The 72,089-nt window shown below is 52.0% G+C and overlaps 1 protein-coding gene across 1 annotated transcript; it reads right to left on the bottom strand.

The window, feature by feature from the left end:
- Positions 1–23,433: 23,433 nt before the first annotated feature.
- Positions 23,434–58,720, bottom strand: LOC133339716 (adhesion G protein-coupled receptor F5-like). The gene is made up of 12 exons (XM_061547868.1): positions 58,683–58,720; positions 58,498–58,551; positions 54,738–54,874; positions 54,043–54,098; positions 43,000–43,191; positions 40,920–41,076; positions 38,990–39,221; positions 36,989–37,172; positions 35,385–36,293; positions 25,924–25,965; positions 24,947–24,994; positions 23,434–23,566 (listed from the first exon to the last, which is right to left on the bottom strand). Exons 1-12 carry the CDS (start codon positions 58,718–58,720, stop codon positions 23,444–23,446), a joined length of 2,172 nt encoding a protein of 723 aa, XP_061403852.1. The 3' UTR covers positions 23,434–23,443.
- Between the last annotated feature and the right edge of the window lie 13,369 nt (positions 58,721–72,089).

Below are 72,089 nucleotides of genomic sequence, written 5' to 3' on the forward strand. Positions count from 1 at the left end.
GTTCAGACGTGCAGGGTTGTTTACATCAGCTCCCCCCCTGTGCACGTGTTCTAACTAGCTCGGAATCCCTGAACACACAATCAGTGATGATTCCTGGCTTTCTGTGGTTGTGATTTAGACAAAGGCGCCTCTGTTTCTTCCATTGCCTTTGAGTCGACACTGCCCTATTATTTGCCCATGTGCTGAGGTCATAGAATTCGTTTTGACTTCAGTAATATTAACATTCAGTATTGGATTAGCAAATGGGCAATGGTTCATTTATGTAGCTCGCAGCCTGGTCTCCAATTTGAGCGAGCACGAGGATCGATAATTTAGCCTACTCTGTTGTTGAATTTCGAATTTTGACGTTACTTTAAAACCATGCAGGATGGTTGGGCTTTTTGCCTTAACGATGTCTGGCTGACACTCCCACTGTCTCTGCCGCCTGCACGGGTGACATGTGCCCGTTCATCAGGCCTTATCTTTCCTTGAAGCAAGGTTGCAAATTCTGCCATCCTAGCCCTCCTCCAGTTCATTACTTAACAACACCTGGTGTTTTGCAGTTTGCTGCGCTTGGTGTGTTTCACTCATTAAAAAACAAGTAAAAAGATAATATATATAAAAATCATCAAATATTATTAATCTCAATTATGGAAGAAGGGTTAGGATACAACACTGTCCTCGAGCAGATTTGCGCCCTCATTGTTAACATACATTCGATCTAGTCTGGCGAGGCTTACCCTACCTTGGGGGGCCGCACGGCACCACGTATATTGGCGCTGGGCTGGGTGTTGTAGCCGCCACGTGTCTATGAACCCAAATTGTTGTATCATGTTTGCTAGCGGCCGTGCAGACTCTGGGTGCGGTTCGGGGCCATTGCGGTCGAGTGTTGGGTCGAGGGTACAGTTCCAGTCCCCGCCTACGACCATAATCACCTCATCCGCTTTACCTGCTTCTAGGGTGTTTCGCAGTGTGCTGGTGAAGAACTGCCCTCTCTCTCGGCTTTTGCTTGGCGCGTATACGTTCAGACACCTGAACCTCGTGTTGTTGTACACAAAATCCACTGAGATCAGGTGTGCCCTTTTGATTTCTTTAAAGACTACTTCCTCCGGGATACATTTTGGGCCGAATAGAATTGCGACACCTGCACGGTTTTCCTCTCCATGACTGAAAAAAGCTTGGCTGCTTATGAGATGTTGACGTTGGTTGTGGAGAGTGGCGTCGAGGTGGGTCTCCTGTAGGATTATTACATCTGCTTTGTGCTCGTCCAGAAAGTTGCAGATGCGGTGCCACCTTTCGTCACCTCGGGCTCCGTTGCAATTGAGGCTCGAGATCTTGACACCGGAGGTCGCCGTGGCTTTAGGTTTCAGTTGTGACATCGACATTTTTGGGGGGGGGGGCACTCTAGAAGGGAGAGGCAGCTTCTTTTTAAATTTTTGCATTAGCGCCTTTAGCCGGTGGTTTTCCTGCGGGGTAAAGTCGTAGGAGTTCGGCGTGCTCTGTATTTTCTTGGCTATCTTTAAGAAGCCTTGTAGGTCGGGGAAGGATTTTTCGGGTTTGGTCCCTCGCTTTTTATAGTTTTCCCTGAGGAATTTGAGGATTTTGCTGGGCGCGTACTCCTGTTCCTTTATTACGTTTGAGTAGCTCTTCTCACTTATTGTGTCATCAGCGTCGGATTCTGACTCCTCGTCATCCGAATCCTCCCCTGCGACCGCGTGAGCCTCGGTTGGGTTGAGTCGTTCCGAAGCCCCCACCAGCTCGAACTGGCTCCCCTTCGTGGCCTCCTCTACCAGCACCTCGTTGGGTGAGGGGGGGGGGTGGTCGACGTCCTTGGGCGCCGTGTCCCCGGCGAGTGTAGCGGTGGTCTCCGGCCTCCCTCTCTCTCTGTCCGGGGCTGCTAAATCTGAGTTCGGGTCTGGTGGCCGCTCGCCACCTCTGCTGTTATCAGGCAGGTCGGCTTTGTTGTTGTTTTCCTTTGCCGCTTCCTGCGGCTCGGGCTCGTCGCCACGTTCTGTCGTTGTGTTGTGGCGGTCGTTCTGCTCGTCGCTGCCGCTGTTGCTGCTGTTTTTATTTTCGGTTGTTGCTGTTGCTGCTGCTGCCGTACGTTTTGGGCGGGTGCCACCGCCTCCTCCTACTGCGGTGCCTCCTCTGGCTTTCCGTTTTCGCGACTCAACGACGGTGAAGTCCCCCTCCCCGTCGTCATCCATCGGTTGAGCGCAGTTCACAGCAGCGTCGGTGGGGGGATGTTGCTGCTGTTGTTGTTGCTGCTGCTGCTGCGAGGTTTGCTGCTGCTGCTGCGGCGTTTGCTGCTGCTGCTGCGGCGTTTGCTGCTGCTGCTACTGTTGCAGTTCACGCGGTTTCCGTTGTTTGCGATGGTGTTTTTTCGGGTGGCGCTGTTTTTCCCTTTTTGTCCTTCGGGCAGCTTCTGCGGGTGTGCCCAACGCCACCACACCCGTAGCACCGTGGCATTGCCGACGAGGCGTATACTGTATAGGTGTAACCTTCGATGGTGTATTTGAAGTTTACATCCAGGTCGGTTTTGCCATCTTTCAGTATCATATCTGTTTGACGTTGTAGAGACAGTACATGCGCCAGTTTCGGATCTTTCGTTTTTAACGGTAGCATTGTAATGCTGTAGATCCTGTTTTAGTGTTGTACCGTTGAGGAAGGGGGGTGCACCGGAGAGGAGCACCCTGATGGCGGGCGTTGAGAGCGGGGTGCACTGGACGAACAGGTCTCCGATGTTGAGCCCTGTCTCCACCAGGCTCACCACCATGCCTTCCTCCGCCACGTACACGACCACGCCGCGGTCCTGTCTCCGTGCGGCCAGGACGCCGGCATGGCCGACGCACACGGCCACCGCAGCTGCAACGGTCTCGGCGACGGTCTCGGGCGGTGGGAAGCAGATGATGCCGTTTTTCCTTGCGAGACACTCCAGCCTGGGGTACTGCGCCATGGTGAAGCGGCGGCAGTGAACCCAGGCTGTGATGGGAAAATAAAAAAACAAAAGAGACAAACACTAAAGAGAGAGGATAAGGAATGAGGGTTTAAAGAAAAAAAAGAAAAATTCGAGAAATTCCCTCTCTAGGTCGGGCTCAGGCTTCACCTGAGCCCAGGCCTCCGTTCGTACACCTGGAAAGGCAGGAGCTGCCGCTAGGTGCGACCACCCTCCACGAGGCGCGAGAGAGAGAGATAGAGAAAGTGATAGAGAGAGAGAGAGTTACAGAGAGAGACAGAGAGAGACAGACTTTTGACTTTTCAGACTTTATTTCTCCAGCCGCAATTGTGCTAGAGTCATTTGTCCTGTACGGTTCCTGGTAACAGGAAGAAAAACCACGGCACACTCGCCACATTCTGACACGCAGCACCGGTACCGCGTCGCTACATACGCCGCCCACCGTGGCCACCCCGTTAAAGGGTGAACGTCAACGTTCCGTCTGCCACAGTGCAGAGGGCCTGACCGGCCCCCCACCTTTCATAGAATTCTGCGTGCGTGTCGCCGGCGTACGTACAGTACGCGTGCTCCAGTTGGAGCCGCGCCTTGATGAGTCTTCGTAGTGTCGCCACCGCTGAGCAGCCGGCGTCCGACGCACCATCAAGTTTCTTTTTCCTCGTCTTGTAGATTGCCATTTTGGCCTGGGCGCAGACGAAGTTGACCAGGTTGTGATGTTTGCTCGTTGGGTAAGGCACCCCGTACGCAAGCCAGCTTCTTCTGTGGAAGGCCATCCCCAGTTTCCGGGAGACGGCTTCCAGGAGCTGGAAAAGCGGGGACCGCCGTGAGCACCCCAGGTATTGGTGGGCCAGGTCCTCCCTCGCACCGCAGAAGGCGCATCGGTCAGACGACCCCGGGGCGATTTTGTTTTGCCACGCGGCCGAGGGCAGCGTCCAGTGGAGCAGCCTCCACTGTAGGTCCCCACAGCGCTTGGTGATGGGGGGCCTATACAGGCGGCTCCACTGGGGGGTGGCTGTGCCCGATGGTGCCGAGGCGCTCCTCCACTTGGTGTCTGGGAGTTCTGCCAGCTCGCGGCAGCGCAGCGCCTTTACGCTGCACGTGTACAGCGCTCCCTTGAGCGCGCCCCGAAAGGTCACGCTCTGGCAGCTCTCGAGTTTTAACAGTTTGCCAGAGTCATCTCGCCCGGTTGGCTGGGCGCAGGTGAACCGCAATTCTGGGAGGGGGGGGGCGCTGAGAGAACAAGAGAGAGACAGAGAGAGTGAGAGAGTGAGAGAGACAGAGAGAGACAGAGAGAGTGAGAGATAGTCAGAGACAGAGAGTGAGAGAGACAGAGAGAGTGACAGAGAGAGAGACAGTGAGAGAAAGTGATAGAGAGAGTGATAGAGAGAGATAGAGTCTTCGGCTGCTGCAATCAATGCCCACTTGATGATGATATCAGCTGCTACTACTCGTTGGGCTGTTCGTGACAATCAGGTCCGTTATACTCTAGTTTAATAGACGTTGAGAAGCGTTAAGAGCTGGTTGTTGAGCGGGTGTGCGTGAGTGATCCGTCTCACTCAGGGATATACACACACAGACACCGGGTGTCTTGTCTGGTGGTAGCGTGAACCACCTCGGAGACTCCTCTACTTTCGAACTTTCAAACGAGACACGAACAAAAGCCGCCTGTTTTGTTGTCCAAAACCGAGAGTCGCGAGTTCAACCGTCGCGCAACAGGCGGCGGGGGTGGCATCTGCATAACGCGAAGAACCAGCGGCGTCTACGGAACGTGAAGAACCAGCAGCATCTACGGAACATGAAGAGCCAGCGGCGTCTACATCCGCAGGAGATTGTACAACTTTTAAAAGCCCCCCCCCCCCGCGTTTGGTGTACACGCCGCGCAACGCGGTTTTGGAATCGACGGGAGTTAAAGTTGGGCTTGCGAACAAATCGACTTACGAACACATACCTCTGGAACCTAACTCGTTCGTAAGTAGATGAGTCCCCCACTCCCCCTATACAGGTTTCAATCTCTCAGGACATTCGGCCGTGGAATGTGCTTCTTGTATTTCTCGTGAAAGATTTTCACTCGTGGGTGTCTGGCTAGGGCCAAGACTCAACTTTGTCGGGGTGTACGCTAGGAGATGTTAACTACCTCGCCTGGTGTGCAGGAGATCGTGGGTTCGATCTCTGACCCTGATGTTACACGGTGGTAAGGAGATGTTAACTACCTCGCTGCAAAAAGAGCAACGTAGCTTAGTGGAGCCTTATCTGGTCAAAGTAATAATTTGTACATTAAATCTTGACTTGATGCTTTCGTGACTGCAGCAATTAATATTATCTGGGTCTTTTGGTAAAGTCCAGGGCTCCTGAAGTTGGGCGTACTACTACAAGTACAGACAGTCGTTAATTTCCCACATAAAGATAACCATCTCCACTTGTGCTGGCCCCAGAGCAGATGTACCCCGCTCACCTTGTTCTGACACTTGGGCTACTGCCCATCTTAAACCTTTAAAATCAGCTTGCTTTTGGGAGGGTTACCCCCTTTTTTTCATTCAACGGTTTTGCTTAACTCGATTCCTGTGTCGTGGTCAAATTTTGTAATCAAACGTTAGTCTAATTCCTGTTGTCCAAACAATTCCAAATTTTGCACACATACTCAGATCCCGTGACAATGCATGCCTGTATCAAAATCGGCATCAATTAATTAGCAATTTTAAAGCCATTTTATATTGACGGCTTATTCATTAAATACTTATTTGTGTCGGTGAAAAACGCCGCGGTCCCTAAACTCTGGAATCACCTCGCCCAAGAAGCAGGCACCACGTGCATCAGGCGCCATCGACGTACCTCTCGACCGCCAGTTAAACGAAGTTGTTAATAATAAAACGGTTTAAACAATTTTTTAAAGGAGTTTATCCCACCTGAAGAAGATCGCTTGTGTTGTGATCGAAACGTCGTGGTTTATTTATTTTAAATTATCCTTTGAACCTAGCTACTTGACTTTACCGAAAGAACCAAATAATTTGTCACGTCAAAGTTAAGTCATTGCCTTGTAATGTGAAACAAATGAACTCTCTCAGGACCTTAACGGTGTCAATCTGTGCCTCCTAATTCCTGTTAAATATTTTCACTCTGGGTTATCTGGTTAAGGCCAAGACTCAACAGTGCGACGCTGGCTAAAGGGGATGTTAACTACCTCGCCTGGTATACAGGAGGTCGTGGGTTCGATGCTGAGATGTTGACTACCTCGCCTGGTATACAGGAGGTCGTGGTTTTCATAACGACCTTGACGATGCCTGCTACTGCTGCTGTATATTTGGGGTCTGCGCCTCTCTCCCCGTGGTGGTCTCTACGTGGATTTTTTCTCGGAGTCCTCCGGTTTTTCCCCCCTCCACATTTTAGAATCAATGTCACCGCACGTTTATTGACTATTTGACTGCTGCTATAAACTCCCACGTGATGATGATATAATTAATTCATCTGTGACAGCTACATAACTGAGTGGGCTTCATCAGGTAAAATAAAAACATGTATATAGTTTTAGTATGGGTCTCTGTGGGTCTCTGTGGATCTCTGTGGGTCTATATGGATCTCTGTGGGTCTGTATGGATCTCTGTGGGTCTGTATGGTTCTCTGTGGGTCTGTATGGGTCTCTGTGGGTCTGTATGGGTCTCTGTGGGTCTGTATGGGTCTCTGTGGGTCTGTATGGGTCTCTGTGGGTCTGTATGGGTCTCTGTGGGTCTGTATGGGTCTCTCTGGGTCTGTATGGGTCTCTGTGGGTCTGTATGGGTGTCTATGGGTCTATGTAAGTCTATATGGATCTCTGTGGGTCTCTGGATATCTATGGGTCTCTGTGGGTCTGTATGGGTGTCTGGGTCTGTATGGGTCTCTGTGGGTCTGTATGGGTCTCTGTGGGTCTGTATGGGTCTCTGTGGGTCTGTATGGGTCTCTGTGGGTCTGTATGGGTCTCTGTGGGTCTGTATGCGTCTCTGTGGGTCTGTATGGGTCTCTGTGGGTCTGTATGGGTGTCTATGGGTCTATGTAAGTCTATATGGATCTCTGTGGGTCTCTGGATATCTATGGGTCTCTGTGGGTCTGTGGGTCTCTGTGGGTCTGTAGAAACGCGCACTTCAGTGTTTGTCTGTTGCCATCAGTGTCCGCGTGATGATGCCGACGATGATATCAGCCACTCGGTTGAGCCGCCATGGTTTGTGCCAGCCAGGTCTGCTCCTACGTCGTTCAATGGGGTCTTACGTGGTCAAAATACAAAACATTGTTAATTTAAAGTTAAATCATTGCCTGCTATTGTGAAACAGATGAACACTCTCAGGAACTGAACGGTGTAAAGATGTGCCTCTTAATTCCTGTTACATATTTTTACTCTGGGTTATCTGGTTAAGGCCAAGATTCAACAGTGCAACACTGGCTAAATGGGATGTTAACTACCTCGCCTGGTATACAGGAGGTTCGTGAGTTCGATCCCAGACCCTAACGCACATGGTGGCTGGGAGATGTTAACTACCTCGCCTGGTATACAGTAAGACGTGGGTTCGATCCCAGATCCTGACTCCACGGTGGCTAGGAGATGTTAACTACCTCGCTGCAAAAATAGCTATGTCGCTCAGTGGAACCTTACCTGGTCAAAATTTAAATTGTTAAGTTAAGCAATTGCCTGCTATTGTGAAACAGATGAACTCTCTCAGGACCTTAACGGTGTCAATCTGTGCCTCCTAATTCCTGTTAAATATTTTCACTCTGGGTTATCTGGTTAAGGCCAAGACTCAACAGTGCGACGCTGGCTAAAGGGGATGTTAACTACCTCACCTGGTATACAGGAGGTCGTGAGTTCGATCCCGGACCCAAACACCATGGTGGCTCGGAGATGTTAACTACCTCGCCTGATTTACAGGAGGTCGTGGGTTCTATCCCAGATCATAACGCCACTGTGGCTAGGAGATGTTAACTATCTTGCCTGGTAAACAGGATGTCATGGGTTCTGAAAATAAGCTATCCAGCTCGGCTGGGCCTTTAGCTGGTAGAACATTTAAAAGTTAAACGTAGTTTAGTGGAATCGATCGTAGCTCTGAATACGCTTAAAACAAAAAAAAACGAGCAAGAGCTGAAACTGAAAATACATTTTAAAGAAAATATTCGGGTTTTGTGCCCTTAATGGCCATAAAGCCGGGAGTGGTGTTAACGTGTTAGAACACTAAAGAGATACCTATCGTAAGGCGTTGTCAATTGTGCATTAACCACACACAGTACTCGTGGTGCAGTGTATAGTAGCGTAGTATATCGTGTAGTGTAAAATAGTAGTGTGTGTGGTGTATAGTGTATCGTGTAGTGTAAAGTAGTAGTGTGTCGTGTATGTGTATACTTTTTTTCAAGGCGTCATCAAGTAATGCATTAACCACGTACAGTACGGGAGAACATGGAAACAAACATCGCTTTAATAATCATAATTGTTGTGTTATACGCATTGTTTTGAAGCATTTCGTGACTGCAGGAATCCATACTCTTTGGTTCTTTTGGTAAAGTCACGTAGTTGAAAATAAAATAAATCACGACGTTTCGATCGCAACACACACGGCGAAAGAACCAAAGAGTTTAAGCAATTGTCTTTGAAACGAATGGACCTACACCAGATACACCAGAGACACCAGAGCCTTCTGAACGGAAAAGTCTCGCCAGCAGTGTCGTACCAGAGACCAGGACCAGGGCAATGCCACGCGTATCGAGAGCATTACTAGGCCGGGGTGATACCTTCTTTGCCAGTATCAAAGTATGAAAAATAAGAATAAGTTGATGCCCTTTCTGGTGGCAATACAGGAGTGTGTGTTAGGGTGTTCGAACACCAAATCGATGATAACTTTTGCAAGGTGCGCTGGTGAGACGAGACCCTGAAGAAGGCAGTGGTCTCTGGTGTGGGCCAATCAGTTACAAAGACAATGGGCATGCAACAGCGTCATTGTGTATCGATGCAGCTCAGTTGATGGGGCAGCCAGCTCCGAGTTGATCGGGGAGACATCTTGAAAACGTCGCTTCATTGGAATTGATTCGATCAATAAAGTCTTTATTTCTTTAGCACTATGGGGGCCTCTATAAATGACGTCACGCGATTTTGGACGATTTTTGACCCCCCCCCCCCCTCGTCACACGGCGTCAAAAAGAGTCAGACCCCCCCTCAAATATGATGTCACAAAGCTCTGCCCCCCCCCCCAAACCATATTTCCAGTTTGAAAATAAAACATGCTTCAAATCGCATTGTAGTGCGTATTTAATGGGGCGCTGCACTCTGATGTTGTAGGAGAAAACATTTATTAAAAAGTATATTTAATTGAGCAGAACGTGTTGTCTATATTTATTTAAAGTTGCGTATTTTGATGTGACGTCACATTTCTCACCCCCCCCCCGCGTTACATCGTCACAAATGTCTGACCCCCCCCCCCCCAGGTGCGTGACGTCATTTATGGACGGCCCCTATTTCGTGCAAAGGATGCCATTCAAAGTGTCGTACAGATACAACAAAAAACCATTGTTAATAGAATAAATCACCAGTAGGATAAAATCAAATGGCACACAAAGCAACATTGCATTATAATAAATTACTATCGAAGGCATGTTTTAAAAAATAACACCGTAAAATAATCTTACGTAAAAGCAACTTTAAGAAGGTGAGTCGCGTGACACCGCTGCCCCTTTGTTTGATGGGCTAACATCAGCAAGCGTCGGTGAATCCGTCTTCGTCTGCGTCCATTGTTACCACAGCGCTTGCCGGTCTCCCCTGTGCGCTGTTTGATATTAAAATGGCGGCGGCTCAACGCAGTCACGTGACGTCGTCTCTCCACCAAGAGTTTCTCGTCCCTCCTCCTGGCTCCTCCCCTTTTGTGTCTCTCGATGTGGGGCTCCTCCCCTGTCACTCATGCTCCAGTCACCTCCTCCCTAACCCATCAATAACAAGCAGGTGAGAGTGAGTGGCGCCTCCCCCACTCTCTTCGTGGCTCCTCCCCTCCCCTGTCAATCATGTCCGAGTCACCTCTCTCTCTCCCCAATCCACCAATGACATGCAACCTGGATCGAGTGGCTCCTCCCCTCATTTCTCTCTCTCTGGGGCTCCTCCCCTTTCACTCGTGCCCCAGTCAGCTCCCTCCACCCAACCCACCAATGACAAGCAGGCTGGAGTGAGTGGCTCCTACCCTCATGTCTCTCTCTCTCTTTGGCTCCTCCCCTCCCCTATCACTCATGCCCCAGTCACCTCCCTCTTCCCAACCCACCAATCACAAACAGGCTAGGAGAGGAGGGAGGGGCCTTCCCCACACCCCTTCTCTTTCGTGCAGAACTCCCGCATCACGTGGGAGGTGGGGGGGTGTATGGGGCAGCTACAGCCTGTCGCGACAGCCCACGTATTAAACTGATACTGGTAGGAAACTGGTTACACCAGGGGATTATTGTGTCCGTCCGTCCGTCGTGATTCCAAAAATGGGAGGGGAGGGTGGGGAGGGGCTGGCTGGTGAGGGGAGGGTGGTGAGGGGCTGGTCACCCCGTGGTGCCCTTATAAAACTCAACGTTTAACCTACTCACGCCGGCTTGTGCCCGACCTCACAGTCGGCCATATTTGCGGAATACACCACGCCGCCGTTGACCCTGGCCATTGACCGAGCAACCCAACGTTCCTACCAGCTCCCTCCGCAGGAATGTGTTGATAGTCTTGCATCGGAGGGAACAACGCAGTAAAATATTGTGGAGTCAGAAAGAGAATCACAGACACAGGAGTCGATTTAAAAACATCTTTGTTGTTCCGTTCTATGCAGGTCGGCGCACATTGAACCGAGAAGCGGGACCATAGTCATCGAACACTTTTTCCTCGGCCATCGAACAAAGACGGTCACTGCATCGCTCGCATTCAGATGCACTTCTGCGGCCGTCTGGAACGCCCGTTCAGATATTAGGAAGCCCCTGGGAGTTATCCACGTTTAAATCATCATCTAGGACTCATTTATTTGAAAGTGATGTTTGTGTTTAGTTTATTGTCCTTCACCCATGCCTCCGATGAGCACGGTTGGCTACGTACAGAGGTCGCAACCGGGTACCCGATACCCGTACCCTACCCGATACCTGGCTACCCGTACTCGGCCAGGTACGGGTACCCGTTTGCGACCTCTGGCTACGTACGACACGGAATAATTTCAACGCACAGTGCATAGATGAGGCAGTGGCGGCTCGTGACATTTCCACGAGATGGCGCTGCTGTGAAACTATGGCTTTCTCATTAAGCAAAAACCTCGCCATGTTATTGGCCTTCCCGTGCAAATGATATAACCATCTTATCTACCAACGGTAGGCATTTATAAACAACTAGCGGTAAGTACCCGGCGTTGCCCAGGCGAAAAAGGCAGACATGTAGTTACACACGCAAATCCATTGATGCACACACATAGAGTTACACGCACAAATGGACTAACACATACATACATAGACTGAACAACAACAACCGTCATTCGCAACTAAGTGGTGGTGACGTCACAACAACGCTTGTGCCAGGCTATGTGCACCTTGAGGCCACGTGAAGTGTCGAACGCCCGCTGGCAAGAGGTCACGGGGCAAACCCAGATGGCACAGGTCGACTGAGACGACTGGCTGATGCACCACCTGTGGCCCCTACTGTGGCAACTTTCTGTGCATTAGCCACCCGGCTCTCCGCTCGTTGTTGTGAGCGTCGCTCCTCCGCCCTCCGTTGTTGTTGGAGGGTGACTGCCTCCAACTGGGCAGTAGCGTCCTTCAGGAGCCTCCTCCACAGTGGCCGATCTTGACACGGCTGGTACCAGTCATCCGCAAGTGGACTCAGCTCCAAGTCCTCCTGTAGCACATCACTCCATGTCTTGTCCAGCCCGTGCCGCGCCCGTTTAGCCCCCTCGATCCGGCGGAACAAAAGCTGTTTGGGCATGTGGTGATTGGGCATGCGGGCTACAAGGCCCTTCCAACGCAGCCTTGCCTGCCGGAGGTGCTCACCGATGGGACTTTGTCCAGATCTTTCGAGGATGTGTGAGCTCCTCACACAATCCAGCCTGGTTAAACCCAGGATTGATCGTAGGCAGGCCAGCCTAAATGTTTCTAACCAGCGAAGATGTTCCATTAGGGGGGTCCACGTTTCGCAAGCATAGAGAAGGGAGGGAATGACTGTGGCCAAGAAGACCTGAAGCTTCGTGCGGAGCGACAGACCAGGTAGCTCCCACACAGCGTTACGCAACCGATGAAAATATATTTCCGCTCGACTGATTCGGAGTGAGACCTCTGCTGTTAAACTGGAGCCGGTCATAAGCACATTGCCCAGGTATGGGAAAACTCTCCACTCTCTCCACAACTGCCCCATCACCGATTGGGAGTTGTGGGGGTGGAGTGCCCGATGGTACAAAATACCCAGGCAAGTGCTTAGTTTTGGTGCGGCTGATGGTAAGGCCCCACCTCTTAGTGGCACACTCCAGTTTCAGCAGCAACGCCTCCAACTCCTCCTCTGAGTGAGCTGAAATTACCAGGTCGTCAGCATACATAACGTGGTTGACAATAGGGAGCCAACCCTTGACTGCACCCGGGCATCGATCAGCCTCTCATTGTATCTGTACCAGATGTAAATTCCCCCGGTACAGCTATTGAAGGCTTCATAAACTCCGTGGTCCAAATAGATGTTACCTAATGTTGGAGCCAGAGGACATCCCTGTCGCAACGAAATGTGTACAGGGAATGGCTCTGACTCCCGGCCACGTAGTTTTTCCCGGGCCTGCTCACCATCTTGAAGGTCCTTAATGAGCGTGAGCAGAGGGTCAGGGACTCCGAAAGCACGAAGAACAACCCAGAGCCCAGGGCTACTGATGGTATCATAGGCCTTGACCAGGTCAATGAAGCAGAGATGTAGGTCTTGTTGGAATTCCCTACACCTCTGCTGTAGCAGACGGACAGAAAATATGGCATCTCTGCAGGACCCCCCTTTCCTTAAACCGCATTGGGGCTCCGCAAGCCTCTCCTCAGCGAGCCTAGCAAGGTGATGTTGAATAATCCTTGCCAGAACCTTTCCCGTCACACTGAAGAGTGATATGCCCCTGTAGTTGTACAGTCTGTCCAGTGGCCCAGACTGTTGTTATGATGTCATGTAGGACAGTCTGTGCACAAACGCCACCCTCCCTCAGCATTTCGCTTGGGAGATCATCTCTGCCCGGTGCCTTTCCTGGTCTCAGACTGGTCTCGCCTTCAGTACTTCCTCAACAGATGGCACCTCAGCCAGCCACTCGCAGACAGACACACAGACAGACACACAGACAGACAGACACAGACAGACAGACAGACACACACACGGAGCGTGATGATGACGACGACGATGATGATGATCCTCATCCATAAAACCATTCCCCGGCGCCAAAGATCTTGGACGAGGACGCACGGACGGACGGAAGGACGGAGCATCGCGGATCCTTGCACGAATCTCCTCACCATAATCTATTGCCATTAATTTAAAACCACAAAATCATAACCGATTCACAAAAGGCAAAGACACAAAGATTTCCCCCGTGTAGCCTCTAACAGACTGTAGGGGCAAGTGCTCTTAGCGAGCAGCAGCTATGAAGGCCGGCACGGCACACGAGGGAGCGGGTGGCCAGCGCCACCACGCCCGGCCGCCTTTTATCTCCCCAGTGGCGATGTTTACTACATGGGCATCGAACCCGGGTCGCGCAGCAAAGCGCTAGCCGCTCCCCACCGATTTACATGCACACGGGTGTACATACACACACATATGCGTGTACATACACACACACATGCGCTCACTCTCCCGGGGGGTTGAAGGAGGGGTGACAATTGGCGGGGTCCCAGATTCGAATCTCCCGCGCGACGCCAGACACGAGACGCTTGTTAAAAGTTATTTTAAAAAACATCCACCCAGCCCCGGCGCACTATGTCAACTACCACACGTCAGGGTCCGAGATCGAACCCACGCCTCCTGCGTTCCAGGCGAGGTAGTCAACATCTCCGAGCCACTGTGGGCGTCAGGGTCCAGGATAGAACCCATGACCTCCTGTATACCAGGCGAGGCAGTCAACATTTGGAGTTCGGGTCTGGGATTGAACCCACAACCTCCTGCATACCAGGCGAGGCAGTCAACATTTGGAGTTCGGGTCTGGGATTGAACCCACAACCTCCTGTATACCAGGCGAGGTAGTTAACATCGCCTAGCCACCGGGGGCGTCAGGGTCAGATTCCAATCCACAACCTCCTGTATACGAGGCGAGGTAGTTAACATCTCCTAGCCATCGTGGATGTGAGGGTCTGGGACCGAACCCATGGCATCCTGTGTACAAGGCAAGGTAGTTAACATCTCCTAGCCACCGTGGGTGCGAGGGTCTGGGATCGAATCCATGGCAACCTGTGTACCAGACGAGGTAGTTAACATCTCCTAGCCACCGTGGATGTGAGGGTCTGGAATCGAACCCATGGAATCCTGTGTACAAGGCGAGGTAGTTAACATCTCCTAGCCACCGTAGAGTTACAAATGATTGGCCTGTGTGCCAGAGGAAGCCTCTTGGCTATGGCTTTGTCTCATCGGTGCCCTTAAGTCAGCGGCTCTTATCCTGTATAGTGTAGTGCACAGTACAGGGCAGTGTATAGTGCAGTGTAGAGTGATGATGCTCGTAACGAATTGGCACAAACATTCACTAATTGTCCGTGTTGGATGGTGGAGGACTTGACGACACACACAGCATTTATATTCATGCCATCTGACCATAGCAAAAAAAATCCTCGTATACTCTGGAGTATACGCGATTAATTTTTTTTTCACCGATTGAGGGGCGCAAAGGCCGAGAATAAGCAGCCTTAGAGTCGGACAAAGCGTCAACTCCTCCGTCTACGAAGCGTCAACTCCTCCGTCTACGAAGCGTCAACTCCTCCGTTGAGAAAGCATCAAACTCCTCCATCTCAACAATGATTTGTGCCATGAAGACGTCATCATTACTACAATTATATCAATACCTTTAACCCTTTCTGGGAATAAAACAGAATAATTTCTCAAGGAAATCCTCCCAGCATTAACCACACACGGAACTTTGTGGTGAACATGCAAACGATTAAACAACACCATGCTCTGTTAGTACATCGATGGCGTTGTCTGTGAAACGTATTGGTCCACACCAGAGACAGCTTTCTTATGAGCCTAGTCTCAAACAGTGTTAGATTAGAGAACGCCAAAAGGCGAACAGCACAAGGACCATGCCACTGTCGGGGACATTATAGCTCGAGGCGAGCATGTTCAGCACAATTAGCTTGTGTAGTTAATGCGGAGAGGATTTCCTTGAAAAAGGAATTCCGTTTGGTGTATTAAACATCTCATAACCTTCTGTTTTATTTAGAGAAAGGGTAAAAATACCCTATTCTTACATTTTGATACTGGCAAGAAAGTTCCCGTTAATATTATTAGGATAATAATAATAATCGTCATAATCGTGACGGTGGTATCACATCGTGGCGATGTTCTGACATCGCGGGCGACGCAACTAATGGACGCCCCTCCCCTGCTAGGTAATAAAAGTAAAAATATTCTTAGGTTTTTTCGGTAAAGTCACGTAGGTAAAAAATTTAAATTAATCAAAGTAAAATAAAAAATAAAATAAAAATCACGACGTTTCGGAGGCAACACAAGCTTCCGTCTTCAGGTGGAACCGTCACAGCACGATTGCTGTATCAAGTGAGAGAAATTCCAAGGAAACAGTATTTGTATATATACTGGTTGAGGGTGGGAGGAGCCAAGGTAGGCCCTGAATATTATTTTCGTGAGGTTCGGTGCAGCTGAGGCACGCTACCTTGGCTCCTCCCACCCTCAACCAGTATATATACAAATACTGTTTCCTTGGAATTCCTCTCACTTGATACAGCTATCGTGCTGTGACGGTTCCACCTGAAGATGGAAGCTTGTGTTGCCTCCGAAACGTCGTGATTTTTATTTTATTTTTATTTTACTTTTATTAATTTTAATTTTTTACCTACATGGTGACTTTACCGAAAAAACCTAAGAATATGAATCATTGCAGTCACGAAAGCTTCAAATCTAAAAGTAAAAATAACTGTAGGGGGATCACCTCTACGTAACAACGAGCTGGGTTCCAGAGGTCTGTGATCGTAGGTCGATTTGTTCAACGTCATCTCCTGTCGAGTCCAAACGTGGTGTGCGGAGTCTGCACTACACACGCGGGAATGGCTTTAAAAGTCCCCTGTGAATGTGGATGTCACTGGTTCTTCATGTACTGCAGATGTAGATGCCACTGGTTCTCAACGTTCTGTAGATGTAGATGCCACTGATTTTTCACGTTCTGCAGATGTAGATGCCACTGGTTCTTCACGTTCTGCAGATGTAGATGCCACCTCCACCGCCATCTGTTACTCTGGCCGGTTGAACTTACGACTCGCTATCAGTCCGATCAACTGCAACTGGACATTCGGGCAAGGTCTGTGCGTATCTCTCAAAGTTCGTAAGTCAAATACAAGTGGAGGAGTCCCTGTAATAATATATGTTCCAGCATAAAAATAACGTTCGCGCGGAAACTTACAAATCGCCTCACCGTACCGCGGTGCTAACTCTTAAATAAACAAACAAAAACGACTTTATAAAGAACGGAACGAGAGCAGGAGGAGGATTCTTCCAACAACTCTGCGGATATCCATCTGATGATGATGTTGATGCTGATGATGGCGATGGTGATGATGGATGAAGATGATGATGGTGGTGATGATGATGATGATGGTGGTGATGATGATGGATGATGATGATGCTGGATGGATGATGATGCTGGTGGCGATGATGATGGTGGATGATGATGATGGTGATGCTGGATGGATGAAGATTGATGATGGATGAAGATGATGATGCTGGTGATGCTGGATGATGATGATGATGCTGGATGGAAGATGATGGTGATGAATGAAGATTGATGATGAAGATGATGGATGAAGATGATGATGATGCTGGATGGATGATGATGCTGGTGGTGATGATGATGATGGATGATGATGGTGATGCTGGATGATGATGATGATGCTGGATGGATGATGATGATGCTGGATGGATGATGATGGTGATGAATGAAGATTGATGATGAAGATGATGGATGAAGATGATGGTGGTGATGCTGGATGGATGATGATGCTGGATGGATGATGATGATGCTGGATGGATGATGATGGTGATGAATGAAGATTGATGACAAAGATGATGGATGAAGATGATGATGGTGGTGATGCTGGATGGATGATGATGCTGGATGGATGATGATTATGATGCTGGTCGTTGTAATCACCGGGAAAAAACGCCGCACGTGTTGCTCGAATAGTGAATGTGTGTCGCGGGGTTTTACTCTCCAACACACAATCTGCGCGTTGCTGTACCAGTAACGAGTTGGCCGCACGTTTCGTTTACGTGGCAAAACGTTCCCCGATAGAACATGTCGGGTGGTGGCGGGTTTAACGATGCATTCATAAACCCACAACAACAACAACCGCCATTCGCCACTAAGTGGGGGTGGCATCACCACGACGCTTGTGCCAGGCCATGTGCACCTTGAGGCTACGACGTGAAGTGTCGACCGCCCACTGCAAAGACGTCACGGGGCAGACCCAGCAGGTGCCACAGGGTCGACTGACTGAGATGACTGAGACGAGTGGCTGATGCACCATCTGTGCCCCCTACTGTGCCAACTTGCTGTGCTTTAGCCACCCGGCGCTCCGCTCGTTGTTGTGAGAGTCGCTACTCCGCCCTCTGTTGTTGGAGGGCGACTGCCTCCAACTGCCCAGTAGCGTCCTTCACGAGCCTCCTCCACAGAGGCCGATCTTGACACCGCTGGTTCCAGTTATCGGCAAGTCCATTCAGCTCCACGTCCTCCTGTACCACATCACTCCATCTCTTCTCTAGCCCGTGCCGGGCCTATTTACCCCCCTTTATCCGACTGAACAAAAGCTGCTTAGGCATGCGGTGGCTGGGCATGCGGGCTACATAGCCCAGCCAACGCAGCCTTGTCTGCCGGAGGAGCTCACTGATGACACTGTTCCAAATCTTTCAAAGATTTGTGAGCTCCTCACATAATACAGCCTGGTTAAACCCAGAATGGATCGTAGACAGGCCAGCCTAAATGTTTCTAAGTTGTTTTCCAAGCAAAAAGAAGGGAAGGCATGACCGTGGCCGAGAAGACCCGAAGCTGTGTGTGGAGCGACAGACCAGGTAGCTTCCACACAGCGTTACGCAACCGATGAAAAGATATTGCCACTCGACTGATTCGGAGTGAGACCTCCGCTGTCAAAGTGGAGCCGGTCATGAGCACATTGCCCAGGTATGGGAAACTCTCCACTCTCTCCACAACTACTCCATCACCAATTGGGAGTTGTGGGGGTGGATTGTCTGACAAAATACCTAGGCAGGTGCTTAGTTTTGGTGGGGCTAATGGTAAGGCCCCACCTCTTAGTGGCACGCTCCAGGTTCAGCAGCAGCGCCTACAACTCCTCCTCTGAGTGAGCAGCACTCAGGGTTCAAGGAAAATAGCAAAAAAAAAACTACGATGTTTCGATCGCAAAGCCAGCGGTCGTCATCAGGAAGATAAGGAAGATGAAGAGCGGTTGCGTTGCGATCAAAAAATCGTCGTTGTTTTTGTTATTTTCTCTTGAACCCATCTACCTGACTTCATCGAAAGACGCAAATAATCTGATAAACGTCTTTCTGGGGGGGTGGGAGATCGGACCGCCGTTCTGTCCCCTAATGATGGCGATAGGTGTGACGCTGCAGGTTACTTTTGTGATGCAGTTAAAGAGCGATTTGTGATCGCGGGCTATTGGGGCAGACTCCCAATCCACCACCACCACGTCCACCTCCACCAATTTCATCTCCAACTCCTCCATCACCTCCTCCTCTGCTTTCTCCCCGCTCACAAGCCACTGTTCAGAGTTGGTAGTCGGAGTAGATATGCAGAAACTTGATGGAGTCTTTTCTGGACGGACGCTTCGATTGAATCTCCATCTCCGGCTCTCATGCTCTCGGAAGCTGTGGGGGAGAGAGAAAGACATAAGAGAGAGTTAAGGGAGAGATAAGGGAGAGATAATAGAGAGATAAGGGATAGATAAGGGAGAGATAAGGGAGAAAGAAGGGATTGATAAGTCGGTGTTTAGTTTTTTGTTGTGAGTAGGTGAGTGTGTGAGTAGGTGAGTGTGTGAGTAGGTGAGTGAGTGAGTAGGTGAGTGAGTGTGTGAGTAGGTGAGTGGGTAGGTAAGTGAGTGGGTGAGTGGATGAGTGGGTAGGTGGGAGAGTATGTAAATGTGTGAGTAGGTGAGTAAGTGAGTGAGTAGGTGAGTGAGTAGGTGAGTGTGTGCGTCAATAGGTTAGTGAGCAGGTGAGTGAGGAGGTGAGTGAGTGAGAGAGCGAGTGAGTGGGTGCATGGGTGGGTGGGTGATTGGGTGTGTGAGTAGGTGAGTGTGTGAGTAGGTGAGTATGTGAGTGGGTGAGTAAGTGGGTGACTAGGTTGGTGAGTGAGTAGTTGAGTGAGTGGATGAGTGTTAGGGAATAGATGAGTGAGTGTGTATGTGAGTAGGTGAGTGAGTGACCGAGTGGGTGAGTGAGTGACTGAGTGGGTGGGTGAGTGAATGGGTGAGTGAGCATGAGTGGGTGAGTGAGTATGAGTGGGTGGGTGAGTGATTGGGTGAGTGGGTGAGTGTGTAAGTCGGTGAGTGAGTAGATGAGTGGGTGAGTGAATGAGTTGGTAGGTGAGTGAGTACGTGAGTAAGTGGCTTGTTGAGTGGGTGAGTGAGTAGGTGATCGAGTATGTGAGTGAGTGGGTGAGTGGATGAGTGAGTGGGTGAGTGAGTTAGTAGGTGAGTGAGTGGGTGAATGAGTGGGTGAGCGGCTTGTTGAGTAAGTGAGTAGGTGAGTGAGTGGGTTAGTGAGTGGGTGGGTTAGTAGGTGAGTGGGTGGCTGAGTGAGTGGGTGGCTGAGTGGGTGGGTGAGTGGGTAGGTGGGTGATTGAGTGAGTTATTAAGTAGGTAGGTGGGTGAGCGAGTGGGTGAGTTGGTGGGTGAGTGGGTGAGTGAGTGGGTTCGTGAGTGGGTAGGTGGCTGAGTGAGTGGGTGAATGGGTGGCTGAGTTGGTGGGTGGGTGAGTAGGTGATTGGGTGGGTTAGTGGGTGGGTGAGTGAGTGGTTTAGTGATTGGATAGGTGGGTGAATGAGTGGGTAGGTAGGTGAGTGGGTTAGTGATTGCATGAATAAGTAGCTGGGTGAGTGTGGTAGGAGGTAGGCTGTTGAGTGAGTAGGTGAGTGAGTGGGTGAGTGGGTAAGTAACCATGTGACTACCAAACCGGGTGCAGTTCCTCATCCTGACTTGCTAATTCTCACTCTGCCTCTAGAGAGAAGTCTCCATCTCCGGAGTCTCCGTCTCACTCTCTCTCCATGTTGAGACGTTAACAACCTCACCTGGTACGCAGGAGGTCGTGGGTTCGATGTTGAGATGTTGACTACCTCGCCTGGTACACAGGAGATCGGGGGTTCGGTGAGATGTTGACTACCTCACCTGGTACGCAGGAGGTCGTGAGTTCGATGTTGAGAGGTTAACTTCCTCGCATGGTACGCAGGAGGTCGTGGGTTCGATGTTGAGATGTTGACTACCTCGCATGGTACGCAGGAGGTCATGGGTTCGATGTTGAGATGTTGACTACCTCGCCTGGTACGCAGGAGTTCGTGGGTTCGATTTTGAGATGTTAACTACCTCGCCTGGTGTACAGGAGATCGTGGGTTCGATGTTGAGATGTTAACTACCTCGCCTGGTACGCAGGAGGTCGTGGGTTCGATGCTGAGATGTTAACTACCTCGCCTGGTACGCAGGAGGTAGTGGGTTCGATTTTGAGATGTTAACTACCTCGCCTGGTTACGCAGGAGGTCGTGGGTTCGATGTTGAGATGTTAACTACCTCGCCTGGTGCGCAGGAGGTCGTGGGTTCGATTTTGAGATGTTAACTACCTCTCCTGGTACGCAGGAGATCGTGGGTTCGATGTTGAGATGTTGACTACCTCGCCTGGTGTACAGGAGATCGTGGGTTCGATGTTGAAATGTTAACTACCTCGCCTGGTACGCAGGAGGTCGTGGGTTCGATGTTGAGATGTTAACTACCTCGCCTGGTACGCAGGAGGTAGTGGGGTCGATCCCAGACACGAACGCTCATGGTGGCTATGAGATTTCGATTTAAAGCTTTCATGACTGCAGGGATTCATATTCTTGGTTCTTTCGGCAAAGTCACGTAGAAGAGAAATAATAATATATTAAAAATAAAACATAAAACAATTCTCACGACGTCTCGGCCACAACACAAGCAGACGACCTCAGGTGAAGAAGCAGAGCTGTCGGAAAGACAGCGTCCCAATGAACACCGCCAAGCTTGGCAGCGTATATTTAAGCTGGTTCAGGGGAGAACGCCTTGACAAAGGAGTGTACATATCAACAGCGGAATTAAGCATATTGATGGAAAATGCAGATATGGGATTAGTCACTCCTTGTGGAATGTGTAGATGGTGGGGGGGGGGGGGGGTCTCAAAGTCATATTATGCTCGTGTATTATGTAGGATTAGCAGTGATAAAGGGAGGAAGTAGAATTAGCAGTAATAAAGGGAGAGAAATTTTAATCGTAAGGAGCTGCAGCAGCCAAACCACCGTGTATCAAGCTCGTGCATTGTGTGGTCAACAAAAATGGAGGAGTTTCTAAAGAACTGCAAATGCCCTACTATCATATAATACACCTATGTGAAAAAAAAAAGATATAAACTACATCAATATAATCAATGTGCTCAATATACTCTCCAATAAGCTGAGCTATTAACATTAAGTAACTGGGTATACACTACACTATATAATGACTACCATATAGTGAACCGATAAAACACTAAAATATAAAAAAACATCAATGTAATCAATATACTCAATATACTCTCCAATAAGCTGAGCTACTAACAGTAAGTCATACATTACACTTCTATGTCGCAAAAAATAAATTATATTAATATGCCTCCAGCTAAACTTTTTTTATTTTCTTACATCACACGGATATACCCCGTACTATACACATTGAATTATACACTGCGTTACTATACACTACCCTTTGACTTTAAACTATGCATTGTAATATTACACTATGTATTATTCTACACACCCTACTGTATACCACACTGCTGTATATTCACTATACAATTACGATACTATATATTAGCTTATACATTATATTAGACATTACACTGTTATACTATTTATTATTATACAATCTGCTATACACCATCCCATTGACCGTCGCGTGAAAGGTACTAAGAGGAAGCAACGAAATATGTCAATGGGAGAGTGGTGGTAGGAGACTTGCAGCAGAGCAAAGACTCCATTCCCTGCGGAGAATACAAAAGATATATAGAAATTGTCTCTGTATTTGTATATGTGGATGGCCTCATGAACGAATCTCTCATGGTAGCCGGATGGCTTGCAGAGAACCTCCGTCTTGGAGAAGTCGATGCCATGTGAGCCCACTGAATTAAAACAATGGTTTGCCATGGCTGAGGTGTTTGTCCTACCGTGTTTCAGGTCTGCTTCATGTTCACGGATGCGGTCCGAGACATGTCGTTTCGTTTCTCCAATGTAACTGCTACCACAGAGGAAACTTAGTTTGTAGACGCCAGGGTACTGTATGTTTGGAATCACATCTTTTACAGATGGGACCAGATCACGGATTTTATGTACTGTGTTGAATCGGACCTGGATCTTGTGTTTAATCAGGATTTTGGAGATCTTTTTTGTGACCCCAGCAATGTAGGGTAAGGTGATGGTTTTGAATGGCTCCTCAAGAGGATCCTTCTTCATGGTTGGAGTGATGGCTTTGCGGATTGTGTAGTCGGAGTAACCATTAGCCTTGAGAGCTTGGCGTACGTGTTTGAGTTCACTGGCAATGTGTTTCTGGTCGGAGATGCATTGGGTTCTATGATGTAGAGTCTTGATGAGGGAATTCTTCTGGGATGGACGGTGGTGGGAATCCGGTTTTTCCTGTAGACAGAGTGGATCATTGAACCATCAGGTCTCCTTTTAATTAGGACCTCCAAAAACTGGAATAACCACCTCTGCGGTACTAAACTCTACTCACCTGGTATCGACAATCAAGGGTATTTCCCTGTCCCCAGACGACCTGCTTGTCAGTTTTGATGTGGTTTCCTTATTCACCAAAGTTCCTGTACCTGACACCATCGCAATCATTGAAGACTTGGTTCATCAAGGACTGAATACTGAGATACCCCCCCTGGTGAGACACTACTTAACGAATACATACTTCACCTGGAAGCACCCCAATGACCCCCCCCCCCCATCTCCGGTTGTAGCCAACGTTTTCATGGAGAAATTTGAGACTGACGCCATGCAGACTGCCACTCTATGCCCGACCTTATGGAAGAGGTATGTGGATGACACTTTTATCATCTGGCCACATGGCCGGCCTGCTCTAGACCAATTCCTCAACCACATCAATTCCATACACCCAGCCATCAGATTCACCATGGAAGGCATACTCACAGTGAGACTTTGGAGGGTCAACTCGATCCAAACCGGTGCTGCTGGTCCCCTTCTGTCAGACAGAGTGGGGAGGAGAGAGGGGAGAGGAGGGAGGGAATAAGTATAACCCGTAAAAACCAAGTTTTTCACTATAAATCTTTTATATGTGTGGCGGCTAGAGTCCTCTCGTCCTCTGGCTTGCACAACGAGTCTGTGTGCAAAATGCCAGCTCGATTGGATCACGGGAAGTGGGTTAAAAAACGACCGAAAGATTTGCACTGTCGTAAGCAAGCAAGCAAGCACGCAAGCACGCAAGCAAGCAAGCGAACTTAATAAAAATTAACCCGTAAAAACTAAGTTTTTCACTATAAATCCTGTATATGCGTGGCGGCTAGAGTCCTCTCGTCCTCTGGCTTGAGATGGCTGCCACCTATGGGTCAGATGATTGTCTGCCAGTATTAAGCAATTGGTAATTAAATATTTAATTTGTTTTCCCTACACAGTGTCAAATTTTGGAAAAAATTTTTCACGAACATTAATTGTCTCGCACAACGAGTCTGTGTGCAAAATGTCAGCTCGATTGGATCACGGGAAGTGGGTTAAAAAACGACCGAAAGATTTGCACGGTCGTAAGCAAGCAAGCACGCAAGCAAGCAAGCGAACTTAATATAAAGGATTTAATAAAGGATTTAAAAAGACGATGATGCACTACACTATACACTACACACAGTACTACACACTTCACTATAAACTACTATACACTACACAACACACTATACACTACACTATACACTATACTATACACTATACACAACACTACACTATACACTACTGTAGTCTACACTTTACACTACTATAAACTACAATACACTAGACTACACTATGCACTAAACAATACACTACACTTTCCACTACACTATACACTACTATGCACTACATTACGATACACTACACTATGATACACTACACTACAATACACTACACTACTATGCACTAAACTATACATTTCTATACACTACTATACACTACATTACTATAAACTGCTTACACTACACTGCTATACAGTACACTCTAAAATACTATACACTACACTATACACTACTATACACTATACTATACACTACTATACACTATACTATACACTACTATACACTACACTATACACTACTATACACTACACTATACACTACTATACACTACACTACTATACACTACACTATACACTACACACTACTATACACTACAACAATACACTCCAATATGCACTAAACTATACACTACACTATTCACTACACTATACACTACTATACACTACACTACTATACACTACACTATACACTACACACTACTATACACTACAACAATACGCTCCAATATGCACTAAACTATACACTACACTATTCACTACACTATACAATGTTTTCTGTGACCAATCTTGACAGCACCACGACACCGATTTCTGTGTACCCAGTCCAAGCTTCTTCTTCAGCTCCTTGCGTACCTGGACGGAGAGGATTAGAAATTAGTCTATGGGTCTCTGTGTAGTGGTGAGTCTATGGGTCTCTGTGTGGTGGTGAGTCTATGGGTCTCTGTGTGGTGGTGAGTCTATGGGTCTCTGTGTGGTGGTGAGTCTATGGGTCTCTGTGTGGTGGTGAGTCTATGGGTCTCTGTGTGGTGGTGAGTCTATGGGTCTCTGTGTGGTGGTGAGTCTATGGGTCTCTGTGTGGTGGTGAGTCTATGGGTCTCTGTGTGGTGGTGAGTCTATGGGTCTCTGTGTGGTGGTGAGTCTATGGGTCTCTGTGTGGTGGTGAGTCTATGGGTCTCTGTGTGGTGGTGAGTCTATGGGTCTCTGTGTGGTGGTGAGTCTATGGGTCTCTGTGTGGTGGTGAGTCTATGGGTCTCTGTGTAGTGGTGAGTCTATGGGTCTCTGTGTGGTGGTGAGTCTATGGGTCTCTGTGTGGTGATGAGTCTATGGGTCTCTGTGTAGTGGTGGTGAGTTTATGGGTCTCTGTGTAGTGGTGGTGAGTCTATGGGTCTCTGTGTGGTGATGAGTCTATGGGTCTCTGTGTGGTGGTGATGAGTCTATGGGTCACTGTGTAGTGGTGGTGAGTCTATGGGTCTCTGTGTGGTGATGAGTCTATGGGTCTCTGTGTGGTGGTGATGAGTCTATGGGTCTCTGTGTAGTGGTGATGAGTCTATGGGTCTCTGTGTGTACATGTCTATAACAAGAGTGAAGTGTCTATAACAAGTGTGAAGTGTCTATATAACAGAGTGAAGTGTCTATAACAAGAGTAAAGTGTCTATAACAAGAGTGAAGTGTCTATATAACAGAGTGAAGTGTCTATAACAAGAGTGAAGTGTCTATAACAAGAGTGAAGTGTCTATAACAAGAGTGAAGTGTCTATAGGTGAGTGAATTGTCTTCCCTCACCTCTTTGTCGAGGAGGCAGTTAAAGATCAAGATGAAGAGGCCCTGGGGGCGAGAAGAACAAAGACAAAGATCCCCCGGGTAGCATAAACAGACTGTAGCGGCAAGTGCTGCTAGCGTTGCGTGTGGCACACAGAGGCGTGCACACGCTGACTTAGAGGCGATGTGTGTCTATCATATCTGCCGGGTACTCGTCTATTGATGGCCTTAATCTAAGTTGTCTTGTGGTTGTTGTTGTTGTTTGACTTGCATGCCACTGGGATTTTTGCCCACATCGTTGGTGTACGCTGCTGTTGTATCCTCAAAAAAGAAATCTTGTAACTCAATTTGTACACACTTCCCAATATGCTATCGACTGCAAACTTGGTCTAGGTGTGTCATACTGATGACAACACGATATTCTATCATAAAAAATCCAAGACATATTTTAAACTTTTTACACGCTTTCATTTAACTTACCGTGTGTGTTGTCGTATCCAAAAACCTTGTAACTCAATTTCAACCGTATTCCCAATGTCGTATCGACTGCAAACGTCGTACAGCTATGTCATACTCATGACAAGACTATATTCTATCATTAAAAATAAAATATGTATATTTTTAAACAATATTTTTAACTGCTCTAATTGTCCACGCTCAACTGACGTTGCCTGTAAATCACCGCGGTCCCTTACGTCACGGCAACCCTCGGGGAGCCACGCCCAGGGGCGGGGCATATGGAATAAGGGGGGAGGGGCGATGGGGGAAGGAGGCAGGGGGATGGGCAGCTCGGACAGTACATTTCATGAAAGCATGTTTTTAAAAGTATTTTAAAATATTTTATTCTGCAATATTTTGATGACTTTTCTTGGAATTTCTGTTTGCACAAAGTCACATAGTCACTTAAAGATGTTCAAATAACAGCCGAGCTAAGACTCAAGCGTCAACGACCCAAATAGCGAAGAAACCCCCAAGACGATCCCGGTTGGGACTCCCCCTTCATTTCCCTGGCCACGGCCTTGCTGCCTCCTCGGCCACGTCCCTACACCGCTGGGTCAAGTCAGGGGCCGCCAATAAATGACGTCACGCGATTTTGGACGATTTTTGACCCCCCCCCCTCCCCGTCGTCACACGGCGCCACAAAAAGTCAGACCCCCCCCAAATATGACGTCACAAAGCTCTGCCCCCCCTCAAAAAAAAGTATAAAACATGCTTCAAATCGCCTTCAACTATTGTCATTGTAGTGCGTATTTAATGTGGCGCTGCACTCTGATGTTGTAGAGGAAAACATTGATTAACAAGTCTATTTAATCAAGTAAAATGTGTTGTCTATATTTATTTAAAAATAAATAATAATAAAAATACAAATATAGAAATAAAATTATTATTATTTATTTTTACCTACGTGACATTACCGAAAAAAAAAAGAATATGAATCCTTGCAGTCACGAAAGCTTCAAATCTAGAATATATTTATTTAAAGTTGCGCATTTTGATGTGACGTCACATTTCTCAAACACACCCCCCCTCGTCACGCATCGTCACAAATGTCTGACCCCCCTGCCCCTCGCCCCCCCCCCCCCCCCCCAGGTGCGTGATGTCATTTATGGACAGCCCCTCAGGGGATCTGGGCTCCCTGCCACGTGTCCCTCGAGCCTCACTAGGGGAGGTTCCCGGCGCTAACGCGATGGTGACATCGTCTGCATCACTACGCTAGCGAGTAGCAGCTGCTGCGTTCATTGTGCCAGGCGGTAATGTCCCACTGAGCTGCTGTGTGGACCTTTGTTCAGACATGCGACCTGGACATCACAAGTTGATGGCCAGGTCCACCCAGTAGCTGATATCATCATCATCATCAAAATAAACCCACAGAGACCCATAGAGACACACAGTGACCCATACAGACCCATAGAGACTCACATAGACCCACAGAGACCCATACAGACCAACATAGACCCATAGAGACCCACATACACCCATAGAGACCCATACAGATCCACATAGACCCATACAGACCCACATAGACCCATAGAGACCCACATAGAACCATAGAGACCCACATAAACCCATACAGACCCACATAGACCCACAGAGACACATAGAGACCCACAGAGACCCATACAGACCCACAGAGACTCACATAGACCCACAGAGACCCATACAGACCAACATAGACACATACAGACCCACATAGACCCAGACAGACCCACATAGACCCATACCCATAGAGACCCCACATAGACCTGTAATGCGGGCGTAAATGGGCGGGTCGGATATGACGATCCGAGAGGGAGGAGTCAGGGTCACGTGGGGGAGAAGTTATAGCGGGGAGACAGGAAGCCATCTGGGGCAGTCGGGGGAGTGAAGAGTGGAGACCACGTTGGGTGGTCGCCGTGCCTCAGCCTGGTGGCTGAGGGGCTCATGACGGCGCCAGCCAGTGGGGTGGAAGAGAGAGTTGGGGATTGAGACAGAGAGTGGCGAGATCGCCACAGAGGCCACGCAGGGCTGAGGTTGGAGAGTGGCGAGATCGCCACAGAGGCCACGCAGGGCTGAGGTTGGGGAGTGGCGAGATCGCCACACACGGTAAGACTCGGCACCGCCAGCCAGCGGTGACCGAGCACGGAGGAACAGGGAGTGATCGGAGACTGGGAAAGAGTGAGGCCACGCAGGGCGGAGAGTGAGAGAGAGAGTGGCGAGATCGCCACATACACGGACCACGAGGTTCGGCACCGTCGGCCAACGGTGACCGACCCCGGAGCAGCAGGAGCAGCGAGGAGGCTGCAGAGAGCAGCGGGTCTGCAAAAGGGGAGTTGAGCAGCGGGGGTCTGCACGAGGAGTTCAGCAGCGGGTCTGCTAGGGGAGAAAGTGGGCTACGTGAGCGACAGCAGCCTGGGGCTGCCGAACGAAGAGTATCTAGGGGAGTGCCGTGAGGGAAAAGCATAAGAACCCAAATAAAGGACACGGAGACAAAAAAAAAGAGACAGACACAGTGGTCGAGTCCTTTATTACACTGGTGTCAGAAGTGAAACGGCATGTCAAACAAGCTCAGAAGAAAGAATATTCCTGCGCCATCATCTGCTACATCACCCGACGACGACGACCTTCCTCAGGCGGTGGACCTGCCTGCGATGGAAGAGGAGATCCGTGCTGGAACGAGTACGGGTCCGGGTGAGCAAGATGTCGCCGCGTCGGTGGACCTGTCTGCGCCGGAGGACGCCAACTTACGATGGAGACAGATGGCGGCGCAGATGGGGACCTTGAAAATCGTGCTGGCGCAACTGTGTGAGCTCACCACGCCGAGGACGGCGTCGGGGAGGCCCGGTGGTGATCCGCAGGCCTCCGCCTTTCCTGCGCTGCCAGCGCCATCTGCCACGCGGCACGAAGACGCCATCTTGGGCGTGGCAGGGGAGAAACGGCGGGAAGCCGCCATCTTGTCTTCACCGCGGCGGGAAGACGCCGCCATCTTCAACATCGCGGCGGAAGATGCAGCCTTGCGCTGCCCTCTGGAGGTGCCGCGAGGTGAGCAGCCTGCTGTGAGCTGCTGTTTTTCGAGGAGGAGCTGCGAGGAAGAGGACGCCGACGCTGCAGCTGCTGGGACGGGAGTTCTCCCGTCCTGGCTCGGGTGCGAGATAACGGAGCAGTCAAGTCATCGTTCGAGTTCTGCGAGGCGTCTCAAGTTACCACACTGCGTCCTCTGCTTGCTGCAGCCCCGGGCGAGTCGTAACGATACGCACCCGGCCTTAACACACACCTCACCCATCTTTCGTGTGCCGGGGGGCGATTTTTGTCATGTCTCGAGCGTGCGGAGCGCGGTTCGGGCTGTGTGTGTGTGTGTTCTGGATGAACGCGCTATTTGCTTGTTGCTCGGTGTCAATTAGTGTGTATGTGTGTGTGTTGAGGATGGAAGGAGAGTCTGTTGTGCTTGCTGAGTGTCAAATAGTGTGTGTGCGCTGCGGCATGGAGTTGTTATCTTGATGGCGAAGTTAATTATTAACTCGGGAGCGTCGGGTATCCTGCGCTGTACCATCTCGTGGGTTACCGTGTGCGATGGGCTTAATTGAAAAATATATATTTTTTTGGTGTATTGTGCTGCGAGGTGCTGTGTGCGATGTGGTTGTTGCAAGAGAGAGAATATTTGTGTTGTTGCTGCAAAGTTACGACAGGATTAATGGTGTGTTGGTTGCCTGCAGATCTGCTTGCTATTGTGCTTAAATGTACGCGTGTGATCGCGATATGCTGACTGCATGTGCTGTTACACCGTTCTGTACGGTTATGGGGTGCGATGCATTGGTTGACTATTGGGGTTGGGATTGTTATTAATTGTGCGTACCTGTTTGGGAATTGGTAACAAATTCGAGGGGGACCCAAAAATTTGGTTGTATGGGTGTTTATGCACACGAGATTGCGTGTATATTATAGGTAATTGAGTTTTTTTTTTTTTAATGAGGGTGCGCGATGACGCCTTTGTGGGTGGCTCAGATGTTAATGGCGATGGGACCGTAAATTGGCGCCAAGTGGCGTCGCTCATTCGGTTGATTGCATGCAGCCAGGAGTTGCTTGCGGGTTGGTGTGTGTAACCAATGTGTTTTGATAAAATATTGGTTAAAAATTCCCCGATATGACTGCTGTGCGCAGCAAGCTGGGGCTGTGCGTCTATCGTTGGTGGGGTTGTTTACAACGTGACGGGGGATGCGTCTTGTGACCCCCAGCAAAGGGCAGCTGGGGTGCACGCACGGAGAAAACTGGCCACGTGTTCGCACGTTGGGCCGCCATTTTGCGCGCACGCGGGGTATGGCGACAATGCGCTTTGCGCAAAGGGCCGCCATTTTGAGTGCGCGCGAGATATTGCGACAACGCGCTTGGCGAAGGGGGCCGCCATTTTGAGCGCGGGGGAAAACCTCGGTGGGGCAAATATTCCATCTGTTATGCCTGCCATTGTTGATTGGGTGATGCACGAGTTGTGGTCACATCGGCCTATGCTGATGGCTGACCTGACAGCCGGAGGCGAAACCTCCGTGGTATGTCTCAAACTAATGGGCCGTGTGCTCATATGGCTCGGGGAGTCATGGTTCAGTTGTGCGGTGGCAGACTGAACCTGGTGTGCCGGGGGCTCACGGGATCTGGGTTAGGGCGTTATTGACTCTATAAGAGAACATTGCCCCGTGGGGAGGGTCGTTGGTGTCTGGCCTTGCCGAGGGATTGATCTTCCCTTGGCTATACAGCGTCAGACTATAAGATGCTGGTGTGTGTCCATCGCTGATGGGATAGTAAGGGAGGAGCAAGGCCGAGTGCTGCTCATCCCCGAAATTGCACTAGCCAAGAGTATGATCAGTGGATGTTGCTGTGGTTTGACGACCACGGTGAGGGTTAGGGCGAGTTAAACGTTACCGCTGGGGAGCGTGGCTCTCTCCACGCGAGGGTGTGCGACTGGGGGTTTTGTTGAGAGTGACCGTGGGTACATGCTGTGTACGTGCGATGTCTGTGCTAGTCCTCAAGGGAGGACTGCTGGTGGGCAAGAGTAGGAATTTTGTTGTTGTTGTTGTTGTTGTCACTTGTAAATAATGTTGTTAAAATTTAAATACTGGGGCATCCATCGCGTCTATTTGGGTATTTATGGGGGTTTTCTTAAGCGGGCCGGAATTGCATCATCTCCACTACCCTGGGGCCGGGTGGCTGTCGTGTACGACATGTGGATGTGCGTTGTTGTGCTGTGCCTCAGGGGATTGGATTCTCCTTCTCGTCACAGATCTTCAGCGCCTGCCACACTGGGTGTTACCTGGTGTGCTCACTGGATGAGGACTTGAAGGAGCAATTGGGCGCCCGTTCGTCATTCCTGCACTACCACTTGCTCTTTGACGTTGGACTTGAGCCGAGCGGATGGAACTGCAACATGGACACGCACTAAAACACCACATTCCTGGGTTGTGCGCGTCGGCCGTTCTTGCGTGTCAGTTGCCGTTGTTGTGCATTGTGCCATTCTTATTCTTGTTGTTGTTGCGCGGAGGACAGGCCGGTGTTCTGTTCCAGTTCCTGATACCTCCCCTTTCGTTACTTGTGTTGTTGTTGTTATAATCTCCGTTGTGTCTGGGGGACTCCTGATTGTGATGCCTTCGCCCGCATTATTTTGTTCTGTTTCAGCCGAGGACGGCTGGAATTTTCTCTACAGGGGAGGGTGGTGTAATGCGGGCGTAAATGGGCGGGTCGGATATGACGATCCGAGAGGGAGGAGTCAGGGTCACGTGGGGGAGAAGTTATAGCGGGGAGACAGGAAGCCATCTGGGGCAGTCGGGGGAGTGAAGAGTGGAGACCACGTTGGGTGGTCACCGTGCCTCAGCCTGGTGGCTGAGGGGCTCATGACGGCGCCAGCCAGCGGGGTGGAAGAGAGAGTTGGGGATGGAGACAGAGAGTGGCGAGATCGCCACAGAGGCCACGCAGGGCTGAGGTTGGAGAGTGGCGAGATCGCCACAGAGGCCACGCAGGGCTGAGGTTGGGGAGTGGCGAGATCGCCACACACGGTAAGACTCGGCACCGCCAGCCAGCGAGACCGAGCACGGAGGAACAGGGAGTGATCGGAGACTGGGAAAGAGTGAGGCCACGCAGGGCGGGAGTGAGAGAGAGAGTGGCGAGATCGCCACATACACGGACCACGAGGTTCGGCACCGTCGGCCAACGGTGACCGACCCCGGAGCAGCAGGAGCAGCGAGGAGGCTGCAGAGAGCAGCGGGTCTGCAAAAGGGGAGTTGAGCAGCGGGGGTCTGCACGAGGAGTTCAGCAGCGGGTCTGCTAGGGGAGAAAGTGGGCTAAGTGAGCGACAGCAGCCTGGGGCTGCCGAACGAAGAGTATCTAGGGGAGTGCCGTGAGGGAAAAGCATAAGAACCCAAATAAAGGACACGGAGACAGAGAGAGCGTCCGAGTTCTTTATTACAGACCCACAGAGACCCATAGAGACCCACAAAGACCCACATAGACCCACAGAGACCCATACCCATAGAGACCCCACATAGACCCAAAGAGACCCCGAGGAGTACTGCACCATCTCGAACGCCATCACGGCGCAGGAGGCTCTCTTGAGCCACTGCATGACCCACCGCCCGAGTCCTCATGTGGTCGTGAGCTCGGCCGCCGTGACCATCTCCGACTACATGGTCAAGTACAGCGACCTACTCTCGTCCGAACCAAGCCGCGTCGCCCGCTTTCTCGACCTGCGCCACCCCAAGCCCGCGGCCTCGAGCACCGAGTACAGCAATATCAAGGACATGATGACGGACATTCTCAACCAGCGCTACCCAGCGTTGACGACGGACGCGGCGCCGAAGGCGGCGCCGCGTGGCGGCATTAACATCCTCTTTGACATGGTCTACGCGCCCAACGCTCACGACGGCGCCGCCTCCGAGGTCGACCGCTTCCTGCTTGAGCCGACTCAGGACCTGAGCATGGACGTCGTCGAGTGGTGGAAGCTGTACGGCGGCAAGTACCCGCGCCTACGACGCGTGGCCCTCGACTATTTGCCTATCCCGGCGTCGTCCGTGCCCTCCGAGAGAGCAAACTCGGCCGCCAAGCGCTCCTTTCTCGACCGACCAAACCTGCACAAGTGCACGTTCAAGGCCGAGATGTGTGTGCGCTCGTGGGCGCGGATGTTGCCTAGTGTTGGGGTTTCACTGCCATTGAACTATCACACTGCGTTCAAGGACATTGGGCGTGCCAAGCTTGAGGAGATGGCTGTGGACGACATCGTCGTCCAGTACTTGCTAGTGAATCTCAATATGAAGAAAGCCTGCGTAGAAATTAGCGATTAATACACTTGATATTTGTATTGAATGCGAATATTGTTTGCCGCGCATCTTTTCGGTTCAAGCCAACTCAAGAGGTTTGGTTTAGCTTAGTTTGGTTTGGTTTTGGTTTGGTTTGGTTCAGTCGTCGCTGGTTTGGTTTGGTTTGCTCAATTTGAAACCAGTTTGAGTCGGTTCAAACCGTGCCGACCCCTAGTCACCAGGTGTTATGCCCCACTAAGCTGCTGTGTGACCCTTTGTCAGAAGCCACCTGGCCATCACAACATGACAGCAGCTCGATCACGTGGCTGATGTCATCATCATCAACATCACGTGGCTGATGTCATCATCATCAACATCACGTGGCTGATGTCATCATCATCAACATCATAGTCACATGGACATTCATAGCAGCAGCCCAATAACCTAAACGCATAGAGACCCATACTCATAGAGACTCATAGAAACCCGACAGACCCCCATAGACCCTCAGAGACCAATAGACACCCACATATACCTACAGAGACCCATTAACATACAGACCAATAGACCCATAGACTCATATAGAACCATATAGAACCACGGAGATCCACAGAGACACACAGAAACCTACAGAGACCCATAGATACACAGAAAACCATAGAACCACAGAGAACCACAGAGACCCACAGAAACCCAGAGAGACCAATAGACCAACACAGATCCAGAGACTCATACAGATCCACAGAGACTTATAACTCCCAAATCCTCTAAACGAGTCACATCATGTGCTGTTAGCAGCGCCTACGAAGGCTGGAACTGTGGCACACTAGGGGGTTCGTCCCAGGGACATCCTGCATACCAGGCGAGGTAGTTAACATCTCCTAGCCACCTTGGGCTTTTGGGTCCGGGATCGAACCCACGACCTCCTGTACACCAGGCAAGGTAGTTAACATCTCCTAGCCACCGTGGTGTTAGGATCAGGATCGAACCCACGACCTCCTCCATACCATGCAATGTCATTACGAGCGAAACGTCACAGTACTACTCACATTGTAAATCTTGTGGATTTACTCTCCAATACACTGGTGGGCTGAAGTAGTACACTACACTATACACTACACTACAACAGACTGCACTATACCCTACACTATACACTACACTACACTACTATACACTACACTACAATATACTACGCTATGCACTACACAATACACTGCACTGCTATACACACTACACTATAAGCTACACTACTATACTATACACTACACTACTATACACACTACACTATAAACTACACTACAATACACTACACTATACACTACACTACTATACGCTACACTATATGCTACACTACTATACTATACACTACACTACTATACACTACAATATACACGACACTACTATACTATACACTACACTATACACTACACTACTATACACTACACTACTATACACACTACACTATACGCTACACTACACTACTATACACTACACTAATGTATGCTACATTACTATACACTACACTACACACTACAATACACGCTACACTACACTAGTAACTAATTGGCGCGTTGTTTACATGACAGACCTTACTGGCAGCGCCGTTCGTTGGAGGGGGTTTCGGGACGCAGACGTTCACACCCGCGGCGACCCAATCCCCAATGCGACAACAACAACAACAACAAACAACAACAACCTACAACAACAACTTCCCCGTGCTCGCTCGCCCCGCACCTGCAGCGAGTTGAGGATGGCGAAGAGGTAGTGCAGTGCGTGGCTGGCCCTGCCCTCGGCGCTGAACGCGAAGATCCCGAGCCCCCACGTGACTCCGAGCAGCGGCGTGAGCACCCCGATGCTCCGAGCGATCAGCCGGACGTTCACGTCGGGGCTCCCCGAGACGACCGCGGACCTCTTCCGCGAAATCTTGGCCAGGACGACCGCGAGCGCGACGAGGTTGGCGGTGAGCACGGCGAAGGCCGGTGCCACGAACGCGAACAGCGTCCTGCCGTGCTCCCAGTCGAGCCAGCAGGCTCCGTCGCGCAGGTAGGCCCCGCGGGGGTACGTCGCCGCTACGGCGGCTGCGGCGATGACCGCGGGAGCCCCGTAGCCGACGGCGAACGCCGCGGCGTAGAGGCTGCGGGCGGCGAAGCGTTCGAAGACGACGACGACGACGTAGACGAGGAGGAGGCCTTCACAGAGCATCCAGAAGAAGAGGGCGAGGTAGCCGAGGTGGACGAAGAAGGCGGCAGCCGTGCAGAGCGTGGGGCTGCCGAGGGCGTCGGGAGAGGCGGCCACGATGAACCAGACGTCGGCGAAGAGGAGCGACGTGCACACGTTGACCAGGATCAGGTGGCGGAGGCGCCGGTTGGAGCGCCGGCCGGCGCGGCCGGTGGACACCGACGGGCGCCAGGTGACGGCTTCGATGGCGAGGACGGCCACCAGGGACAACATCGAGATGCCGACGCCGACGTAGGAGACGATCGAGAGGGTCGTGTCATCCACGAGGTCGTCGCCGGGGGAGATGAGGATGGAGAAGGAGGTGGTGTGGTTGCACCGGCAGGAGAAGGCCGTCGCGTTGCCGGTAGTGACAGTGGACGTCAGCTGGCAGCCCACGCCGGACCAGCCGCCCCGCCCATTGTTATACTGGGGGGTGGGCAGGACAGAGGGGGCGGGGCCAGGGGGGGCGGGGCCAGGGGGCCTTGAGTCACGGCAACGTTATGAGAGCCCAACGGGGTGGCTCGGATATGTTGACGACCTCGCCTGGTACGCAGGAGGTCGTGGGTTCGACCACGTACCCTGACACTCCACGCTGGCTATGAGATGTTGGCTATCTCGCCTGGTACACGGTGACGTCATGGTCGGGATCGAACCCACGACCTCCTGCGTATCAGGCGAGGTAGTCAACGTCTACCTAGCATGCACCATGGGTGTCGTCATGCCCCCCACACCACCCACCACCACCACCAACACCACCACCCCCACCCCCACCAACAGCATTACCCCCACCACCACCACCACCCCCACCACCACCACCAACACCACCACCACCCCCACCACCACCACCCCCACCACTCCACCACCACCACCACCACCACCACCACCCCCACCACCACCACCACCCCCACCACCACCACCACCACCCCCAACACCACCGTCCCCACCACCACCACCACCACCACCCCCACCCCCACCACCACCCCCTTCGCCACCAACACGACCACCACCACCTCCACCAGCACCCCCACCACCCCCACCACCACCAACACCCCCACCACCACCACCCCCACCACCACCAACACCAACACCACCCCCACCACCTCCACCACCACCCTCCCCACCTTTGTGTCCCAGAAGGTGCAGTGGACGATGCTGCCGCTGCCATTGTTGGCCACCGTGAGCGGGAAGCGCAGGACGATGTCCGTGACGCCCGTCAAGTTCCTCGGGTTGCTCACGACGGTGCTGAGGATGTGGCTCCCCACGGCCCGGCTCGCCACGGAGCCAGCGGAGCCGCCGCCCGCGCCACTGCCTGTTCAGCTCGGGGGTCAGCCGGAGGGGCAGGACTTCAGCCAGGGTCCTTCTCGCCCCGCCCACCCATCCCACACACAGACACACAGACACACACACAGACACACACACACACAGACACACACATACACACAGACCCATACACATGTAGTGCCATAGATGGGTCACACTTACCGGCAGTGGTGGACAGGGCCCATCTGCAGATACCTCGGACCCCCAGGGGAGGGGCCACTGTGCCAGCCCAAGAGGGGAGGGGCTGCTGGCTAAGCCCCTTGGCGCCACCAACGGGGGGCTGTGGGGTATCTGGAATCCCACACAACCCCAACCCTCGATGGGCAAGAGGGATGAAAGGGCCGCTCCCTAGCTGATCGGGGCCAGTCGAAGCTCAAGACCCAAGACCAGCCAGCGTTGGACCCTGGACCCCCTTGTCCCGCTTGTCCTTGTAAGGGCCGGGACGCTGTGCGGGCCAGTGGTGGGACTCTGGGACTCCCTGCTCTACGTCCTTGTAAGGGCGAGTTCCGAGGAAGACAGAGTCCAGACCCACACCTTGGCTGGGTCGGGTCAAGTAGCCTCCCCTAGGGTAATTGTAGCCGGAGGACCCCAGCGCGTAGGCAGAGTCAGGCACGCTAGGAAGAGGCTGTGTCCCTAGGCTGTGTCCCTAGGCTGTAACAGAGTATCAGGACTGTTGGAGTGTTGTATTGTAATAAAGAAGTTACCTCTACAAGTGTCTCCGGAACCCATTACACACACACACAGAGACCAATACACACACACACAGACCCACACACACATAGATCCACACACACACACAGACCCACACACATACACACACACAGACCCACACACACAGACCCACACACACAGACCCACACACACAGACCCACACACACAGACCCACACACACACAGACACACACACACAGACCCACATACAGACAGGCCCACACACAGACAGGCCCACACACCACACGCAGACCCACACACAGACAGAGACCGACACACACACACAGAACCACATACACATACAAAGACAAAAATCCCTCATATAGCTTTAGCAGACTGAAGGGGCAAATGCTGTCAGCGATCAGCACCTATGAAGGCCGGCACAGCACACGAGGGGGTGGGGTGGCCAACACCACGCCCGCCCGCCTTTGCCTCCCCAATGGCGATGTTGACTGCACATAACTCCAGGTACTCATTTGAGGCCGAGTCGACCTAGGGGATGCCCATTACCGGTTCGGATAATATAATATACGCATTGTGTGGTTAATGCTGAGTGGGTGGGTGAGTGTGTAGGTAAGTGTGTGTGTGAGTGAGTGGCTGAGCGAGTGAGTGGCTGAGTGAGTGGGAGAGTGAGTTAGTGAGTAGCCGAGTAGCTGAGTGAGTGAGTGCGTGAGTGAGTGAGTGGATAGCTACGTGGCTGAGTGAGTGAGTGGCTGAGTGAGTGGCTGAGTGTGCGTGAGTGAGTGGGTAAGTGGCTGAGTGAGTGAGTGAATGGCTAAGTAAGTGAGTAAGTGGGTGAGTGAGTGACTGAGTGAGTGAGTGGCTGAGTAAGTGAGTGGGTGAGTGAGTGGGTGAGTGAGTGAGTGGGTGGGTGAGTGGCTGAGTGGCTGAGTGAGGGGCTGAGTGAGTGGCTGAGTCAGTGGCTGAGTGAGTACGTTGGTGAGTGAGTGGGTGGGTGAGTGAGTGTCTGAGTGAGTGGGTGGGTGAGTGAGTGGCCGAGTGGCTGAGTGAGTGAGTGGGTGGCTGAGTGAGTGAGTGGCTGAGCGAATGAGTGGCTGAGCGAGTGAGTGGATGAGTGAGCGAGCGACTCACGTGAAGAGCATGCTCACGACGTAGGTGCCACCGCCGCCGCCGCGGTCGTTGGCGACGTTGTTCAGCTGCTCCTCACCGATCGTCACTGCAGTCTCCCCGGCGACTCCGTCGCCCGCGAACACCTTGGAGTAGTTGCCTCCCTGGGCGGCGCCGGCCCTGGCGAGGACGGTGCCCAGCAGCCGCACGTTGGCGCTGGTGATGTTGAACGGCGACGGGACGTCAGCACCGGCACCTTCGGGGTGGAGGGAAATCGGTGAGCGGGAGGAGAGGGAAGGGGGGGGGAACGTGCAGGAGATGGTGACTGCCTCGCCTGGTACGCAGGAGGTCGTGGGTTCGATGTTGAGATGGTGACGACATCGCCTAGTTTACAGGAGGTCGTGGGTTCAATGTTGAGATGGTGACATCACCTGGTTTACAGGAGGTCGTGGGTTCGATGTTGAGATGGTGACAACATCACCTGGTTTACAGGAGGTCGTGGGTTCATTGTTGAGATGGTGACGACATCGCCTGGTTTACAGGAGGTCGTGGGTTCGATGTTGAGATGGTGACGATATCACCTGGTTTACAGGAGGTCGTGGGTTCGATGTTGAGATGGTGACGACATCACCTGGTTTACAGGAGGTCGTGGGTTTGATGTTGAGATGGTCATTACATCGCCTGGTTTACAGCAGGTCGTGGGTTCGTTCTCGGACCCGAACACCACGGTGGCGAAGATATATTAACTACCTACCCTGGCACGCAGGAGGTCGTGGGTTCGATCCCGGACCCTGACGCCTGTTGCGTATTTGGAGTTTGCGTCTCTCTCTCTCTCACCTTGGTCGAGGGAATTTTTCTCCTGGTGCCGTCCAGCATCTCCCTGATTCAACGCGTGTCTCCCCGTGTCTCCCCGTGTCTCTTAGTGTATCCCAGTGTCTCTTAGTGTCTCTCAGTGTCTCCCAGTGTATGTGGCTGTAATCTGTGCCTCCGCATTTCTCCCCCTGTCTCCCAGTGTCTCCTCATGTCTCCCAGTCTCTCTCGCTGTCTCCCAGTGTCTCCCCGTGTCTCCCAGTGTTTCCCAATGTCTCCCCCTGTCTCCCAATGTCTCCCCCTGTCTCCCAGTGTCTCCCAGTGTCTCCCCGTGTCTCTCAGTGTCTCCCCTGTCTCCCCCTGTTTCCCAATGTCTCCCAGTGTCTCCCCCTGTCTCCCCGTGTCTCTCCCAGTGTCTCCTCGTGTCTCCCAGTGTCTCCCAGTGTGTCTCAATGTCTCCCCTGTCACCCCCTGTTTCCCAGTGTCTCCCAGTGTCTCCCCGTGTCTCCCAGTGTCTCCCCCGATCTCCAAGTATTTCCCAGTGTCTCCTCATGTCTCCCAGTCTCTCCTGCTTTCTCCCAGTGTCTCCCAGTGTCTCCCAGTGTCTCCCCGTGTCTCCCCAAGTGTCTCCCAGTGTCTCCCCGTGTCTCTCCCAATGTCTCCTCGTGTCTCCCAGTGTCTCCCAGTGTCTCTTAGTGTCTCCCCTGTCTCCCCCTGTTTCCCAGTGTCTCCCAGTGTCTCCCCGTGTCTCCCAGTGTCTCCCCCTATCTCCCAGTGTCTCCCCCTGTCTCCCAGTATTTCCCCCTGTCTCCCAGTGTCTCCCAGTGTCTCCTCATGTCTCCCAGTCTCTCCTGCTTTCTCCTAGTGTCTCTCCCAGTGTCTCCTCTTGTCTCCCAGTGTCTCCCAGTGTCTCCCAGTGTCTCCCAGTGTCTCCCAATGTCGCCCCGTGTCTCCTCATGTCTCCCCTGTGTCTCCCCTAATGGCTCCCCGTATATCCCGATATTTCCCCGTGTCTCTCCCGATGACTCCCGTTGACTCCCCCATGTCACCCCCCTGTCTCCCCAGTGTATCTCCCCGTGTCGCTCCGTATATCCCAGTATCTTCATCCACCCTCACACCCGCCCACACCCGCCCACATGCTCACGTGTGCCCGTGGCGAGGCTCGTGGTGTTCATCCTCGTCACGAAAGTCTCCACGGTGCCGAGGAGGTCGGAGCTGTCCGACTCGTTCAGCGTCTGCAGCGACTTCCAGGAGTCCAAGTTGCTCATCGCCAGCAGGTTGCTGGCCGTGACTAGGAAGCTCTGTCGAGAGGTGGCACGGCGGGGAGAGTCACTGTACACTACACTACTATACACTACACTACTATACACTATACACTACACTACTATACACTACACTATACACTACACTATACACTACACTATACACTACACTACACACTACACTACTATACACTACACTATACACTACACTACTATACACTACACTACTATACACTCCACTACTATACACTACACTATACACTACACTACTATACACTATACACCACACTATGCACTACACTATACACTACACTACACACCATACACTACACTACACACTACACTACTATACACTACACTACTATACACTACACTACTATACACTACACTACTATACACTCCACTACTATACACTACACTATACACTACACTACTATACACTATACACCACACTATGCACTACACTCTACACTACGCTATACACTACACTATGCACTACACTATACACTACACTACTATACACTACACTATACACTACACTATCATACACTACGTTATACACTACACTACTATACACTACACTACACACTACACTACACACTACACTATACACTACACTACTATACACTACACTACACACTCCACTATACCCTACACTATACCCTACACTACACACTACACGCTACACTATACACTACACACTACACTACTATACACTACACTACACAGTACACTATACACTACACTACACACTACACTGTTATCCACTACACTATACACTACACTATACACTACACACTACACTACACACTACACTATACACTACTGTACACTACACTCTACACGACACTCTACACTACACTCTACACTACACTACACACTACACTCTACACTACACTCTACACTACACACTACACTACACACTACACTACACACTAAAGACTACACTACTATAAACTACACTCTACACTACACTCTACACTACACTACACACTACACTATACACTACACTACTATACACTACACTACACACTTCACTACTATACACTACACTACACACTACATTATACACTACACTATACACTACACACTACACTCTACACTACACTCTACACTATACACTACACACTACACTACACACTACACTACACGCTACACTGTTATCCACTACACTATACACTACACTATACACTACACTATGCACTACACTATACACTACACTACACTACTAGTACACTACACTATACACTACACTATTATACACTACGTTTATACACTACACTAATATACACTACACTATACACTACACTACTATACACTACACTATATACTACACACTACACTACACACAACACCACACACTATACTATACACTACTATACACTACACTCTACACTACACTCTACACTACACTATACACTACACTCTGCACTACACTCTACAATACACACTACACTACACACTACACTACACACTAAAGACTACACTACTATAAACTACACTCTACACTACACTCTGCACTACACTACACACTACACACTATACTATACACTACTATACACTACACTACTATAAACTACACTCTACACTACACTACACACTACACTATACACTACACTACTATACACTACACTACACACTTCACTACTATACACTACACTACACACTACATTTACACTACACACTACACTATACACTACACTACACACTACACTCTACACTACACTCTACACTACACACTACACTACACACTACACTGTTATCCACTACACTATACAATACACTATACACTACACACTACACTATACACTACTATACACTATACTCTACACTACACTCTACACTACACTCTACACTACACTATACACTACACACTATACACTACACACTACACTCTACACTACACTCTACACTATACACTACATTACACTCTACACTACACCACGGCACACTGGGGTTCACCTCTGCCACCTGTTTGCCGAAGACGATGCTCTTGTTCTGGGTCGCCATCGCGATCAGCCCCAGCGCGGCGCTCACAGCGCGGATGCTGTCGGGGGTGAGCCTGCCCCCTACAGGGTTCGTCTGCATGGTGAGGTTTTGCAGCAGCATGGGAACCTCCCTCTCCACCACCTCCTTAGGCTGGTTTTGTAAATCCTGTGGGGGAGGTGAGAGATGCATATACAGTGTAGTGTATAGTGTAGTGTATAGTGTAGTTTATAGTAGTGTATAGTGTAGTTTATAGTAGTTTAGTGTAAAGTAGTGTAGTGTATAGTAGTGTAGTATATAGTAGTGTAGTGTATAGTGTAGTGTATAGTAGTGTAGTTTATAGTGTCGTGTATAGTGTAGTGTATAATGTAGTGTATAGTAGTGCAGTGTATAGTAGTGTAGTTTATAGTGTAGTGTACAGTAGTGTAGTTTATAGTGTCGTGTATAGTGTAGTGTATAGTGTAGTGTATAGTGAAGTATAGTGGTCTAGGTCGAGGCAGTGAGGTTCTTGAGAAGGAAAGGTAGGGGGTGGTTACGGGTTGCTGAGGAGTTAGAGTCTTCCTCAGCAGCCAGCGATCACAAATCACTCTTCAATTTCATCAAAAAAGTAACTTGCAGCGCCACACCTATCGCCATCATTAGGGGAAAGAACGGTAATCCAATCTCCGACCCCCTGGAACAGGTTTGCAGATTTTGCTAAGCATTTTTGTGAAGTCCTGGGGGAGATGAAATCCCTCCACATGGAAAAGATCGTGCGACAAAGTGGGGATGACCCTGCTGAGGCTGCGGTGCCTGAAATATTGGAAGAAGAAGTCACCCCCTGTGAGTGGCTGGCTGAGGTGCCATCTGTTGAGTAAGTACTGAAGGAGATCCAGAGTCTGAGACGAGGAAAGGCACGGGCCAGAGATTATCACCCACGCGAAATGCTGAGAGTGGCGTTTGTGTACAGACTGCCCTACATGACATCATACCTAAAATCTGGACCACTAGACAGGTTCCGCAGGATTGGAAAGATGCCCTGGTGGTCCCCCTCTTTAAGAAGGGGGACCACACAGACTGTAACAACTACAGGGGCATCTCACTCCTCAGTGTGCCGGGAAAGGTCCTGGCAAGGATTACTCAACATCGCCTTGCTAGGCACGCTGAGGAGAGGCTTGCGGAGCCCCAATGTGGTTGCAGGAAAGGGCGGTCCTGAACAGATGCCATATTTTCTGTCCGTCTGATACAGCAGAGGTGTAGGGAATTCCAACACGACTAACATATTTGCTTTATTGACCTGGTCAAGGTCTATTCCATCAGTCAGCCTGGGCTCTGTGTTCTTCTTCACACTTTTAGACCCTCTGACCCTCTGCTCACGATCATTAAGGACTTTCATGATGGTGAGCTGGCCAAGGTAAAGCTAAGTGGCCGGGAGACAGAGCCTTTTCCTGTTCACCTTGGGGTGCGACAGGGATGTCCTCTGGCTCCAACATTATTTAACATCTTTTTCGACCACGTAGTTCACAAAGCCTTCTGAGGCTGATTGATGCCCAGGTGCGGTCCAAAGATAGCTCCATATTGGTCAACCACGTTATGTATACCAATGACTTGATAATTGCTGCTTACTCAGAGGAGGAGTTGGAGGTGCTGCTGCTGAACCTGGAGCGTGCCAATAACAGGCAGCACCTGCCTGGGTATTTTATGCCATCAGACACTCCACCCCCACAACTCACAATTGGTGATGGAGCAGTTGTGGAGAGAGTGGAGAGTTTCCCATACCTGGGCAGTGTGCTCATGACCAGCTCTGGTTTAACAGGAGAGGTCTCACTCCGAATCAGTTGAGCAGCATTATATTTTCATCAGAAGTGCAATGATGTGTGGAAGCTACATGGTCTGTCGCTCCACACAAAATGTTGGGTTTTCTCGGCCACAGTCATTCCCTCCCTTTTCTACGCTTGCGAAACGTGGACCCCCATAATGAAACATCTGCGCCGATTAGAAACTTTCAGTCTGGCATGCCTACGATACCTCCTGGGTTAAATCTGCAGGCTGGATTATGTGAAGTACCGGTGAGGACGCTTGACGCCGAGGTTGAGGCACACGTATATTTATTTCACAATACGACAGTGGGCATATACACACTCGAGGGGGTATCGGCCCCCTCACCCGTATAACTCGGGATACACCCCTAGCTAACTCTGTCCTAGCCCCGAATCCTCCACTAATGGGCTAGGGGAGGCTAACTGGCCCGACACTGGTAAGTCGGGCCCGGTACCCGGAGTTCCAGACCAGCTCTTACAAGAGCACCGGCTCTGGCTTTCGGGACCACGCCGCTGGCTCAATCGTGTCCGGCCCTGAAAAGGACATCGAACTAGGGGAGTCCAGGGCTCTATCTAAGACGTCTTCAGTCTTCTTCCCTTAGCTTAAACATAACTGACTCGAGCCCTTTGAACATCCCCTTTTATACCCAACCCCTCCCTGAGGGGTGGGGCCCCGGGGGATCATAACGTTCGAACCAGCCCCCCCCCCAGGGTGTCTGGCTCGGACGTCGTAGAGGGCACCTCCTCGTGCACTTACGTAGCCCCGCCCACTGTGTTTGTTTTCCATAGGCTGCCATGCATAACGGGCCCTCTCTTGAACACCCCTACATCACCCCCCCCCCCCCCCAGCATAGCTTGCAGCCGTCCCGGCTGCCAACATACAAAAATGACAATAAAAGTGCATTTACACCTTGACCGCGCGTGTGCCTCACTATTTTTCAACAATAACAAGAACAGCAACAAGAACACAACAAAATGCAACAGCAAGAAGAGAAAACAACCCGACGCACCCCCCCTTGAATAAATACGAATTCCGTAAAAAAAACAACCTATATACAATTTGCAGGGAACCCACCATACACACAACACCAGGTGAACCCAACGTATGTACATTTCAATGGGCAGGGAACACACCACCCACACAACACACAATGAACCCAACATATGTACATTCAATGGGCAGGGAACACACCACCCACACAACACACGATGAACACAACCTATGTACACATCTTCCAGCCTCATAACAGTCTGCGCATTTTTTGCGCGCGTCCTTGCAGCGGGCCCCTCACACGGGGTAACCCCGGGTGGCGGACCGTCAGGTGGCAATTGTCCGTCCCGGAGTGAGTCCTCATCCGATGCCGCGCGACCGTCGGTATCCCCAGGAGGGGTGGTCGGGCGTGAGCCCGTCAGTCCTGATGCACCTGGAGGTGGCACGGCCGGCAAGGCATTAGGTGAGAACGACGGAGACGGACCCAATGAGTCGGTCGACCCCCCACACGTTTGGCCACGCATGTGTGAAGTGGGTTTGTGTACCGCAACGAAGGGTTTTAACCTAGAGGGGTGCACGGACCATCGCCGCTTCCCCCATTTAATGCGCACGCACTGTGGTCGCAAAACTTCGACCACCTCCACAGGGCCCCGCCACGGCCGCACCAGCTTAGAGGAGGTAGCCAGTGGCACTTGGGGACAGTGCAGCCATGCCTTGTCCCCCGGCTTCCACTGTATCATGTGCGCCCGACCCAGCCTGAGGCACTCATTCGCCTTTTGACGGAGGTCCGAGTTTAGCATTGCAGCATCCCGCGCCTCTGTTAATTTGGCCAGATTAAATTTGACGTGGTCAGCCAATTTAGTTTTCCCTTGCGGCTCGGGGATCTGCAGCTGGGCGCGAACAGGCGGGTCGGGTTCGCGACCGTACATGAGGTAAAAGGGGGAAAATCCCGTAGCTGCATGGGGTGCCATCCGGTATGCCGCCAAGACCCCTTGAATATGCAGGTCCCAGTCAGTCTGTGAGTCCGAGACCTGCTGTGACATCATTGACGTAATGGTGCGATGCAGGCGCTCGACCATCCCGTCAGTTTGCGGGTGATACGGGGAGGTACGAATTTTCTTCGTGCCTAGGAGGTCACAGACTTGTTTGAGTAATTTACCGGAAAAATTTCTGCCCTGGTCGGTCAGCAGCCGCTCCGGAGCACCTTTGTCCAGGACGTATCCCTGAACAAAGGCCTCCACGATGGCTGCTGCCGACTGGTTGGCAAGGGGCCAGGCCATAGGCCAGCGTGTAAAATACTCGACACCAGTCAACAAATACCTATTGCCCCTGGGGGTGGCGGGAAATGGGCCCAAAATGTCCAGCGCGACAAGCTCATTTATTCTGGACACTTTGATCGATTGCAAGGGCGGGTTAGACTCCCGCGCCGGCGGTTTCCGTTGCGCACACCGAGGGCATGATCCCAATAGATCCCCAACATCCCTCGTCATGCCAGGCCAAAAAAAATCAAGTTGTAGCAGTGCAAGAGTCTTTTGGGTCCCCAGGTGTAATAGGCGCTCATGTGCGGCCCACACCACCTTGCCTCGCAATCCAGAAGGGACCACCAGCCGATGTCGCTGGGATTTTCCGTCCCAATGCATCAGCAGACCTTGCACCATTTCCCATGCATCCGAATCACCCTTCACACGCCCAGCACCCCCGACGCGACGACGCCACCCGAGGAGGGAGGTATCTTCCATCTGGAGGCGCCCCCATTCAGTGACGGGCAACCCCAACAGGGAATCTCTTCCCTGTTGTTCGATCGAATTAGTAATTAATGTTTCGTCGTCGTCGGTGGCTGCCAAGACCGGAACCGATGCGTCCCCTGAAGGCCTGCAACGTCCCGACCCCAGGAGGCATGCACATTCGGAGGTGGTTGGCATGCGCGACAGAGCGTCCGCATTCGTATGGCGAACGCCCTTACGGTAGGTTGTTTCAAAATCAAAGTCCTGGAGAACCTCCAACCATCGAGACAACTGTCCCGATGGTTGTTGAACTCGCAGGGCATACTGTAGTGCCGCATGATCTGTGCGGACGGTGAAATGCCGACCGTACAGATATGGGCGATACTGTTGGATGAAATAGACAATTGCCAACAGTTCCCTACGGGTGACACAATATCTTTGCTCCGCAGGAGACAACACCCGACTACCGTACGCGACCACCCGTTCCACGCCATCAACCACCTGGGAAAGCACACCCCCAATACCCGTGTTGCTCGCATCGGTGTCGAGCAAAAAGGGCTTAGAAAAATCGGGGTAAACCAAGGGAGGGGATTTTACCAGGGCGTCCCGAAGGGAGCAGAAAGCAGCCTCCTCCTCTTAACCCCAGTGGAACCGAACCCCTTTAGATGTTAAAGAGTGCAGGGGTTTGGCAATTGTCGCAAAATCAGCGACGAACCGTCGGTAATACGACGCGAAACCAATGAAACTCCTGACCTCTCCCACCGAGGTGGGAGTCGGCCAGGAGCTGACACACTGCGTTTTGGCGGGATCGGTAGCAATACCTGAGCGTCCCACGATGTGCCCCAAATAACGCACCGAATCGCGCAACAAATGGCATTTTTGGGGTTTGAATTTCAAATTAGCAGCCCGCATCTTTAGGAAAACCGCCCGCAACCTCTGGAGATGTTCATCAAAAGTTTTACCAAAGACGATAACGTCATCCAAATAAATGAGGCACGACTCCCATTGCAATCCAGCCAAAACCAATTCCATCAAACGCTGGAAAGTTGCCGGCGATGAGTGTAATCCCATCGGCAACCGGTTGAATTGGAACAGGCCGTGCGGTGTACGGAAAGCAGTTTTAGGCTTTGAATCATCGTCCAGAGGAAGCTGCCAGAATCCCGAAAGTAAATCGAGTGTGGAAAAGAATCGCACTCCCGCCAAGGCGTCCAGCGATTCATCCATCCGAGGGAGCGGGTATGCGTCGGCAACCGAAATTTTGTTAAGGCGCCGAAAATCAACGCAAAACCGCAACGATCCGTCCTGCTTTTTAACCAGGACAATCGGCGCTCCCCAAGGGCTGGTGGAAGGAGAAATGATGTCGGCGGCCAACATGTCATCAATAGCCGATTTGACATGGTCCTTTTCGGCGGGACTCAACCGAAACGGATTTTGGCGAATTGGCGCGCTGTCACCCATGTCAATATGGTGACGCAGCAGGTGAGTACAACCCAAATCGTATTTATTCCGACTAAAAACGTCGGAAAATTCCCGCAGTAGTGTTTTAAGTTGTTGACGCTCTGAATCTGACAGGTCCGTCGATCCCGCACAAAGCGCCTCGAGCCACTCTTCATCGCTGTCCGAATGCGGTCGCGGCGCAGGGACAACGCTGACGTGATTTGCGACGGTTTCCTCACATGGCACCGGCGTTGCGTGAGCAAGCACGGTTCCCTGTGGGACCACCACCGTCTGCGAACCCACATTGAGGACCGCGATGAAGGGTTCACCGTCCCCTCTTACTATGGTCTGGGCTGGAAGTAAATGAGGTCCACTAACCCCGGTCCTAGACGGCCCCAGCAGAACCCCTTGGGCCGCAATACCCTTAGCGAAGGGTCGCCGAAGTTTCAAGGGAATCAACATTTGTGCCCCCGGAGGGACGCGCACCGTTCTCTCTACGAATGCCGGCACCGTCGCGAACGCCGTCCGAGTCGTAACGGGTGATGGCAAAAACGCCATGCGTCTGCCCGACGGGAGCTCAATGCATCTCTGGTCGATTAATATCCTAATCGGCATTTTGGCCAGGAAGTCCGTCCCCAGCAGGCACGGAACCGCCAGCGAGGAGGAAACAAAAATCGGCCCAGACAATTTAATTTCCCCAACACAAATTTGGGCCCGAATTTGTCCGATGATGCCAAGTGAGCCCCCGTTAGCCGCATAGAATGGTACGTTAACAGGCATCAAAGGACGGCTCTGGACAGGGAGAATATTGTAAATTAACTCCGAAATAATGGTCGCCGATGCCCCCGTATCGACCAGGATGCGCACCTCAACCCCGTCGATGTGCCCCACAACGGCCGACGACCCCGACGATGCGGCTACCACACGATCGGCCAGCACGGACCACTGGCCGGGTTCGATATGAGTACCCAGAGTGGTGCGTGATGGTGCGATGGTGCGCGATATCGGCCCCCCTCTCGTTGCGGTGTTTGAGTGCGTGACGGGCGTGTGCGTGGGCCAAACATGTGGGGTGTCGCGACTCGCCGGGTTATGATGGTGGAGCTTGTGATGAGGCCCGTCGTCCCGTTGAGGTGTCGTCCCGCGCTGACGAGGAGAGCGGCACCCAGAGGCGACGTGGCCCCGGATGCCGCAGTTAAAACACCGCGGGAGCGCCGTCGGAGGTGACGGATGGTCGGAACGGCCCGACCCGTCCCGGCCCGACCGTGCTCCCGTCGCCTGTTGCCGTCGGTGGTCGACGGCGTAGAGCTCCTCCGTCGGAAGGGTGGCTGCAGCCACCGCACGCCCCGCCGATGCCCTGCTGGCTTTCCGCCGGAGCGACAGGAGGTTGGCGTGGAGGAGCCTTGCCGCCTGGAGCGATGTCATCTCCACGTCCTCCTGTGCGACGACAGCGATGTCAAGGTCGTCTGCCAGGAGGAGGATTTTCTCCGTGACCATAGCGTCCACGCCGTCGTCGTCCTATACGAGGGAAGGCCGACTTAGCCATTGCCAGGAGGCTCGTCCGGTATGCTAGGGGCGACTCCTTCTCACCACGCTTGCGGTCGTAAAATTGCTGTCGGCATTCAGCTGATGGTCCATAGACCCCGCCCAGCAGCTGTAGCGCCATCGGTAACGTAGACCGCTTCTCTCTCGGCGCCGATGTGAGGGCGGCGAGCGCGTCGCCGTCGAGGAGCGCCGGCAGCGCGCAGAGAGCCTCCTCATCGGACCATTTCGCCATCTCCTGATGGGCGAGGAAACGTCGGCGAAAACCGGCCCAGTCTCCCTCCGCGCCGATGAACTCCTTCAGCGGGGGCAGTCTCTGATGAAGCGCAGCAGTTGTTGTAGACTCCCGCAGGCTGATGTCACCACCACTCGGCTGTGCGTCGGTGCGAACGGCCGATGGGATCGCCTGTCGCGGTTGTGATGACGCACCCTCCGGCGGTGATGACGCTGCAGCTCCAGCGACGGCGATGTCGGAGCGGATGTTCAGGCTGGCCACGCCCTGAAAAGCTGTAGCGTCGATGGCGGGAATTTCAAATTCGGACTGCTCCGAAATGGCGGGAAGGCGCCCTGGTCGTTGGCTCGCCTCGCCCCGTGTTGGATCACCGGCCCCCAATCGCGTGATGGTCTCCAGCGTGGCAGCAGCGGCATACAGCAGCTCCGCCAGCCTCCCGTGAGCCAGCCGTAACGCGTCTGGCTGCGGCCCCTCTTCATTTCGATGCCCCGGTAAGGAGGCGTCAGGCCCCGGCTGCACCATGTCTTGTGGAGCCGTCTCGGGCTCGACGATCTCGGCAGTGTCTTCCTCCTGCGGTACTTTGGCCCGCGCTGTTTTCCGCGTGTCCATGTTCGAATTACTTCTGACACCAGTTGAAGTACCGGTGAGGACGCTTGACGCCGAGGTTGAGGCACACGTATATTTATTTCACAATACGACAGTGGGCATATACACACTCGAGGGGGTATCGGCCCCCTCACCCGTATAACTCGGGATACACCCCTAGCTAACTCTGTCCTAGCCCTGAATCCTCCACTAATGGGCTAGGGGAGGCTAACTGGCCCGACACTGGTAAGTCGGGCCCGGTACCCGGAGTTCCAGACCAGCTCTTACAAGAGCACCGGCTCTGGCTTTCGGGACCACGCCGCTGGCTCAGTCCTGTCCGGCCCTGAAAAGGACATCGAACTAGGGGAGTCCAGGGCTCTATCTAAGACGTCTTCAGTCTTCTTCCCTTAGCTTAAACATAACTGACTCGAGCCCTTTGAACATCCCCTTTTATACCCAACCCCTCCCTGAGGGGTGGGGCCCCGGGGGATCATAACGTTCGAACCAGCCCCCCCCCAGGGTGTCTGGCTCGGACGTCGTAGAGGGCACCTCCTCGTGCACTTACGTAGCCCCGCCCACTGTGTTTGTTTTCCATAGGCTGCCATGCATAACGGGCCCTCTCTTGAACATCCCTACATATGTAAAGAGCTCATGAATCACTATGGGAACCTCCTTTGCCAGTCTTTGAGTTGTGCGCCTTTTGGCGTCATCTGGTCCAACCCATGTGAGACTAGGCTCTAAGGAAAGCTGTCTCGGGTGTGGACCAATCAACTTCAAGGACAGTGCACATTATCAGAGTTATGTCTTTTGTTTGTATTATGACTGCAGGTATTGCGGTCTATGCAAACATGATTCCTTGTAAAAAGGTGTCAGTTTTGTTGCCAGATAGAAGGGTAAACAACCAATTATCATATTTTTACTGGCAAATGAGGTTCCCATAGTGTAGATCCTTGCCCCGAGCTCTCATACTCTGATGGTACATTGTCTTTGAGTTGTGCGCCTTTTGGCGTCATCTGGTCCAACCCATGTGAGACTAGGCTCTAAGGAAAGCTGTCTCGGGTGTGGACCATCAAGTTCAAGGACAATGCACATTATAAGAGTTATGTCTTTTGTTTGTATTATGACTGCAGGTATTGCGGTCTATGCAAACATGACTCCTTGTAAAAAGGTGTCAGTTTTGTTGCCAGATAGAAGGGAAAACAACCAATTATCAGCTCATAAATCCTTGAAAGATCTGGACACATTCCCATCGGTGAACTCATCCGGCAGGCAAGTCTGCATTGGCTGGGTCATGTAGCCTGCATGCCCAGCCACCGCATGCCTAAACAGCTGACTTACAGTATCCTGGAGTCTACAAATTGAGTTGCATTTGTGGTGATTGCTACATTAGAGAAACGAAACGTCATGTTTCTGATCGTGTCCGCGAGCACAAGTCAGATCTGAAACACGGCAGAACTGATTCCTCGGCCGTTGCCGATCATTGCTACAACTCGGTGGGCTCTCATGAAATTGTATTTTCCGAGACCAAGGTTCTCTGCAAACCTCCTGGCTACCATCAAAGGTTTGTACACGAAGCCATACAAATATACAAACACAGACATAATTTCAACCGTGATGACGGTTACAAACTGAGTAATCATTGGAAAGATGTGATTAACCATGCAAAAAAGATTTAACTACACTTATTTGCTAATCTTATTTGACAGACAACCATCACAGTTTTACCATGTTTAGTGGTGGTCTCCCTGTTACAGTTTGAGTCACAAACCGCACCTCTCCATAACAAAGGCTCAGCCTTTGTAATGCAGTCTATTCTTAGTCTTAAGCCTCACCTTACCATATTAATAAAAGTATGCGGCCCTTGCTCCACCACCTCCAACCATCATATAAACGTAGTGGTAGCTTCCGAAATCTCTCATTTACTTGATACAGCTGTCGTGGCTGTGACGGTACCACCTGAAGACGGAAGCTTGTGTTGCCTCCGAAACGTCGTGATTTTTATTTTATTTTACTTTTTAATGTTTTTACCTACGTGACTTTACCGAAAAAACCTAAGAATATGAATCATTGCAGTCATGAAAGCTTCAAATCTAGAATTAAACAGCTTTTGTTCGGCAAAATAGAGCTACTGGGCAGTTGGAGGCAGTCGCCCTCCAACAACAACGGAGGGCGGAGGAGCGACGCTCACAGCAATGAGCGGAGCGCCGGGTGGCTAAAGCACAGCAGGTTGGCACAGTAGGGGGCACAGGTGGTGCATTAACCAGTCATCTCAGTCAGTCGACGCGTGGCACCTGGGTCTGCCCCGTGACCTCCTGTCAGCAGCGAGCCTTTGACACTTCACGTGGCCTCAAAGTGCACCTAGCCTGGCATAGGCGCCGTGGTGACGTCACCGTCACTTAGTGGCGAATGGTGCAGCCATTGGTGTTGGTGATGGTGCTGGTGTTGTTGGTGATGGTAGTGGTAATTGATGGTGGTGATTGTGATGATGGTGGTGGTGGTAATGATGATGGTGATAATGGTGGTGGTGATGGTGATGATGGTGATGATGGTGATGATGGTGATGGTGGTTCTGGTGTCGATGGTGGTGATGATGGTGATGATGATGGTGGTGATGATGGTAATGATGATGATGGTGGTCGTGGTCGTGACTATAGTGGTGGTGGTGGTGATGGTGGTGATGATGATGATGGTGGTGGTGGTAATGATACTCACCTTCGATTGATTTAAGATTGCATTAAGCCTCTCAGTGGTGACGTTAGTGGTGGTACCTGCGGACGGTTATCAATGGGACAGGGTCAGGATTGGGATCGAACCCACGACCTCTTGCGTACCAGGCGAGGTAGTCAACATCTCCTAGCCACCGTGGGCGTCAGGGTCCGCGATCGAACCCACGACCTCCTGCGCACCAGGCGAGGTAGTCAACATCTCCTGGCCACGGTGGGCGTCAGTGTCCACGATCGAACCCACGACCTCCTGCGAACCAGGCGAGGTAGTCAACATCTCCTGGTCACGGTGGGCGTCAGGGTCCGCGATCGAACCCACGACCTCCTGCGCCCCAGGCGAGGTAGTCAACATCTCCTAGCCACCGTGGCGTAAGGGTCTTTGATCGAACCCACGACCTCCTGCGCACCAGGCGAGGTAGTCAACATCTCCTGGCCACCGTGGCGTTAGGGTCCGTGATCGAACCCACGACCTCCTGCGCACCAGGCGAGGTAGTCAACATCTCCTGGCCACCGTGGCGTTAGGGTCCGTGATCGAACCCACGACCTCCTGCGCACCAGGCGAGGTAGTCAACATCTCCTAGCCATGGTGAGCATCAGGGTCCTGGATCGAACCCACGACCTCCTGCCCCCGGGGCGAGGTAGTCAACATCTGATAACCCCCCCTCCCCATCTCTCACCACGTACCGTTGATGTTGAAGTCCCGGATGACCGGAACTCCGGCCGCTATTAAAGCGTCAATGGCCAAGGAGGTCAAGTTGGTGACCTCGGATTCGGTGAGGCTGTAGCCACTCACGTTCACGGATGCCAGGACACTGCCGGGCCTGCAACGGCGGGGAGAGAGAGACATGCGGGGAGTGGGTGAGTGGGTGGGTGAGTGAGTGGGTGGGTGGGTGAGTGAGTGAGTGAGTGGGTTAGTGAGTGGGTAGGTGGGTTAGTGAGTGGGTAGGTTGGTGAGAGAGTGGGTGTGTGAGTGGGTTAGTGAGCGTGTAGGTGGGTGAGTGAGTGGGTAGATGGGTGAGTGAGTGTGTAGGTGGGTGAGTGAGTGGGTGAGTGAGTGGGTTAGTGTGCGTGTAGGTGGGTGAGCGAGTGGGTAAGTGGGTGAGTGAGTGGGTAGGTGGGTGAGTGAGTGGGTAAATTAATGAATGGGTTAGTGAGTGAGTGGGTAGGTGGGTGAGTGGGTGGGTGAGTGAGTGGGTTAGTGAGTGAGTGGGTAGGTGGGTGAGAGGGTGAGTAGGTGAGTGGGTGAGTGGGTGGGTGGGTGAGTGAGTAGGTAAGTGGGTGGGTGAGTAGGTGAGTGGGTGGCTGAGTGGGTGAGTGGGTGGGTAGGTGAGTAGGTGAGTGGGTGGGTGAGTGGGTTAGTAAGTAGGTAGGTGGGTGAGTGGGTGAGTTGGTGGGTGAATTGGTGGGTGAGTGGGTGAGTGAGTGAGTGGGTTCGTGAGTGGGTAGGTGGCTGAGTGAGTGGGTGATTGGGTGAGTTGGTGGGTGGGTGAGTAGGTGAGTGGGTGGGTTAGTGGGTGGGTGAGTGAGTGAGCGGGTTAGTGATTTGGTAGGTGGGTGAATGAGTGGGTAGGTAGGTGGGTTGGTTAGTGAGTGGATGAATGAGTAGCTGGGTGAGTGTGGTAGGAGGTAGGCAGATGAGTGAGTCGGTGGGTGATTGGTTGGGTGGGTAGGTGAGTGAGTTAATGGCTGGATGGGTTATTGAGTTAGTGAGTGTGTTAGTTAGTGAGTGGGATAGTGAGTGGATGAGTTGGTAAGTGAGTGAGAGAGTGATTGAACGTGTGATAAAGTAAGTGGGTGATTGAGTGAATGGGTGACTGAGTGGGTGAGTTAGTGGTGGTGTGGGTGGGTGAGTGAGTGGGTGAGTGAGCGAGTGATTGGGTAGGAGAGTGTGTGAGTGGGTGAGTGGGTGGGTGAGTGGGTGAGTGAGAGGATGGTTGAGTGAGTGAGTGGCTGGGTGGGTGAGTGATTGATTGAGTGGGTGGATGGGTGGGTGAGTGAGTGGGTGAGCGAGTGAGTGTGTTAGAAGGTGAGCGGGTTAGTGAGTGGCGCAGTAGTTAGGAAGGGGAGCGATTGGGTGATCGGTTTGGTGGGTGAATTCATTAAAAAGTGGATGGGTTAGTGAGATAGTGAGTGGGGTAGTTAGTGATGGGGTAGTTGAGTGGGTAAGTGAGTGAGAGAGTGATTGAACGTGTGATAGAACAATTGGGTGAATTAGTGAGTGGGTGATTGAGTGAGTGTGCGATTATGTGAGTGGGTGAGTGGTCTATGGTGCAGTGTTGGGTCTCAATGCTGAGTCTATGATGCAGTGTTATGTCTTTGGGTAGCATTGCTGAGTCTCTGGGTAGCAATGTTGAGTCTATGGGTAGCATTGTTGAGTCTCTGGGTAGCAGTGTTGAGTCTATAGGAAGCAGTGTTGAGTCTATGAGTAGCATTGTTAAGTCTATGGTGCAGTGTTGAGTCTCAGTGCTGATTCTATGGTGCAATGCTAAGTCTATGGTGCAGTGTTGAGCCTATGGGTAGCAGTGTTGAGTCTATGGTGCAGTGTTGAGTCTATGGGTAGCAGTGTTGAGTCTATGGTGCAGTGTTGAGTCTATGCGTAGCAGTGTTGAGTCTATGGTGCAGTGTTGAGTCTATGGGTAGCAGTGTTGAGTCTATGGTGCAGTGCTGAGTCTATGGTGCAGTGCTGAGTCTATGGTGCAATGCTGAGTCTATGGTGCAGTGTTGAGTCTATGGGTAGCAGTGTTGAGTCTATGGTGCAGTGTTGAGTCTATGCGTAGCAGTGTTGAGTCTATGGTGCAGTGTTGAGTCTATGGGTAGCAGTGTTGAGTCTATGGTGCAGTGTTGAGTCTATGCGTAGCAGTGTTGAGTCTATGGTGCAGTGTTGAGTCTATGGGTAGCATTATTGAGTCTATGGTGCAGTGTTGAGTCTATGGTGCAGTACTGAGTCTATGGTGCAGTGTTGAGTCTACGGTGCAGTGCTGAGTCTATGGTGCAGTGCTGAGTCTATGGTGCAGTGCTGAGTCTATGGTGCAGTGTTGATTCTATGGTGCAGTGCTGAGTCTACGGTGCAGTGCTGAGTCTACGGTGCAGTGCTGAGTCTACAGGTGCAGTGCTGAGTCTATGGTGTAGTGTTGAGTCTATGGTGCAGTGTTGAGTCTATGGGGAGCAGTGTTGAGTATGTGGACATTGTTGACTCTTTGTGCAGTGTTGAGTCTATGGGTAGCAGTGTTGAGTCTATGGTGCAGTGTTGAGTCTATGGGTAGCATTGTTGAGTATATGGTGCAGTGTTGAGTCTATTGTGCAGTACTGAGTCTATGGTTTAGTGTTGAGTCTACGGTGCAGTGCTGAGTCTATGGTGCAGTGCTGAGTCTATGGTGCAGTGCTGAGTATGGTGCAGTGCTGAGTCTATGGTGCAGTGCTGAGTCTATGGTGCAGTGCTGAGTCTATGGTGCAGTGTTGAGTCTATGGTGCAGTGTTGAGTCTATGGGCAGTGCTGAGTCTTTGGGCAGTGTTGAGTCTATGGTGCAGTGCTGAGTCTATGGTGCAGTGCTGAGTCTATGGGTAGCAGTGTTGAGTCTATGGTGCAGTGCTGAGTCTATGGTGCAGTGTTGAGTCTATGGTGCAGTGTTGAGTCTATGGTGCAGTGTTGAGTCTATGGTGCAGTGTTGAGTCTATGGTGCAGTGCTGACTCTACAGTGCAGTGCTGAGTCTATGGGTAGCAGTGCTGAGTCTATGGTGCAGTGTTGAGTCTATGGTGCAGTGTTGGTAGTGTTGAGTCTATGGTGCAGTGTTGAGTCTATGGTACAGTGTTGAGTCTATGGTGCAGTGCTGAGTTTATGGTGCAGTGTTGAGTCTATGGTGCAGTGCTGAATCTATGGTGCAGTGCTGAGTCTATGGTGCAGTGTTGAGTCTATGGTGCAGTGTTGAGTCTATGGTGCAGTGCTGAGTCTATGGTGCAGTGCTGAGTCTATGGTGTAGTGCTGAGTCTATGGTGCAGTGTTGAGTCTATGGGCAGTGTTGAGTCTATGGTCCAGTGTTGAGTCTATGGTGCAGTGTTGAGTCTATGGTGCAGTGCTGAGTCTATGGTGCAGTGCTGAGTCTATGGTGCAGTGTTGAGTCTATGGTGCAGTGCTGAGTCTATGGTGCAGTGCTGCGTCTATGGTGCAGTGTTGAGTCTATGGTGCAGTGCTGAGTCTATGGTGCAGTGTTGAGTCTATGGTGCAGTGTTGAGTCTATGGTGCAGTGCTGAGTCTATGGTGCAGTGTTGAGTCTACGGTGCAGAGTTGAGTCTATGGTGCAGTGCTGAGTCTATAGTGCAGTGCTGAGTCTATGGTGCAGTGCTGAGTTTATGGTGTAGTGCTGAGTCTATGGTGCAGTGCTGAGTCTATGGTGTAGTGCTGAGTCCAAGTGGTTGCGGAGTGACGCGAGTTTGAGCTGTCCTCACCGGAAGTTTAAGATCGCCACTTGCACGAACCGAGACCCGAGGCTCTGATAGCAGCTGGTGAGCTGTGGAACGTGGGGGGGTGGAGGTGGTGGGTGGAGTGGTGGTGGGGGGGGGGGGGGAGTAGTGGGGGGGGGGGAAGAGCCGTGTCATCAAAGCAATCGTTTATTTCATTATCGTTGGGTCACGGGAAGAGAGCCATCGCAGATGACGAGAGGGAGGTCATGGTTCTCTCGTCGGCTATGGTGTATAGTGTAGTGTATAGTGTAGTGTGTAGTGTAGTGTGCAGTGTAGTGTAGTGTGTGGTGTTAGTGTAGTGTGTGGTGTGTAGTGTATAGTGTAGTGTGTGGTGTGTAGTGTAGTGTGTGGTGTATAGTGTAGTGTGTGGTGTGTAGTGTATATTGTAGTGTAGTTTGTGGTGTGTAGTGTAATTTGTGGTGTGTAGTGTATAGTGTAGTGTATTGTGTTTATTGTAGTGTATAGTGGTGTAGTGTATAGTGTAGTGTAGTGTGTGGTGTATAGTGGAGTGTGGTGTATAGCATAGTGTAGTGTGTGGTGTGTAGTGTATAGTGTAGTGTAGTGTGTGGTGTATGGTGTAGTTTGGTGTCTAGTGCGGTGTATAGTGTAGTGTATAGTGTAGTGTATAGTGTAGTGTATAGTGTAGTGTATAGTGCAGTGTATAGTGTAGTGTTTAGTGTGGTGTATAGTGTTTTTTATAATAGTGTAGTGTATTGTGTAGTGCAGTGCCTAGTAGAGTAGTGTAGTGTTCATTCGTGTCGTGTACAGTGTAGTGTATTTTAGGGCATAGTGTAGTGTGTATAGTGTAGTATATTGTGTAGTGTGGTTTATAGTGGAGTGTATTCTAGTGTATAGTGTCGTTGTAGTGACATAAGAAGGGAGGGGCTGCTGGGGGCTCTGGGTTCCCAGGTGGGTCCAGACGCTTAATCCTCTGGGCGCCAGGCGCTGGGTTCCCAGGGGGTCCAGACGCTTAAGCATCTGGGCGCCAGGCGTTGGGTTCCCAGGCGCTTAAGCCTTTTTGGCGCCGCCAACGGGGGGGGGGCTGTGTGCGCTCTGTGGGATGTCTGGTGGCGCACACGGCCCCACCCCTCGTTAGACCAGGCATAAAAGGAGAGCTCCCTGGACGATCAGGGCCCAGTTGTAACTCAAGACCCAAGACCCACGACCAGCCATCTGAAGACCCTGGGATGCTGCGAGAGCCAGCGCTGGGACTCTGGAACTCCCGACTCTGGAACTCCCGACTCTACGACCTTGTGAGGGCGAGTTCCAGAGCGTAGCCAGAGTAGAGTATCTAGGCTGTGTGTCTAGGCTGTGTAGCTAGGCTGTAACAGAGTATCAGGACTGTTGGAGAGTTGGAGTACTGTTGGAGTGTTGTATTGTAATAAAGAAGTACATCTACAAGTGTCTCCGGAACCCGTTACATCGTGTAAAGTAGTATATAGTCGTTTAGTGTCGTGTCATGTATAGTGTTGTGTATAGTCCCATCGGTGAGCTCCTCCGGCAGGTATGTAGCCCGCATGCCCAGCCACCGCATGCCAAAACAGCTTTTGTTCGGCCTGATAGAGGGGACTAAACGGGCGCAGCACGGGCTAGATAAGAGATGGAGTAATGTGGTACAGGAGGACGTGGAGCTGAGTGGACTTGCCGATGACCGGTACCAGTGTTGTCAAGATCGGCCTCTGTGGAGGAGACTCGTGAAGGACGCTACTGGGCAGTTGGAGGCAGTCGCCCTCCAAAAACAGCGGAGGGCAGAGGAGCGACGCTCACAACAACGAGCGGAGCGCCGGGTGGCTAAAGCACAGCAAGTTGGTACAGTAGGGGGCACAGGTGGTGCATCAGCCAGTCGTCTCGGTCATCTCAGTCGACCCGTGGCACCTGCTGGGTCTGCCCCGTGACCTCCTGCCAGCGGGCGTTCGACACTTCACGTGGCCTCAAGGTGCACATGGCCTGGCACAAGCGCCGTGGTGACGTCACCGTCACTTAGTGGCGAATGGCGGTTATTGTATAGTGTATAGTAGTACAATGTATAGTAGTGTAGTGTATAGTGTGTAGTGTATCTTGTGTAGTGTATCGAGTGTTGTGTATCGTAGAGTAGTGTGGTGTACAGTGTCAATTTTAGTGTAGTGTCGTATTGTTTCTGGATGAGTATGGGTCTCTCTCTATGTATCTCTATGGGTCTTTATGAATATGGGTCTCCGTGGATCTGTATGGGTCTCTATGAGTATTGGCCTCTGTGGGTCTCTATGAGTATGGGTCTCTATGGGTCTGTATGAGCATGGGCAGAGCCGGCCCAGCCACTAAGCGACCCTTGCAATTGCAAAGAGCCCCATGGCCAGCAGAGGGCCCCCTAGAGTCACTGCTAGCTAGTGGGTGAAAAAAATCATACATCAAAGGGGCCTCCAACCAAATTTTGCTTAGGACCCCCAAAGGTCTAGGGCCGGTTCTGAGCATGGGTCTCTGTGGGTCTGTATGGGTCTCTATGAGAACGGGTCTCTGTGGGTCTCTATGGGTCTCTATGAGTATGGGTCTCTGTGGGTCTGTATGGGTCTTTATGAGTACGGGTCTCTGTGGGTCTGTATGGGTCTCTGTGATTATGGGTCTAAGTGGGTCTCTATGGGTCTCTGTGAGTATGGGTCTCTGTGGGTCTGTATGGGTCTCTATGAGTATGGGTCTATGTGGGTCTCTATGGGTCTCTATGAGTATGGGTCTCTGTGCGTCTGTATGGGTCTGTATGAGTATGAGTCTCTGTGGGTCTGTATGGGTCTCTATGAGTATGGGTCTAAGTGGGTCTCTATGGGTCTCTATGAGTACGGGTCTCTGTGGGTCTCTATGGGTCTCTATGAGCATGGGTATCTGTGGGTCTGTATGGGTCTCTGTGAGTATGGATCTCTGTGGGTCTCTATGGGTATCTATGAGTATGGGTCTCTGTGGGTCTGTATGGGTCTCTATGAATATGGATCTCTGTGGGTCTCTATGGGTATCTATTAGTATGGGTCTCTGTGGGTCTCGATGGGTCTCTATGAGTATGGGTCTCTGTGGGTCTCGATGGGTCTCTATGAGTACGGGTCTCTGTGGGTCTGTATGGGTCTCTATGAGTATGGGTCTCTGTGGGTCTGTATGAGTCTCTATGTGTATGGGTCTCTGTGGGTCTGTATGGGTCTCTGCGAGTATGGGTCTCTGTGGGTCTCTATGAGTATGGGTCTCTGTGGGTCTGCATGGGTCTCTATGAGTATGGGTCTCTGTGGGTCTGTATGGGTCTCTATGAGTACGGGTCTCTGTGGATCTCTATGGGTCTCTATGAGTATGGGTATCTGTGGGTCTCTATGCGTCTCTATGAGTATGGGTCTCTGTGGGTCTGTATGGGTCTCTCTGAGCATGGGTCTCTGTGGGTCTGTATGAGTCTCTATGAGTATGGATCTCTGTGGGTCTCTATGTGTATGGGTCTCTGTGGGTCTGTATGGGTCTCTGCGAGTATGGGTCTCTGTGGGTGTCTATGAGTATGGGTCTCTGTGGGTCTGCATGGGTCTCTATGAGTATGGGTCTCTGTGGGTCTGTATGGGTCTCTATGAGTACGGGTCTCTGTGGGTCTCTATGGGTCTCTATGAGTATGGGTATCTGTGGGTCTCTATGCATCTCTATGAGTATGGGTCTCTGTGGGTCTGTATGGGTCTCTCTGAGCATGGGTCTCTGTGGGTCTGTATGAGTCTCTATGAGTATGGGTCTCTGTGGGTCTCTATGAGTATGGGTCTCTGTGGGTCTCTATGAGTATGGGTCTCTGTGGGTCTGTATGGGTCTCTCTGAGCATCGGTCTCTGTGGGTCTGTATGAGTCTCTATGAGTATGGGTCTCTGTGGGTCTCTATGGGTCTCTATGAGTATGGGTCTCTATGAGTATGCATCTCTATTGGTCTCTGTTAGTTTGGGTCTCTGTGGGTCTGTATGTGTCTCTCTGAGCATAAGTCTCTGTGGGCCTGTATGGGTCTGGTCAAATGACAAGTGAAGTGAGTTTATACTTTGCCGTTGTGAGATGTCTTACACTGGGTAGGAGCCTGTTGGACATGGTCCTGTAATCCAGCGAGTTTGGGTCACTCAGGGCAGAGTTGAAGACTTCATTGATTGTCAGCGTCACTGGGACCACCTTGAGGTCTGTGGGAGACAAAGACAAAGATTACCATTACAGCCTCTACCAGACTGTAGGGGAAAGTGCTGTTAGTGGTACTGAGTAGCGGAACAGACACACACACAGACACACTCAAATATAAACAACGATCCCCCTGGATAGCCTCGAACAGACTATTGGGGCAAGTGCTGTTAGCGAGCACCTATGAAGGCCAGAACAGCGCATGAAGGCATGGGTAGCCAGCAATTACACTCGGTCGCATATGTCTCCACAGTGGCGATGTTTACACACCGCACCAGGTATTCATTTGAAGCTGAGTCGACCTAGGGGAGGCCTACGACCGGTTCAGATAATCGTCACTGGTGGTGTTGGCCGTGAGCGGGAATCGAACTTGGGTCTCTTACTGGGTTCGTAGCGCTAACCACTCCTCCACCTATTCCCACTAACACGCACCAACTAATACAAGCGCACATACACACACTCATCCACACGTACAAACTCCACTCACTCACTCTGTAGAACAGGGGGAGATCATCCAAACTTCACTCACTCACTCTGTAGAACAGGGGCAGATCATACAAACTCCACTCCACTCACTCTGTAGAACAGGGGGAGATCATACAAACTATACTCACTCACTCTGTAGAACAAGGGGAGATCATACAAACTCCACTCACTCAATTTGTAGAACAGGGGGAGATCATACAAACTCCACTCCACTCCCTCTGTAGAATAAGGGGAGATCATACAAACTTCACTCACTCACTCTGTAGCACAGTGGAAGATCATACAAACTCCACTCACTAACTCTGTAGAACAGGGGGAGATCATAAAAACTCCATCCACTCATTCTGTAGAACAGTGGGAGATCATACAAACTCCACTCACTCAATTTGTAGAACAGGGGGAGATCATACAAACTCCACTCCACTCCACTCACTCTGTAGAACAGGGGAAGATCATACAAACTCCACTCACTAACTCTGTAGAACAGGGGGAGATCATAACAACTCCATCCACTCACTCTGTAGAACAGTGGGAGATCATACAAACTCCACTCACTCACTCTGTAGGACATGGGAAGATCATACAAACTCTACTCACTCACTCTGTAGAACAGGGGGAGATCATACAAACTCCACTCTCTCTCTCTGCAAAACAGTTGGAGATAATTCAAACTCGACTCACTTGCTCACTCTGTAGAACAGGGTGAGATCACACAAACTCCAGACTGACAAAAGTAATTCAGAATCGGGAATAGACCCACCTTCCTCGCTCACCTTGGGGCGCGTAGGGGCTGCTCGTGCGATTCGAACCACCAGTTGCCATCGTTGTGCTCAGGACAGGAGTCGCAGTGGTGTTCAGGACCACTGCAGTGGTCGCAGTAGCGTTCAGGGTCGTCTTAGAGGTCACAGTAGCGTTCAAGGTCATCTCAGAGGTCGCAGTGGCGTTCAGGGTCGTCTCAGAGGTCGCAGTGGCGTTCACGACAGCCGCAGCGACCGCCGTAGCGTTCAGGACGGTAGTGGCATCGGTGGGGTTGGCGGTCGTGCACGATGGCAGAGGCTCCGGCCGAGGCACGCACTGCACCCCGTCGGGCGGCAACCCCTTGATGCACGTGCAGGAAGGGAAAAATCCGGAGCCGGAGTAGGAAGAAGGGGCGGAGCCGGGCGAGGGGGAGGGGCCGGACGCGGCAGCGTCATCGCACGCGCCCACCTGCCGGCAGGCAGCGGCGCTCCACAGCAAGCCGGGGCCGCAGTGGCAACGCGTTTGAGGACCGTCCAACACGCACCCTGGCGAGAGATCGGTGGGGCATGGGGGAGGGGTGGTGGTGGAGGATGAGGGGAGTGGGGGGAGGGAGAGGAGGGGGGGTGGGACGAGGTGATGACGAGGTGATGACGAGAGGAAGGAGGCGGTAACATTATGGTGCCCGGTGCTTTTCCTGGTCTCAGCGTTTGGATCGCCTTCCTTAAAACCTCAACAGATGGCACCTCAGCCAGCCACTCACAGGGGGTCACAACTTCTTCCAATATTTGAGGCACTGCAGCCTCCGCAGGGTTATCCCCAATTTGCCCCATTGATGTTTTCCAGGCTGAGGGATTTCCCTTTCCCCAAGACCTCACAGAAATGCTCGACAAATCTGCAAACTTGTTCCTGAGGGCCAGAGATCGATCACCCTTCTTTCCACTAAGGATTGCGATAGATGTTGCACCGCGGTGCCGCACGGCTCTCCTAACCTCCGAGCGAAGGCTGCAGTAATCCTCCTCATTCTCCGATGTGGGATGCAGTAGACAGTGCGATTGGTCCTGTCGATTTTTGTCAGCCAGCCTGAACACCTCCTCCGTCAGCCAGGGCGGGTTTTGCACCGTGTACCCAAAGCAGCCATTGCAGCTGCATGAGACACAGTTTTAAACTCTCGCGCCATTTCCCCTCGACATCAGGAAGAATGGGGGACGATGCCAACCCCAGCCGCAAGCGATGATGACATTTTTGCTTCCAACGTTCATCATCTAGTTGAGACCAGGCCACTGTAGGTTTAATTGGGGTTCTAGATGGACACCCACCATGGGAGTGGAAGAATGGCAGGCGGATCTTACAGATGACAAGAAGGTCCTGGTGTCAAGCACATGGGCCCGTATCCGCTGTTCCATCACTATGTAGTCCAGAAGATGTTCTTGCTTGTGCCCAGCATGCATCCATGGTATTGCGTGGATGTGGCGATGCCAGATTAGCGTGGTTGGTTTATTACAAGCCCATGGGCTGCACAGAAGTCTAGCAGCCTCCTACCGTTATTTTTTAGCTGATCTGGCCCATGCCGTTTGATCAGTCCATGCCCAGGTGCCAGCATCATGACCAACTTTGGCATTAAAATCACCCAACAAGATGACTCTTTCCCAAAGAGGCCACTTTAGCTAGCACCTTTGAGTGGATGGATGCATCCATCCACTGATGTTCATCTTCGGTGGGGTGCATAAACAACCACCACCAACACCACTCCTCACCTCCAGTTAATGGGGAGGCCAGCCTAAGTAGCCTGGAGCTTACAGCTTCCCACACCTCACCACTACGCTCCCACACCCCCTCGATTGTTTTATTCAGAAGAGCCACTCCCCTTTGTTTGGCATTTTCCTGCCCCTTGTAGAGGACTGTCCACCCTCATGGTGGCTGGAGCCAGAGCCGGTCCACCAGACCTCCTGAATGCCACAGAGATCCAGACGGTACCAGTCCAGCTCTAGACAGAGGAGTGGCAGCCTCTCCTCCGCAGTGAGCGTTCGAACATTCCACGTGGCCACCCGCAGTGTTTTCTAGTTGTTTCTGGAGGAGCCCCGAGGGTAATGATTCAGTCCTCTGGCTCCGCCAAAAGGGGTTTGGCCAGGAGACGTCATGGATGCCTGTTCCTCTGGCACCTCGGGCACACGCTTAGATTCATTTCCACGTAGTTTAGTGATCACACACTCACACACGTGAACACACACGCGCGCGTGTACACACACACACGTGTACACACACACGTGTACACACACGCAGGCCGTAGCCATGATACTCACAGCTGAGCACCGTGACGCTGCTGGTGACATTCTGTTTGCTGATGATGAATTCAAACGAGCAGTTCCCACTGCCGATGGGAGCATCCGTCTCGATCTGCATGCTCGCCTCGGTCGTAAACGACGTCGTGTCTGGGAGACCAGATGAAGAGACAGACAGGCAGACAGATTTCATCTAACCATGCGTAAGGTCCCCACTGAGCTAGGTAGCTCTTTTTCAGAAGCGACCTGGCTCATCGCGCATGAAAGCTCAACCAAGTGGCCGATATCACTGCGTGGAAATTTACAGCGGCAGCCGAATGCTCTCAACGCCCACCCACCCGCCCCTCCACCCCAAGCCCCCCTCCCCATCTCGGCCACTCCCCCCACGGCCCCACCTCCCATCTCGGCCCCTCCCCCCCCACGTTGCGTTGGAGGGGAACGGGGCGGTCCACTCGCCCCCAATTGAGATTCGGTGGTGCGCGTCGGTGGCGGGGAGATTGGAACCGCGGGCAGTTTGGTGGCGTTGTGGTCACGTGGGAGGGCGAGTGGCGTGTGATGTGTGTCTGTGTGTGTCTGTGTGTGTTTGATGTGTAGGCCTCGGCAAGGTAAGGTAAAAGTTAACATGTAAAAAAAACAAGCCTACCTTTACCTTACCTTTAACCTTACCGCAATACAATCACTCTACCCTACCTTTTACCATTTAGCAGGTAAGGTAAAAGGTAAAAAGCAACGAGCTTACCTTTTACCCTTACCCCATACAAATGTCCCGATTACAGGGTAATTACTGGGGTACTACACATGGAAAAGGTTTATAACGGTAAATGCTAGGTAGAGAGCTTTTATCATATAGAATACTCTCGATGATTCCAATTGTACACGCTTTCTTTGAACTCATTCTGTTGTTGTCGTTGTTGTTGTTGTCGTTGTCGTATCCTCAAATCTTGTAACTCAATTTTAACCCACTTCCCAATGTGGTATCGACTGCAACCTTGGTATACTTATGTCATACTGATAACAATATATTCTATCATAAAAATATATGTTTTTAAACATTATCTTTTACATGTTATGTTTCGGCTTGGGTCAAATTATCCTCGATAAACTGACGTTGGCTGTAATTGGCTACGGTCCCATACAATATGGCAAGCTTCGGGGCCACTTCCTGGAGTCGTGGAATTCTCCCATTACTAGTACATTTCATAAAAGCGTGTATTAAAAAAAGTGTTTAAATATTACTTATTAAATGGAGGCCACGGACTGCGCCACTGAGCTTTTAGCGGTAAACAAGGAACCGTATTTACCGGGTAATACTTCGCGCTTCCTTCACCCTACCGGGTAATTCTTCCGAACTACCTTTACCCTACCCTTTACCTTACCCCTTGGCATGTGGACACCTTTACCCTTTACCTTTACCCTTTTACTCGGTAAAAATGGTAAATTACCTTACTTTGCCGAGGCCTAGTGATGTGTGTCTGTGTGTGTCCGTGTGTGTGTGTGTCCGAGTATGTATGTGTGTGTCCGTGTGTGTCCGTGTGTGTGTATGTGTCTGTGTATGTATGTGTGTGTCCATGTGTGTGTGTGTCCCTGTATGTATGTGTGTCAGTGTGTGTGTGTCCGTGTGTGTGTCTGTGTATGTGTCTGTGTGTGTGTCCATGTATGTGTAGGGGAGTCAGGGGAAGGATTCCCACCAATAGGAGGGTTAGTGGGAGGGGTAATCGAGGAGATATAAGGGGAGAACGGGCGGGAAGAAGAGGCCTTTGGCGGGAACGAGATTGGGACGGCTGGGGACAGGTGTGGATGGTAGAAAAGGATTAAAAGACGAACCCCCTGCAATCTTGTGTCGGCTCTCCTTTACATCTGGTGGCAGCGGTGGGATTTACAATGGCTACAAAGAAGAATCCCCGCGGAAAAGAGCCAAGAGCCAAGAGAAGAGGAAGCAGGGGCCGGGGATCCTTCCCATCCCGGGCAACAAGGGGGCCTGCTACCAGAAGCAGCAGCAGGGGGCCTGGATCGCCTGGAGGACCCCATGGAGGACCGCATGGCCCGCGTAGAGAGGGCACTGCAGAGGCTCCCTATGAGGGGCCCGCCAGCACCGGGACCCCCACCCCCACGCGTACCATGGGAGGAGAGGCCACGGGACCCGGAGGCCGACCAGCCGGCCGGGCAGGAGCCGCAACCAACCTCGTCACGCCAGCCGCCGCCGCTCCCGCCAAAATCCCCAGGGCTAAACACCCAACATGGAGAGCAGGTGGCAGGACGGGCGCGTCAGCTGGCGCCTGTCGACAAGTTCGTGGCCGAGGAAGAAGATTGGGAGGCATTTGTCCGCCGATTCGAGGCTGCCTTCCACGCTCTCGAGTGGACAGACGAAGAGGCACTACGAGCTTTGCCATCCGTTCTGGCGACGAGGCACTCTCCTCTTACACCTCCCTTCCCTCGCACAACAAGACCACGCTACAGGCGGCCTACGAGGCTTTGGGGGAGATCTACTGCCCGGTGGAAGGAGCCTTTAAACGGTTCCAGGACCGCCAGCGAGAGGCTAGAGAATCCCCTTTAGCCTACAGGGGTACGCTGCTCGTGTTGGCGAGGAGGGCTTTCCCTCGCCTGGCTGAAGAAGCGCTCGATGACCTCATGGACGAGCACCTCATCGCCTACGCTTGCCGTGCTGGCGTTGTAATGACCGTGGTGACGCCGGGGGAACGCACCTCGCTGTGGGCTGCGAGGTGGCCGGGTGCCACCTGTGGGCCAGGTGGCTGGCGCGGCGGGGGGGGGGAACAGTCGAGCCGTTGCCGCAGCGCTACCGGGACCAGCGACACCAACCGCCAAACCTGCACCGTCGCCGCAGGCTGCCTGTGGGGCAGCTGGGAATGGACCCCCGACGTCTGAGCCGGAGCCAACGTTGCGGGAGGTGTAGGCGGCGATCCGGGGACTGGCGGAGCAGAGGAACCAGGGGCGCGACCAGCCACCGAGTCGCTGGCAGCCGCTTCTACAACATCACGCCGAGCCACCCCGGCGGAACGCCCCATGGGTCTGCCACCATTGTGGTTGAGAGGGGCATGTGGAGAGGGGTGCCGCACGGAGCCGGAGGCCGCCAACACCACCTGGAACCCGCCGGGGCCGAACGCCGACAGGATCCAGGCGAGTGACACCGTCCCGCCCGGCCTCTCGGTCGGGCCGAGAAATTACACCCCCGACGCCGCGAACTCACCGGGAGTCTCCTCGGGGTGGGCACCGTCGGTGTCATTCCCCGGTCCCCACTGTCCTGGTCGGGGGAAGGGGATTGCGCTGGGGCCGGGGACCACGCCGAGGATCGCGCCGAGGCCGGAAGTGGCGTCGCGAACGGACGTGACGTCGCGTCCGGAAGTGACGTCGCGGCCGGAAGTGGTGTCGCGGACCGCGCCGGAAATTGCGCCAGGGCCGGGGACCGCGCCGGGGCCGGAAGGGACGTCGCGACCGGACGTGGCGTCGTGGGTGGACGTGGTTTCGCGGGCGGACGTGACGTCGCGATCGGAAGTGACGTCACTAGTTACCTGCAACGCCGGCGAGTTGCCAGGGACAATGGCCCCTGGGCTGAGGCGGCACACACAACTGCCATTGCGCCCTGGAGCAGTTCCACGCCCCGCCTCACCACCGCTTTGCGGCGGAGCGAGACGAGACCAGGGGGACCACGCCCCTGTGACAAAGGAAGGGGAAGGGAGAAGGGATGGGCTCACGGGAAGGGCCACCCCCCAATCCCCACCGCCCACTACGATGGGGGGGCCCCCCCACACCACAAGGGGGGCCCATTCTACGTCACCAAGGGGGGGCAATTTGCACCACATAGAGAGCCCAGCCCGCACCCCAGGGGGAAGCCCACACTATGTAACAAGGGAGCATTCACCCTGCTGCGACGCACTCAAAATGGGGGAACCCCATCTTCAGTCCATTCACATCCATCCCCCATCATCTCACCATGCACCGCAGGATAACGAGACGCCGCCTGGTCAGTGGCCAGACTCAGCCACACAATGGAGGAAGCTGGCAAGGTGGGTGGTAGCGGCCACGTCAGGAACCTCGGTCCTGGTCGGTGAAATTGCGGGAGTGTCGGCACGTATCTTGGTTGACACGGGGGCATCAGCCACGATCATCTCGAGCACCATGCACGAGATGCTGCCGGATAAAAACCGACCTTTAGTCCCCGTCAATACGATGTTCATTGCAGCAAATGGAGGCAGTATGGGCTTCCTGGGCCAGGTTGAAGCCCCGATACAGATTTGGCAGCTTTCGGTAGCAGGACCCATCCTTGTCTCTGCAACGTTGCCCGTACCCTGCCTGTTGGGGACAGACTTTCTGAGGTGGATGCCAATGAAAATTGATCTGGCCAATGGGTGGGTGGAAGTCCAGGGAACGCATCTCCATTTCCTAAAGGTGGAGGAGGCCGGCCGGCGTGTACCCTACGTGCAGGCTCTGGTCAGTAAGTCTGTCTCCATTCCCCTGGCAGCCCAGATGCTGATTCCGCTGCGATATCGATCCCCCCTCGTGACAGCCCGACCGGACTCACCCATCCTGGTGTTTCCGGCGTCAGCAGCCACGGATCGCCATGCGCTGGTGTGAGCCGAAACAATTGTCCAGAGGAACCAGCATCTGTTCATTCAGGTGCTAAACACCTCCGATAGAACAGCGACGGTGCAGGAGAGAACAGTTCTGGCCCACGTTAGTCCCTTGTCACTAGAAGCCCCCGGAATGGAGCCTGAGCTTGTAGGCAGCATCAGCCAGTCCGAAAACAAAGGGGCCGAATCGTGCATGGACCAGCTGGTGGGGCCTGAGCCGGGATTGCCGCCCAACCAGAAACATCAGCTGCACTCGTTATTGCAAGAGTTCTCGGACGTGTTCAGCCGGGGACCATTCGACCTAGGGCGCACAAATCTGTCGCAGCACCGCATCAACACGGGAAACGCTGCACCCCTGCGCCAAAACACATATAGAATGAGCCCGATGAAAAAAGGGCACATTCAACAAGCGGTGCAGGAGATGCTGCAGGTTAACATAATTTATCCATCCTCGAGTCCCTGGGGGGCACCGGTAGTCCTATTCAAGAAGTCAGACGGGTCACTGAGATTCTGTGTGGACTTCCGACACCTCAATGCCGTCACGCTGGCTGATGCATATCCCCTACCACGTATCGACGACTCATTGGATGCACTGGCGGGAGCAAAATTTTTCAGTACGTTGGATTTATTGTCCCGCTTCTGGCAGGTCCCACTAGACGCGGACTCCCTACCTAAAACAGCGTTCCGGACACCACAGGGCCTGTTCGAGTTCAACTGCCTGCCTATGGGCATCCAGACTGCGCCGGCGACGTTCCAACGCATAATGGAGTTGGCCTTAGCAGGCCTCCAATGGGAAACGTGCCTCATCTACCTGGATGACGTCATTGTCTTCAGCCGATCATTCGAGGAACACATTGACCGATTACGTCAGGTATTTCTGCGGTTCCGGAATGCGAACTTGAAGCTCAAGCCGTCGAAGTGCCACCTTATGCAGTCGTCAGTATGCTACTTGGGCCACGTCATCAGTGAATCTGGAGTAGCTACAGACCCGGAAAAGACGACCTGCTTGAGGGCCTGGACTTTTCCCACAATGGTTCCAGAGGTACGCCGGTTTGTGGGTTTCGTTTCTTACTACCGCCGGTTTGTACCCAACTTAGCAACCATTGCCAAGCCCTTGCACGTGTTGACGGCGAAGAACCAGAGGTTCTATTGGGGCCCTCTGGAGGAAGAGGCATTCCAGCAGCTGTGCTCGCGTCTGACAGATGCACCACCATTGGCCTTTCCGGATTTTGGCCTCCCCTTTATCCTGGACACGGACGCCAGCGATGTGGGCATCGGCAGTGCCTTGTCGCAAGTCCAGCAGGGTCGGGAGGTGGTTATCGCCTACGGTAGTCGCGTGCTTTCATCAG

This window comes from Lethenteron reissneri, unplaced genomic scaffold (assembly GCF_015708825.2).
Source record: "Lethenteron reissneri isolate LAM-NWPU_2019-01 unplaced genomic scaffold, ASM1570882v1 scaffold_213, whole genome shotgun sequence".
In the NCBI taxonomy this organism is placed as follows: Eukaryota; Metazoa; Chordata; class Hyperoartia; order Petromyzontiformes; family Petromyzontidae; genus Lethenteron; species Lethenteron reissneri.

Coding starts and splice junctions, on each gene's coding strand:
- LOC133339716 (XM_061547868.1), bottom strand. CDS start 58,720: ATGACCTCCCTCTCGTCATCTGCGATGGCTCTCTTCCC. Junction 54,099..54,737: donor CCGGGACTTCAACATCAACG/GTACGTGGTGAG, acceptor AACCGTCCGCAG/GTACCACCACTAACGTCACC. Junction 43,192..54,042: donor CAATCTTAAATCAATCGAAG/GTGAGTATCATT, acceptor CCTCCCCCACAG/GATTTACAAAACCAGCCTAA.